General features: G+C 36.1%; 1 protein-coding gene and 2 non-coding genes across 3 annotated transcripts; 1 reads left to right on the top strand and 2 right to left on the bottom strand.

Annotated features, from left to right (window-relative positions):
* Positions 1 to 16338: 16338 nt before the first annotated feature.
* Positions 16339 to 16446, top strand: LOC130952086 (small nucleolar RNA R71). The gene has a single exon (XR_009074267.1). It is a non-coding gene; the product is annotated as a small nucleolar RNA R71 (small nucleolar RNA).
* Positions 16447 to 48002: 31556 nt separating this feature from the next.
* LOC130949901 (uncharacterized) lies at positions 48003 to 58993 on the bottom strand. Its single transcript, XM_057878503.1, has 3 exons — positions 58702 to 58993; positions 48466 to 48949; positions 48003 to 48237 (listed from the first exon to the last, which is right to left on the bottom strand). Exons 1-3 carry the CDS (start codon positions 58991 to 58993, stop codon positions 48003 to 48005), a joined length of 1011 nt encoding a protein of 336 aa, XP_057734486.1.
* On the bottom strand, positions 52875 to 52978 carry LOC130953483 (small nucleolar RNA R71). Its single transcript, XR_009075653.1, has one exon. It is a non-coding gene; the product is annotated as a small nucleolar RNA R71 (small nucleolar RNA).
* Positions 58994 to 72089: the final 13096 nt, after the last annotated feature.

The raw sequence follows: 72089 nt of genomic DNA, 5'->3' as shown, positions 1-72089 counted from the left end.
AGGGACCTGAGCAAAACTCTGAAAAAGGCTGACAAAAGGACTGCTGATGCTGTTGGAATCTGACCTCCCTGCACTTAAAATAGATTTTCTGGAGCTACAGAACTCCAAATGGCGCGCTCTCAACGGATTTGAAAAGTAGACATCCAGAGATTTCCAGCAATATATAATAGTTCATACTTTATTTGGGAATTGACGATGTAAACTGGTGCTCAATGCCAGTTCCATGTTGCTGTCTGGAGTCAAACGCCAGAAACACGTCATAACCCAGAGTTGAACGCCCAAAACACGTTACAACTTGGCGTTCAACTCCAATAAAAGCCTCAGCTCGTTGATAGATCAAGCTCAGCCCAAACATACACCAAGTGGGCCCCGGAAGTGGATTTATGCATCAATTACTTACTTCTGTAAACCCTAGTAGCTAGTTTATTATAAATAGAACTTTTTACTATCATATTTTCATCCTGGATTGTATTTTGAATCTTGTGATCACGTTTTGGGGGCTGGCCATTTGGCCATGCCTGAACCTTTCACTTATGTATTTTCAACGGTGGAGTCTCTACACACCATAGATTAAGGGTGTGGAGCTCTGCTGTACCTCACGTTTCAATACAATTACTATTATTTTCTATTCAATTCTCTTTATTCCTATTCTAAGATATTCGTTGCACTTCAACTTGATGAATGTGATGATCTGTGACACTCATCATCATTCTCACCTATGAACGCGCGTGACTGACAACCACTTCCGTTCTACCTTAGACCGGGGGCATATCTCTTGGATTCCTTAATCAGAATCTTTGTGGTATAAGCTAGAATTGATGGCGGCATTCATGGGAATCCGGAAAGTCTAACCTTGTCTGTGGTATTCCGAGTAGGATTCCGGGATTGAATGACTGTGACGAGCTTCAAACTCCTGAAGGCTGGGCGTTAGTGACAGACGCAAAAGAATTAAGGGATTCTACTCCAACCTGATTGAGAACCGACAAATGATTAGCCGTGCTGTGACAGAGCATTTGGACCTTTTTCACTGAGAGGATGGGATGTAGCCATTGACAACGGTGATACCCTACATACAGCTTGCCATAGAAAGGAGTAAGAAGAATTGGATGAATGTAATAAGAAAGTAGAGATCCGGAAGGAACACAGCATCTCCATGCACCTATCTGAAATTCCCACCATTGGATTACATGAGTAACTCTATCTTTATTTTACTTTCTGTTTATTTTTATTAATCAAATTTAATCCAATAATCTCTTAAATTAGTTATTCAACCTAACTGGGATGTACAAGATGACCATAGCTTGCTTCATACCAACAATCTCCGTGGGATCAACCCTTACGTGTGTATTACTTGGACGACCCAGTGCACTTGCTGGTTAGTTGAACGGAGTTGTGTCCACACATAGCAAAGAGCCATAATAATGATTCCATACAATAACAAAGAATAAAACATTGATGATCACAATTTCGTCCACCAAGTTTTTGGCGCCGTTGCCGGGGATTGTTCGAGTTTGGACAACTGACGGTTCATCTTGTTGCTCAGATCAGGTAATTTTCTTTTCAAAAACTTTTCAAAACTCTTTTCCAAAATTTTTCTTTTCTTTTTCGTTTTTTCCAAAAATATTTTCGAAAAAAATTAATAAAAATCCAAAAAAAATCATAAAATCATAAAATAAAAAATATTTTATGTTTCTTGTTTGAGTCTTGAGTCAATTTTTAAGTTTGGTGTCAATTACATGCTTTTAAAATTTTTTCTTGTATTTTTCGAAATTTCCATGCATTCATAGTGTTCTTCATGATCTTCAAGTTGTTCTTGACAAGTCTTCTTGTTTTATCTTGATGATTTCTTGTTTTGTGTTGTTTGTTGTTTTTCATATGCATTTTTCGTTTGTTAGAGTCCATGCATTAAAGATTTCTATGTTTGGTGTCTTGCATGTTTTCTTTGCATCAAAAATTTTTCAAAAATATGTTCTTGATGTTCATCATGATCTTCTTCAAAGTGTTCTTGGTGTTCATCTTGACATTCATAGTGTTCTTGCATGCATCATTGGTTTTGATCCAAAATTTTTATGTTTTGGGTCATTTTTATGTTTTTCTCTCTCATAATTAAAAATTCAAAAATCAAAAAAATATCTTTTCCTTTTTTCTCTCAAAATTTCGAAAATTTGAAGTTGACTTAATCAAAAATTTTCAAAATTAGTTGTTTCTTACAAGTCAAATCAAATTTTCAAATTTTAAAAATCTTATCTTTTCAAAATCTTTTTCAAAAATCATATCTTTTCCATTTTTTCTTTTTTTTTTCGAAAATTTCAAAAATCTTTTTCAAAATATTTTCAAAATCTTTTTCTTATCTTTATATCATATTTTCGAAATTACACTAACAATTAATGTGATTGATTCAAAAATTTGAAGTTTGTTACTTTCTTGTTAAGAAAGGTTCAATCTTTAAGTTCTAGAATCATATCTTTTAGTTTCTTGTTAGTTAAGTAATTTTAAAAATTAAATATTTTTCAAACATATCTTATCTTATCTTCTTATCTTAACTTTTTATCATATCTTTTTCAAAATTTTATCTTTTTCAAAAATTTGATTTCAAAATATCTTATCTAACTTCTTATCTTCTTATCTTTTCAAATTTGACTTTAATATCTTTTTCAACTAACTATTTGACTTTTTGTTTGTTTCTTATCTTTTTCAAAACCACCCAACTGCTTTTCCCTCTCTAATTTTCGAAAATATCTCATCTCTTTTTCAAAAATTCTTTTTGTTTTAAATTTTAATTTTAATTATATCTTATCTTTAATTTTCGAAATTACTAACCCCTTTTCAAAAATTAATTTTCAAATTTCTCTATCCCTTCTCCTCTTCTATTTAATTATTTATTTACTAACACTTCTCTTCACCTCTCTTCATCTGAAAATCCGAACCCATTCTTCTTCACTCTTCTCCCCTTTCTTCTTCTACTAACATAAAGGAATCTCTATACTGTGACATAGAGGATTCCTCTTCTTTTCTTGTTTTCTTCTCTTTCATATGAGCAGAAACAAGGAAAAAGGCACTCTTGTTGAAATTGATCCTGAACCTAAAAGGACTCTGAAGAGGAAACTAAGAGAAGCTAAATTACAACAATCTAAAGGTAACCTTTCAGAAATATTCGAACAAGAGAAGGAGATGGCAGCCGAAAATAATAATAATGCAAGGAGGATGCTTGGTGACTTTACTAAACCCACGTCCAAGTTTGATGGAAGAAGCATCTCTATTCCTGCCATTGGATCAAACAATTTTGAGCTGAAACCTCAGCTAGTTGCTTTAATGCAACAAAACTACAAGTTTCATGGACTTCCATCTGAAGATCCTTATCAGTTTTTAACTAAGTTCTTGCAGATCTGTGAGACTGTAAAGACGAATGGAGTAGATCCTGAAGTCTATAGGCTCATGTGTTTCCCTTTTGCTGTAAGAGACAGAGCTAGAACATGGTAGGATTCACAACCTAAGGATACCCTTGACTCCTGAGAAAAGCTGGTCACGGCCTTCTTGGATAAATTCTTTCCTCCTCAAAAGCTGAGCAAGCTTAGAGTGGATGTTCAAACCTTCAAGCAAAAAGACGGTGAATCCCTCTATGAAGCTTGGGAAAGATACAAGCAGCTGACCAAAAGGTGTCCATCTGACATGTTTTCAGAATGGACCATATTAGATACATTCTATTATGGTCTATCTGAATTTTCGAAAATGTCATTGGACCATTCTGCAGGTGGATCCATTCACCTAAAGAAAACACCTGCAGAAGCTCAAGAACTTATTGATATGGTTGCAAATAACCAATTCATGTACACTTCTGAGAGGAATTCTGTGAATAATGGGATGCCTCAGAGGAAGGGAGTTCTTGAAACTGATGCTCTGAATGCCATATTGGCTCAGAACAAAGTGTTGACTCAGCAGGTCAACATGATCTCTCAAAGTCTGAATGGATGGCAAAATGCATCCAACAGTACTAAAGAGGCAGCTTCTGAAGAAGCTTATGATCCTGAGAACCCTGCAATAGCAGAGGTAAATTACATGGGTGAACTTTATGGAAACACCTATAATTCATCATGGAGAAATCATCCAAATTTCTCATGGAAGGATCAACAAAAGCCTCAACAAGGCTTTAATAATGGTGGAAGAAATAGGCTGAGCAATAGCAAGCCTTTTCCATCATCTTCTCAGCAACAGACAGAGAATTCTGAACAAAGCACTTCTAATTTAGCCAATCTAGTCTCTGATCTGTCTAAGGCCACTTTAAGTTTCATGAGTGAAACAAGGTCCTCCATCAGAAATTTGGAGGCACAAGTGGGCCAGCTGAGCAAGAAAGTTATTGAAACTCCTCCCAGTATTCTCCCAAGCAATACAGAAGAGAATCCAAAAGGAGAGTGCAAGGCCATTGATGTAATCAATATGGCCTAATGCACAAGGGAGGAGAAGGATGAAAATCCTAGTGAGAAAGACCTCCTGGGACGTCCCTCAAGCAAGAAGGAGTTTTCTATTAAGGATCCAAGGGAATTTGAGGCTCATATAGAGACCATAGAGATTCCATTAAATCTCCTTCTGCCATTCATGAGCTCTGAAAACTATTCTTCCTCTGAAGAGGATGAAGATGTAACTGGAGAGCAAGTTGCTCAATATCTAGGAGCTATCATGAAGCTGAATGCCAAGTTGTTTGGTAATGAGACTTGGGAAAGTGAACCTCCCTTGCTCATTAGTGAACTAGATACCTGGATTCAGCAAACTTTACCTCAAAAAAGACAAGATCCTGGCAAGTTCTTAATACCCTGTACCATAGGCACCATGACCTTTGAAAAAGCCCTGTGTGATCTAGGGTCAGGGATAAATCTTATGCCACTCTCTATAATGGAGAAGCTGAGGATCATTGAGGTACAACCTGCCTTGTTCTCATTACAATTGGTAGACAAGTCAGTAAGACAAGCTTTTGGATTAGTAGAGGACGTGTTAGTAAAGGTTGAAAGCCTTTACATCCATACTGATTTCATAATCTTAGACACTAGGAAGGAAGAGGATGAATGCATCATCCTTGGAAGACCTTTCCTAGCCACAGCAGGAGCTGTGATAGATGTTAACAGAGGAGAATTAGTCCTTCAATTGAATGGGGACTACCTTGTGTTTAAGGCACACGGCCATCCCTCTGTAACAAAGGAGAGTAAGTATGAAGAGCTTCTCTCAGTACAGAGTCAAACAGAGCCCCCACAGTCAAACTCTAAGTTTGGTGTTGGGAGGCCACAACCAAACTCTAAGTTTGGTGTCAAGACCCCATATCCAAATTCTAAGTTTGGTGTTGGGAGTCCCCAACATTGACCTGATCATCTGTGTGACTCCATGAGAGCCCACTGTCAAGCTATTGACATTAAAGAAGCGCTTATTGGGAGGCAACCCAATTTTTAATTATCTAATTTTAATTTTATTTTATTTTTCTTTTATGTTTTATTAGGTACATGATCATGTGGAGTCACGAAAAAAATATAAAAATAAAAAACAGAATCAAAAACAGCAGAAGAAAAATCACACCCTGGAGGAAGGACTTATTGGCGTTCAACGCCAGTAAGGAGCATCTGGCTGGCGTTCAACGCCAGAACAGAGCATGAATCTGGCGCTGAACGCCAGAAACAAGCAACATCCTGGCGTTTGAACGCCAGGAATGTGCCCAGAGGAAAGCTGGCGCTGAACGCCAGTAACAAGCATAGAACTGGCATTCAACGCCAGAAATATGCTGCATCTGGGCGTTGAACACCCAGAATGTGCACCACTTCGGCGTTTAAACGCCAGAATGGTATGCTAAGTCATTTTACATGCCTAATGGGTGCAGGGATGTAAATCCTTGACACCTCAGGATCTGTGGACCCCACAGGATCATCTCAGGATCTGTGGACCCCACAGGATCCCCACCTAACATATTCCCACCTTACCTCCTAACTCTATTACACACTTTCCAAAACCCTTCACCAATCACCTCAATCTCTCTTCCCAATTACCCCCTTCACCACTCACATCCATCCACTCTTCCCCATAAACCCCACCTACCTTCAAATTCAAATTTCCATTCCTACCCAATCCCACCCTAAATGGCCGAACCTTCACCCTCCCCACTCCCTATATAAACCCCTCCATTCTACTTCATTTTCACACACCACATACCTCTCTTCTCCTTCTTGGCCGAAAACACCTCTCCCCCTCTCCTCCATATTTTCTTCTTCTTCTTCTCCTCTTCTTTCTTCTCTTGCTCGAGGGCGAGCAATATTTTAAGTTTGGTGTGGTAAAAGCATAAGCTTTTTGTTTTTCCATTACCATTGATGGCACCCAAGGCCAGAGAATCCTCTAGAAAAGGAAAAGGGAAGACAAAAGCTTCCACATCCGAGCCATGGAAGATGGAAAGATTCATCTCCAAAGCCCATCAAGACCACTTCTATGATGTTGTGGCCAAGAAGAAGGTGATCCCCGAGGTCCCTTTCAAGCTCAAGAAAAATGAGTATCCGGAAATCCCACATGAGATCCAAAGAAGAGGTTGGGAAGTTCTAACAAATCCCATCCAACAAGTCGGAATATTAATGTTTCAAGAGTTCTATGCCAATGCACGGATCACTAAGAACCATGATCAAAGTGTGAACCCGAATCCAAAGAATTATCTTACAATGGTTCGGGGAAAATACTTGGATTTTAGTCCGAAAAATGTGAGGTTGGCATTCAACTTGCCCATGATGCAAGAAGATGCTCGCCCCTACACTAGAAGGGTCAACTTTAATCAAAGGTTGGACCAAGTCCTTATGGACATATGTGTGGAAGGAGCTCAATGGAAAAGAGACTCCAAAGACAAGCCGGTTCAACTAAGAAGACTGGACCTCAAGCCTATGGCTAGAGGATGGTTGGAGTTCATTCAACGCTCCATCATCCCTACTAGCAACCGATCTGAAGTTACTGTGGATCTGGCTATCATGATTCATAGCATCATGATTGGAGAGGAAGTAGAAGTTCATGAAGTCATCTCCCTTAAACTCTATAAAATAGCCGAAAAGCCATCCACCATGGCTAGGCTAGCTTTTCCTCATCTTATTTGCCATCTATGTTACTCAGCTGGAGTTATCATAGAAGGAGACATCCTCATTGAGGAGGATAAGCCCATCACCAAGAAGAGGATGGAGCAAGCAAGAGAGACCCTCCACGGATCTCAAGAGATGCATGAGAAAGCTCATCATCAAGAAATCCCTGAGATGCCTCAAGGGATGCACTTTCCTCCCAACAACTATTGGGAACAACTCAACACTTCTCTAGAAGATTTGAGTTACAATGTGGATCAACTAAGGGTGGAACATCAAGAGCACTCCATCATTCTCCATGAAATTAGAGAAGATCAAAAAGCAATGAGGGAGGAGCAACAAAGGCAAGGAAGGGACATAGAAGAGCTTAAGAACATCATTGGTCCTTCAAGAAGAAGACGCCACTAAGGTGGACTCCTTCCTTGTTCTTATTTTTCTGTTTTTCGATTTCTATGTTATATGTTTATCTATGTTTTGTGTCTCTACTTCATGATCATTAGTATGTAGTAACTATGTCTTAAAGCTATGAATAAAATCCATTAATCCTTCACCTCTCTTAAAAGAAAAATGTTTTAATTCAAAAGAACAAGAAGTACATGAATTTCGAATTTATCCTTGAATTTAGTTTAATTATATTGATGTGGTGACAATACTTTTTGTTTTCTGAATGAATGCTTGAACAGTGCATATTTTTGATCTTGTTGTTTATGAATGTTAAAATTGTTGGCTCTTGAAAGAATGATGAACAAGGAGAAATGTTGTTGACAATCTGAAAAATCATGAAATTGATTCTTAAAGCAAGAAAAAGCACTGAATAAGCAAAAGCTTGCGGAAAAAAAAAGTGGCAAAAAAAATAGAAAGAAAAAGAAAAAGCAAGCAGAAAAAGCCAATAGCCCTTAAAACCAAAAGGCAAGGGTAAAAAAGATCCAAGGCTTTGAGCATCAATGGATAGGAGGGCCCAAGGAAATAAAATCCAGGCCTAAGCGGCTAAATCAAGCTGTCCCTAACCAAGTGCTTGTGTCATGAAGGTCCAAGTGAAAAGCTTGAGACTGAGTGGTTAAAGTTGTGATCCAAGGCAAAAGAGTGTGCTTAAGAGCTCTGGACACCACTAACTGGGGACTCTAGCAAAGCTGAGTCACAATCTGAAAAGGTTCACCCAGTTATGTGTCTGTGGCATTTATGTATCTGGTGGTAATACTGGAAAACAAAGTGCTTAGGGCCACGACCAAGACTCATAAAAGTAGATGTGTTCAAGAATCAACAAACTTAACTAGGAGAATCAATAACACTATCTGAAATTCTAAGTTCCTAGAGAAGCCAATCATTCTAAACTTCAAAGGAAAAAGTGAGATGCCAAAACTATTCAGAGGCAAAAAGCTACAAGTCCCGCTCATTTAATTAGAACTAATATTCATTGATATTCTGAATTTATAGTATATTCTCTTCTTTTTATCCTATTTTATTTTTAGTTGCTTGGGGACAAGCAACAATTTAAGTTTGGTGTTGTGATGAGCGGATAATTTATACGCTTTTTGGCATTATTTTTAGGTAATTTTTAGTAAGTTCAAGCTACTTTTAGGGATGTTTTCATTAGTTTTTATGTTAAATTCACATTTCTGGACTTTACTATGAGTTTGTGTGTTTTTCTGTGATTTCAGGTAATTTCTGGCTGAAATTAAGGGACCTGAGCAAAACTCTAAAAAAGGCTGACAAAAGGACTGCTGATGCTGTTGGAATCTGACCTCCCTGCACTCAAAATTGATTTTCTAGAGCTACAGAACTCCAAATGGTGCGCTCTTAACGGCTTTGAAAAGTAGACATCTAGAGCTTTCTAGCAATATATAATAGTCCATACTTTATTCGGGAATTGACTACGTAAACTGGCGCTCAACGCCAGTTCCATGTTGCTGTCTGGAGTCAAACGCCAGAAACACGTCATTACCCAGAGTTGAACGCCCAAAACACGTTACAGCTTGGCGTTCAACTCCAATGAAAGCCTCAGCTCGTGGATAGATCAAGCTCAGCCCAAACATACACCAAGTGGGCCCCGGAAGTGGATTTATGCATCAATTACTTACTTCTGTAAACCCTAGTAGCTAGTTTATTATAAATAGAACTTTTTACTATCATATTTTCATCCTGGATTGTATTTTGAATCCTGTGATCAAATTTTGGGGGCTGGCCATTCGGTCATACCTGAACCTTTCACTTATGTATTTTCAACGGTGGAGTCTCTACACACCTTAGATTAAGGGTGTGGAGCTCTGCTGTACCTCAAGTTTCAATACAATTACTATTATTTTCTATTCAATTCTCTTTATTCCTACTCTAAGATATTCGTTGCACTTCAACTTGATGAATGTGATGATCCGTGACACTCATCATCATTCTCACCTATGAACGCACGTGACTGACAACCACTTCCGTTCTACCTTAGACCGGGCGCATATCTCTTGGATTCCTTAATCAGAATCTTCGTGGTATAAGCTAGAATTGATGGCGGCATTCATGGGAATCTGGAAAGTCTAACCTTGTCTGTGGTATTCCGAGTAGGATTCCGGAATTGAATGACTGTGACGAGCTTCAAACTCCTGAAGGCTGGGCGTTAGTGACAGACGCAAAAGAATCAAGGGATTCTACTCCAACCTGATTGAGAACCGACAGATGATTAGTCGTGCTGTGACAGAGCATTTGGACCTTTTTCACTGAGAGGATGGGATGTAGCCATTGATAACGGTGATGCCCTACATACAGCTTGCCATGGAAAGGAGTAAGAAGAATTGGATGAATGTAATAAGAAAGTAGAGATCCGGAAGGAACACAGCATCTCCATGCACCTATCTGAAATTCCCACCATTGGATTACATGAGTAACTCTATCTTTATTTTACTTTATGTTTATTTTTATTAATCAAATTTAATCCAATAATCTCTTAAATTAGTTATTCAACCTAACTGGGATGTACAAGATGACCATAGCTTGCTTCATACCAACAATCTTCGTGGGATCGACCCTTACTCACGTAAGGTATTACTTGGACGACCCAGTGCACTTGCTGGTTAGTTGAATGGAGTTGTGTCTACACATAGCAAAGAGCCATAATAATGATTCCATACAATAACAAAGAATACAACATTGATGATCACAATTTCGTCCACCAGCTTCATTTTTGTGTGCAAGAAATGAAACCCAACCAAACCTAGAATAGTCATCCACAATCACTAAACCATAATGTTTACCACCTAGACTTTGAGTTCTTGTTGCACCAAATAAATCAATGTGTAGCAACTCAAGTGGCCTTTTAGTAGATATGTCTTCTTTTGATTTAAATGAGCTTTTTGTTTGTTTTCCCATTTGGCAAGTATCAGAAGTGATGTATTTGTCAAATCTTATCAAAGGAAGACCTCTTACAAAACCTTTCTTGACAAGTTTGTTTATTTAAAACACACTTGCATGACCCAATCTCTTGTGCCATAGCCACTTTTCAAATTCTTTAGAATAAAAACAAGCTACATTTTGATCCTTTAGTTCATCAAGGGTAGGTCCATAAACATTATTACAACGCTTAGCAACAAAAAGCACTTCATTTGTCTTTTCATTCACCACACAACATTCAAGTCTTTTGAAAGTCACTATATATCCTAGATCACATAGTTGACTTATACTCAAAAGATTGTGCCTCAAGTCATTTATCAAAAAGAAATCATCAATAAAAGTAGAGTGATTGTTACCTACTTTTCCAACACAGTAACTATTTTACCCTTTCCATCATCTCCAAAGGTCACAAAGCCTCCATCATAATTGTTTAGTTTGATGAAGTAAGTTGACCTTCCCGTCATGTGCCTTGAGCATCCACTATCCAAGTACCACATATCCCTTTTGTTCTTAGATGCTAGGCAAATCTGCATGAAAAACTTCAAGTAACTTTAGGTATCCAAATTAATTTGGATTCTTTGAAGTTAATCCATCTTGGTTGCCCAAGTGCATTGAAATTACACACAATATTGTAAATTTGGTTACCTATAATTCTTTTCTCAATGAAGCATTGTACATGTGAGTGACTGGTGCGCGAAATTGTGATCACTACAACTTCACACAACTAACCAGCAAGTGCACTGGGTCGTCCAAGTAATACCTTACGTGAGTAAGGGTCGATCCCACGGAGATTGGTGGTATGAAGCAAGCTATGGTCACCTTGTAAATCTCAGTCAGGCAGACTCAAATGTATGATGATGATAAACGAAAATAAAGATAAAGATAGTGATACTTATGTATATCATTGGTGTAAGAGCTTCAGACAAGCGTATGAAGATGCCTTCCCTTCCGTCTCTCTGCTTTCCTACTGCCTTCATCCAATCCTTCTTACTCCTTTCCATGGCAAACTCGTGTAGGGTCTCACTGTTGTCAGCAGCTACCTCCCATCCGCGCAGTGAAAGCTAATGCACACACTCTGTCACAGTGCTGCCAGTCACCGGTTTGGTTCCCTCCCCTACCGGAATAGAATAACTCTTTTGCGTCTGTCACTAACGCCCAGTAGGTTACAGGTTTGAAGCACGTCACAATCATTCAGTCATTGAATCCTACTCAGAATACCACAGACAAGGTTAGACCTTCCGGATTCTCTTGAATGCCGCCATCAGGTCCTGCCTATACCACGAAGACTCCGAAGAATCCAAGAGATATTCACTAAGCCTCGGATGCTTGTAGAACAAGAATGGTTGTCAGTCACCTTGTTCATGGGTGAGAATGGTGATGGGCGTCAATCATCACCTTCATCATGTTGAAGAACAAGTGATATCTTGGACAAAGAACAAGCGGAATTGAATAGAAGAACAATAGTAATTGCATTAATACTCGAGGTACAGCAGAGCTCCACACCTTAATCTATGGTGTGTAGAAACTCCATCGTTGAAAATACATAAGAACAGTGTGATCATTGGTTTCGGCCCCTAGAGAGGGAACCAGAAGAACCAAGATCTGATCTAAGAACTAGATGTCCAAAGATGATCAAAGGATCTAAAAATAATCCAAAGATGAAAATACAATAGTAAAAGGTTCTATATATAGAAAACTAGTAGCCTAAGGTGTACAGAGATGAGTAAATGACATAAAAATCCACTTCCGGGCCCACTTGGTGTGTGCTTGGGCTGAGCAATGAAGTAATTTTCGTGTAGAGACTCTTCTTGGCGTTTAACTCCCATTTTGGTGCCAGTTCCGGCGTTTAACGCTGGGATTTCTTGAGGTGACTTTGAACGCCGGTTTGGGCCATCAAATCTTGGGCAAAGTATGGACTATTATATATTGCTGGAAAGCCCAGGATGTCTACTTTCCAACGCCGTTGAGAGCGCGCCAATTGGGCTTCTGTAGCCCCAGAAAATCCACTTCGAGTGCAGGGAGGTCAGAATCCAACAGCATCTGCAGTCCTTTTCAGTCTCTGGATCAGATTTTTGCTCAGGTCCCTCAATTTCAGCCAGAAAATACCTGAAATCACAGAAAAACACACAAACTCATAGTAAAGTCCAGAAAAGTGAATTTTAACTAAAAACTAATAGAAATATACTAAGAACTCAACTAAAACTACCAAAAACATACTAAAAACAATGCCAAAAAGCATACAAATTATCCGCTCATCACAACACCAAACTTAAATTGTTGCTTGTCCTCAAGCAACTGAAAATCAAATAAGATAAAAAGAAGAGAACATACTATAGACTCCAAATTATCAATGAAACTTAGCTCCAAATTAGATGAGCGGGACTAGTAGCTTTTTGCCTCCGAACAGTTTTGGCATCTCACTCTATCCTTTGAAATTCAGAATGATTGGCTTCTTTAGGAACTCAGAATCCAGATAGTGTTATTGATTCTCCTAGTTAAGTATGATGATTCTTGAACACAGCTACTTTATGAGTCTTGGCCGTGGCCCAAAGCACTCTGTCTTCCAGTATTACCACCGGATACATACATGCCACAGACACATAATTGGGTGAACCTTTTCAGATTGTGACTCAGCTTTGCTAGAGTCCCCAATTAGAGGTGTCCAGGGTTCTTAAGCACACTCTTTTTGCCTTGGATCACAACTTTATTTCTTTCTTTTTCTTCTCTTTTTTTTTTCTCCGTTTTTTTCTTTTTTTTTGTTTTTCTCTTTCTCTTTTTTTTTTTTGTATTCACTGCTTTTTCTTGCTTCAAGAATCATTTTTATGATTATTCAGATCCTCAGTAACATGTCTCCTTTTTCATCATTCTTTCAAGAGCCAACAATTTTAACATTCATGAACAACAAATTCAAAAGACATATGCACTTTTCAAGCATACATTCAGAAAACAAAAGTATTGCCACCACATCAAACTAAATAAGCTAGTTTTAAAGATGAATTTGAAATCCTGTACTTCTTGTTCTTTTGTGATAAAAACAGTTTTCATTTAAGAAAGGTGATGGATTCATATTCATAGCTTTAAGGCATAGACACTAAGACACTAATGATCATAAGACACAAACATAGATAAACATAAGCATAAAAATTCGAAAAACAGAAGAATAAAGAACAAGGAAATCAAGGAACGGGTCCACCTTAGTGATGGCGGCTCTTCCTTCCTCTTGAAGGTCCTATGGAGTGCTTGAGCTCCTCAATGTCTCTTCCTTGTCTTTGCTGCTCCTCTCTCATGATTCTTTGATCTTCTCTAATTTCATGGAGGAGGATGGCATGTTCTTGGTGCTCCACCCTTGGTTGTCCCATGTTGGAACTTAATTCTCCTAGGGAGGTGTTCAGTTGCTCCCAATAGTCTTGTGGAGGAAAGTGCATCCCTTGAGGTATCTCAGGGATCTCATGATGAGAGGGGTCTCTTGTTTGCTCCATCTTCTTCTTAGTGATGGGCTTGAGGTCATGCCTTCTCAGTTGAACCGGCTTTGGATGCCATAAATGGTTATGGAAAAACAAAAAGCAATGCTTTTACCACACCAAACTTAAAAGGTTTGCTCGTCCTCGAGCAAAAGAAGAAAGAAGTGAGTAGAAGGAGAAGAATGGAGGAGATGGATGTGAGTGGTGAAGAGGTATGGAGGTGATTGGTGAATGGGTGAAGAAGAAGAGAGGGTGGTGGGGTTGGTGGGGATCCTGTGGGGTCCACAGATCCTTAGGTGTCAAGGAAAAGTCATCCCTGCACCAAATGGCATCAAAATCCACGTTTTGAGCCATTTCTGGCGTTAAACGCCGGGCTGGTGCCCATTCCTGGCGTTTAACGCCAGGTTCTAGCCCTTTTCTGGCGTTTAACGCCAGTCTGGTGCCCCTTTCTGGCGTTAAACGCCCAGAATGGTGCCAGACTGGGCGTTAAACGCCCAACTGCTAGCCTCACTGGCGTTTAAACGCCAGTGAGTTCTTCCTCCAGGGTGTGCTGTTTTTCTTCCTGTTTTTCATTCTGTTTTTGCTTTTTTCATTGATTTTGTGACTTCTTATGATCATCAACCTACAAAAAAACATAAAATAACAAAAGAAAATAGTCAAAATATAACATTGGGTTGCCTCCCAACAAGCGCTTCTTTAATGTCAGTAGCTTGACAGAGGACTCTCATGGAGCCTCACAAATGCTCAGAACCGTGTTGGAACCTCCCAACACCAAACTTAGAGTTTGAATGTGGGGGTTCAACACCAAACTTAGAGTTTGGTTGTGGCCTCCCAACACCAAACTTAGAGTTTGACTGTGGGGGCTCTGCTTGGCTCTGTTTTGAGAGAAGCTCTTCATGCTTCCTCTCCATTATGACAGAGGGATATCCTTGGGCCTTAAACACCAAGGATTCTTCATTCACTTGAATGATCAGTTCTCCTCCATCAACATCAATTACAGCCTTAGCTGTGGCTAGGAAGGGTCTGCCAAGGATGATAGATTCATCCATGCACTTCCCAGTCTCTAGGACTATGAAATCAGTAGGGATGTAATGGTCTTCAATCTTAACCAAAACATTCTCTACAAGTCCATGAGCTTGTTTTCTTGAGTTGTCTGCCATCTCTAGTGAGATTCTTGCAGCTTGTACCTCAAAGATCCCTAGCTTCTCCATTACAGAGAGAGGCATGAGGTTTACACTTGACCCTAAGTCACACAGAGCCTTCTTGAAGGTCATGGTGCCTATGGTACAAGGTATGGAAAACTTCCCAGGATCTTGTCTCTTTTGAGGTAATTTTTGCCTAGACAAGTTATCCAGTTCTTTGGTGAGCAAAGGAGGTTTATCCTCCCAAGTCTCATTTCCAAATAACTTGTCATCTAGCTTCATGATTGCTCCAAGGTATTTAGCAACTTGCTCTTCAGTGACATACTCATCCTCTTCAGAGGAAGAATACTCATCAGAGCTCATGAAAGGCAGAAGTAAGTCCAATGGAATCTCTATGGTCTCATTTTGAGCCTCAGATTCCCATGGTTCCTCATTGGGGAACTCATTGGAGGTTGGTGCACGCCCATTGAGGCCTTCCTCAGTGGCGTCCACTTCCTCTCTATCCTCTCCAAATTCGGCCATGTTTATGGCTTTGCACTCTCCTTTTGGATTTTCTTCTGTGTTGCTTGGGAGAGTACTTGGAGGGATTTCAGTAACTTTCTTGCTCAGCTGTCCCACTTGTCCTTCCAAATTCCTAATGGAGGACCTTGTTTCAGTCATGAAACTTTGAGTGGTTTTAATTAGATCAGAGACCATGGTTGCTAAGTCAGAGGGGTTCTGCTTAGGATTCTCTGTTTGTTGCTGAGAAGATGATGGAAAAGGTTTGCCATTGCTAAACCTGTTTCTTCCACCATTATTATTGAAACCTTGTTGAGGTCTCTCTTGATTCTTCCATGAGAGATTTGGGTGATTTCTCCATGAAAAATTATAGGTATTACCATAGGGTTCTCCTAGGTAATTCACCTCTTCCATTGAAGGGTTCTCAGGATCATAAGCTTCTTTCTCAGATGAAGCCTCCTTAGTACTGCTTGGTGCATTTTGCATTCCAGACAGACTTTGAGAAATCAAATTGACTTGTTGAGTCAATATCTTGTTCTGAGCCAATATGGCATTCAGAGCATCAATCTCAAGAACTCCTTTCTTCTGACTTGTCCCATTGTTCACAGGATTCCTTTCAGAAGTGTACATGAATTGGTTATTTGCAACCATTTCAATGAGCTCTTGAGCCTCTGTAGGCATCTTCTTCAAGTGAAGAGATCCTCCAGCAGAGCTATCCAAAGACATCTTGGATAGTTCAGAGAGACCATCATAGAAAATACCTATGATGCTCCATTCAGAAAGCATGTCAGAAGGACATTTTCTGATTAGTTGTTTGTATCTTTCCCAAGCTTCATAGAGGGATTCTCCATCCTTCTGTCTGAAAGTTTGGACTTCCACTCTAAGCTTGCTCCATCTTTGAGGTGGAAAGAACTTTGCCAAGAAGGCATTGACTAGCTTTTCCCAAGAGTCCAGGCTTTCTTTAGGTTGAGAGTCCAACCATATTCTAGCTCTGTCTCTTACAGCAAAAGGGAATAGCATCAGTCTATAGACCTCAGGGTCAACCCCATTAGTCTTGACTGTGTCACAGATTTGCAAGAATTCAGCTAAAAACTGATGAGGATCTTCCATTGGAAGTCCATGGAACTTGCAATTCTGTTGCATTAGAGAAACTAATTGAGGCTTAAGCTCAAAGTTGTTTGCTCCAATGGCAGGGATAGAGATGCTTCTCCCATAGAAATTGGGAGTAGGTGCAGTAAAGTCACCCAGCACCTTCCTTGCATTGTTGGCATTGTTGTTGTTTTCGGCTGCCATAGGTTCTTCTTCTTTGAAGAATTCTGTCAGGTCCTCAATAAAGAGTTGTGCCTTAGCTTCTCTTAGCTTTCGCTTCAAGGTCCTTTCAGGTTCAGGGTCAGCTTCAACAAGAATGCCTTTGTCTTTGTTCCTGCTCATATGAATGAGAAGAGAACAAGAAAAATATGGAATCCTCTATGTCACAGTATAGAGATTCCTTGAGGTGTCAGAGGAAAATAAAAGTAGAAGACAGAAGTAGAAAATTCGAACTTATCAAAGAAGATGGAGTTCGAATTTTGCATTAAGGAATAGAGTTAGTCCAAAAACAGAAGGATGTGAGAAGAAGGGAAGTAATTTTTGAAAATTAAGTAAAAGATTTTGAAAACATTTTGAAAAACACTTAATTGATTTTCGAAAATAAGAGTGGAAAAGAAATCAAGTGATTTTTGAAAAAGATTTGAAATTAGAAATTAAAAAGATTTGATTGAAAACTATTTTGAAAAAGATGTCATTAAAGAGATTTGATTGAAAAGTTATGGTTTTAAAAAGATGTGATTGAGAAGATATGATTTGAAAACAATTTTAAAAGATATGATTTGAAAACAATTTTAAAAGATATGATTTTAAAAATTAATGACTTGCCTAACAAGAAAAGATATGATTCAAACATAAAACCTTCCTCAACAGAAAAGGCAAAAAATGTTCAATCAAATCATTAATTGTTAGTAAGTATCTTTGAAAGAGGAAAGAAATTAATTTTGAAAACATTTGATTGAAAAGATATGATTTGAAAAAGATTTGATTTTGAAAAACTTTGAAAACTTGAAAAAAATTGATTTTTAAAACAAAATCTTCCCCCTTTGCCATCCTGGCGTTAAACGCCCAGAATGGTGCACATTCTGGCGTTTAACGCCCAAACTACTACCCTTTTGGGCGTTAAACGCCCAGCCAGGCACCCTGGCTGGCGTTTAAACGCCAGTCTGTCTTCTTCACTGGGCATTTTTGAATGCCCAGCTTTTTCTGTATAATTCCTCTGCAGTATGTTCTGAATCTTCAATTCTCTGTATTATTGACTTGATAAGACACAAATTAAAAATATTTTTGGATTTTTAATAATCAAAACGCAACAAGAATCAAATAACAATGCATGCAAGACACCAAACTTAGCAGTTTGTATACTACTGACACTAACAAGATGAGAATGCATATGACAACAACAAGAATACTCAAGTCAATAGAATTCAAAGATCAAAACAAGAAAATCATCAAGAACAACTTGAAGATTAATGAAGACACATGCATAAATTCGAAAAATGCAAGAAGAACAGAAACATGCAATTGACACTAAACTTAAATTGAGACACTAGACTTAAACAAGAAATATTTTTGGTTTTTTATGATTTTCTAATTTTTTTTTGGTTTTTTTCGAAAATTAAGTGAAAAGGAAAATAAAGGTATCAAAATTCTTAATGAGAATTCCAGGAATCATGCAATGTTAGTCTAAAGCTTTAGTCTAAAGGAATTAGACATGGCCGGCCAAGCTTCAGCAGGACATTGCATTCAAGAGCTAAATTGATGAGAATCAATCAGCCTTGGTGATGATAAGAACATCACCTTGAAACACTAGAATTCATTCTTAAGAACTCTGAAAAAAAATACCTAATCTAAGCAACAAGATGAACCGTCAGTTGTCCATACACAAGAACAATCCCCGGCAACGGCGCCAAAAACTTGGTGCGCGAAATTGTGATCACTACAACTTCACACAACTAACCAGCAAGTGCACTGGGTCGTCCAAGTAATACCTTACGTGAGTAAGGGTCGATCCCACGGAGATTGGTGGTATGAAGCAAGCTATGGTCACCTTGTAAATCTCAGTCAGGCAGACTCAAATGTATGATGATGATAAACGAAAATAAAGATAAAGATAGTGATACTTATGTATATCATTGGTGTAAGAGCTTCAGACAAGCGTATGAAGATGCCTTCCCTTCCGTCTCTCTGCTTTCCTACTGCCTTCATCCAATCCTTCTTACTCCTTTCCATGGCAAACTCGTGTAGGGTCTCACTGTTGTCAGCAGCTACCTCCCATCCGCGCAGTGAAAGCTAATGCACACACTCTGTCACAGTGCTGCCAGTCACCGGTTTGGTTCCCTCCCCTACCGGAATAGAATAACTCTTTTGCGTCTGTCACTAACGCCCAGTAGGTTACAGGTTTGAAGCACGTCACAGTCATTCAGTCATTGAATCCTACTCAGAATACCACAGACAAGGTTAGACCTTCCGGATTCTCTTGAATGCCGCCATCAGGTCCTGCCTATACCACGAAGACTCCGAAGAATCCAAGAGATATTCACTAAGCCTCGGATGCTTGTAGAACAAGAATGGTTGTCAGTCACCTTGTTCATGGGTGAGAATGGTGATGGGCGTCAATCATCACCTTCATCATGTTGAAGAACAAGTGATATCTTGGACAAAGAACAAGCGGAATTGAATAGAAGAACAATAGTAATTGCATTAATACTCGAGGTACAGCAGAGCTCCACACCTTAATCTATGGTGTGTAGAAACTCCATCGTTGAAAATACATAAGAACAGTGTGATCATTGGTTTCGGCCCCTAGAGAGGGAACCAGAAGAACCAAGATCTGATCTAAGAACTAGATGTCCAAAGATGATCAAAGGATCTAAAAATAATCCAAAGATGAAAATACAATAGTAAAAGGTTCTATATAGAAAACTAGTAGCCTAAGGTGTACAGAGATGAGTAAATGACATAAAAATCCACTTCCGGGCCCACTTGGTGTGTGCTTGGGCTGAGCAATGAAGTAATTTTCGTGTAGAGACTCTTCTTGGCGTTTAACTCCCATTTTGGTGCCAGTTCCGGCGTTTAACGCTGGGATTTCTTGAGGTGACTTTGAACGCCGGTTTGGGCCATCAAATCTTGGGCAAAGTATGGACTATTATATATTGCTGGAAAGCCCAGGATGTCTACTTTCCAACGCCATTGAGAGCGCGCCAATTGGGCTTCTGTAGCTCCAGAAAATCCACTTCGAGTGCAGGGAGGTCAGAATCCAACAGCATCTGTAGTCCTTTTCAGTCTCTGGATCAGATTTTTGCTCAGGTCCCTCAATTTCAGCCAGAAAATACCTGAAATCACAGAAAAACACACAAACTCATAGTAAAGTCCAGAAAAGTGAATTTTAACTAAAAACTAATAGAAATATACTAAGAACTCAACTAAAACTACCAAAAACATACTAAAAACAATGCCAAAAAGCATACAAATTATCCGCTCATCAGTGACCAAATTTTTTACAATTAAAACTGTGATTTTCTGATCCATATAGCTGAGATTGAGGTGATTTATTTTGCTGGAAATGATTAAAGGACTAAAATTTTCTGGTTTTTGGAAGAGGTGCTTTTCTTTTGACAAACTGATTTTTGTTATAATTATTCCTCTTTGCAAAAGCATTTTCACAAGAATTTTTGAAAACTTTAGGACTCTTTGAATATGAGGTTTTGTTGTAAAATGGTGGATTTTTGTAAGCAACCTCATTCTTCAAAGTGTATCCCAGACCTAGCCTAATTGATGTAGGTTCGATCCTTGATGGTGGCTCAGTTTCACTTGTGTAAACTTCATCAATTTTCTCCTCAAGTGTGGGAACATATCCAATACCAGATTTGTTGGATGTAGATTTTGTATTTGATGAAGAAGCCACAGATTTCATGGAGGAATCATTAAAAACTGCACTTTCCTTGGTTACATAACGTAAACCAGATTTTTCAAACAATGGTCTTTGGCTTGCAAGTAATTTATCCAAGTTACTAGAACTTTGAGAAAATTTTGCTAAGTCATCATTCAACCTTATAATATTTTCATTTAATATTTCCTTTTCAGCAATTAGCTCTTGAGAAGGATCCACAATGTGCTTTCCTTTTAATTTTTCAAGTTCAGATTTTAGGAATCTATTTTCTTCCATAATATCCAAAGCACATTCATTTTCCTTCACTTTTTCTCTCAAAAAAATATTTTCAGCTTTCAACACATCTTTTTCAGATTTGCATTTAGTGTACTTATCCAACAGTTTTGAGGAATTCAGTGTAAGATCATCAATTATAGCATGTAAATCATCTATGGACAGGTCATAATAATTTACTTCATCAAGATCATCATTACCAGACATGAAGCAGATTTTATTTTTATTTTCAGAATCTTCTTCCTCATTCAAATCATTGTCAAGATCCTCCCAAGATTCCATGAGCACTCTCTTCTTTTCCTTCTTCCTTTTGTCCTCCTTCTTGAGCTTCGGTCAATTTAGCTTGAAGTGTCCAACCTCCTTGCAATGATGACAAGTCACCTTGCTCAAGTCCATCTTGTGTTCCTTTGAGCTTGAACCCTTGTACTTGCCCTTGTTCTTCATCATCCTTCTAAGTCTCCTAACAAAAAATATAAGCTCATCATCTAAAATACCATCACTAGACTCACTCTCTTTTGATTCTATTTTTGACTTGAGGGCTATTCCCTTTTTCTTTGAGTCCGGGTTTGTGTGTGTGGTTTCATAGGCAAGGAGTTTTTCTCTCAGCTCATCATAGGTTATAGGGCTTAGGTTATTGCTCTCGGCTAGGACAGTGACAGTGGTTTCCCATTCCTTTGTGAGGCTTCTAAGGAGTTTTCTCACTAGGGTTTGTTTTGAGTAGTTTGTACCCATAGCATCAAGGTTGTTGATTATAATTGAGAATCTGTCAAACACTTCATCAATGCTTTTTCCATCCTTCATGTTAAACATCTTGTACTCTTTTCGCAGCATATCAATCCTCGTTTCTTTGACCTGTTTAGTGCCTTCGTGTGTAACCTGGAGTTTTTCCCAGATTTATTTGGCTGTCTTGCATCTAGACACCTTTCAGTACTCTTCAAAGCTGATAGCACAGTGAAGAAGGTTGATGGCTTTAGCATTCAGCTCCATCTTCTTCTTATTGTCTTCATTCCATTCAGCTTCTTCTTTTGGAGTCACCACTCCATTAGCACTTATTTTTGTTAGAATCTTAGGACCGCTCACAATAATCTTCCATATTTTGTAGTCAATGGATTGGATGAAGATCCTCATCCTTTCTTTCCAGTAGGCATAGTTCTTCCCATTGAAAAAGAGAGGCCTATTGTTTGATTGGCCTTCAGTTAGAGTGTACGCAACAGTGGTTGTAACCAAGTTGTTCGCCATTGGACCTTTGCTCCAAGCGGTGAAGCTTGATTCTTGAAACCAAAGCTCTTGATACCAATTGAAGGTTGCTGAAGGTTTAGAGAAGGGGAAGGGTTGAATCTATGACCTTTTACTTTAATGGAATAACACTTTTAAATCAAATTTGCAGTCTGAATCTGTTTGAAGTCAGCAGCGGAAATTTTATGAGACAATTTTAATTTGTCTCATGATTATCAGAAAATTGAATAGAGCAGGAAAGAGAGAACCTGACACCATCATGTATCCTGGTTCGGTTGTCTTGTGCAATGCAACCTACGTCCAGTCTCCACCACAACAGTGGTGGAATTTTCACTATAGTTCAAGTATTACATACACCAATTTTATAGGATTAACACAATCCTTTCACACTCAAGTTCTAACCTAACTTGATTTGGTTATGCTAATACCTAACTCTTCACTCTTAGTGCTAACCCAACTAAGAAAGGGATACCTCACAGGTACAAGATACAAGACACAAACTCAACCTAAAGAAATCTGAAATAACTCTAGACTTTTCTCTCTTGTGTATCTGTCTGCCACTTTCACTCTTAGGCTTTTACTTAAACTCTCTCATTCATATTTTACCTCAAGAAATTACAGAAAGATAAACATTAAAAAGAAAATTACAAACTGTAAAACATGAAGGAGATTGATGCTTCAACAGCCTCTGATGCTATGTATTGAACCGGGTTTAGCGAACACTAATCAAGTTCTTCATCTTGGCGGAATGCTTCTTTCTCTAGATAGCACTGTCCAAAACGTTGAACTCTCTTAGAAGCTCTCAATGAAATCTTAACTATGGTTCTTTTCTCCTTGGCTTCTGAATGATCAAAAACCCTTCTTTTGTATCTCCTTGCATGGTGCTGAGTTACTCTCCCTAGGTCAACTCCTTGAGCTGTGTGCTTCGCCAACTCATCACATCATCTTTTCTAGTTAATCATCAAATTAGAAATTTTGGTTATGACCTTCTCTTTTTGACCGAAAGACACAAGACAACAGAAACAGATATTTTCAATGATAAACCCAGATCTTGGCCATTGAAACACTACTTGGTCTCCAAGATACACTTATGATCGTAGATGCACAGCAGTGAAGGGCAGAGATTATCTTTCCCATATATCCCATTTCGGACTAGCAGAAAGTTGGGAAGAAGAGAAGAAAACAATATACATTCAATAGAAAATATGTTACGTTTGACCGTTGCCTTAGCTTCATTTGGTTTGATTTTGCTGATTTGATCTCAACCTTTCTTAAAAAATATTAAAAATTTTTAAATTACTTTCTAATTTAATCTAACCAAATCTAACTTAAGTTAATCTAACCTCAACTCTAATCCTACTCCACTCCCATCACTACCACCAATCTTGCTTCAGCTTATTAACCACTCGATCTGGTGGAATCTCATCTTGCTCCACCTTCACAATAGAGGAACATGACTCTTCTGTTTGGGTTTGTCCTGTTTTTCTCATCTTTTATGAAAATCCTTTTTCTTTGAATTTACCAAGAATAAAACTTGATCAAAAACAAAAATCTAGAAAAATCAACGTATAATATTATAGTAAATAAAGTGACCTAGCTCGAGTAACGAAAATAAAAATAGAAGCTTCGAAGATGAAATTAACTAGATTACAATTTATTTTAATTACGATAAGTTTTTCACCTTCTACTGCTAAAAGAACTTGCTCTGATTAGATAATTCAACTAATTATTTTTTTCATTTTTTAATCAAAATAGAAAAATAAAACCAAGATGCAAAAGAAAGATCCAAAATCGAATAAGAAATGAGATGAGAATCTCATGAAGGTTCACTAGAGACAAACAGAGAAAGAATGGCTAGTTGCCGGAGTTAAATTTGGTCGATGGTGGCAATTTTGTGATTTTGAAGATAAAGAGAGAAAAAGAAAAAGTGAAGAAGAGAACTAAAAGAAGAAAAAGACAAACTGATCATTTCTACTAAAAAATAAAAATAATTAAAAACATAAAATAAAGGAGTTAGAAGATCATGTTAGGGAATTGGAGGTGGAATATGATTATTAGAATTATGGTTATGTTAGATTAGATAATTTTTTGGGGTTATATACTCACACACCCACTCACTCACACACACTATAACTACAACTAACAACTCAATTGCTATTGAGTATCGAACTCAGGTGTGACAGTTTAAGAGGCAAAGACTTTAAAGGTTTTTTAGGAATTTAGTTAGTTTTGGTCAGAAAAATCCATATTTTATGATTATAAGTTAATTTTTTTTGGAGAAAGATTTATTATCGTTGTCGACGATATTCATAGATAGAATTGGTAGTTTATCTAATATATTATAACGTAATAAGTTACAAGTAAAATTGAGAATGAAGTATTTATTTGATTCTATCTTTTTTTACGAAGGACAATGCAATCCTTCGTGACAAAAAGAGCCACTTCTGCTGTGTTCTTAATTTTTATGGACAAAGCAACTCTTTTGTTAGTTTCACTATCATCTATTAATAGAAGTCGCTGATATGTTACGTTAATTTATTGAATGAATTAAATGTTAAGGTTTAGTTTGGTAAAATTTTACTTTTCAAAAGTAGTTTATAAAAATTAACTTTTAAATGATAACTTTTTTAAAAGTTGTAGTATTTATATTTAGTAAATTAAATAAAAATAGCTTTCAATGAACATAAGTAATAATAATTATGTTTGGTAAAATAGTTTTTAAATTTAAAAATACTATAACAGACATAAATGCAAGTATTAAATTTGAAAATTAGTTACCATACAAGATTATATTAGATTTTTAAATTTTAAAAAGTACAAGCTAACTTTTAAAAGCTCTATCTAAAATGTTTTTAAAAGTACTCCAATCTTTTAAAAACTACAAATATAAACACATAATTTTTTTAATTTGCCAAATATAAAATGAGAAGCTTGACTTTTTAAAATACATAAACATCTCTTCAAAAAATTTTACTAAACCACACATAAGTGTCAACAAAATTATAACTAATAATTATGGAGTATAATAACTTATGATGAACTTCAAAGTTGTTTATCTATATAGCCATATATAATAATCTAGAATGGAATATATGTAAATTTATATATAAACATCATAATATTGTTAACAATTGACTAATTTTTTAAAGCATGTGCTATTACTGTGCTAATCTGGATTGTTGACTTGATATTATTTTTCATAGTTAGTTAATCTATAATTTTGCCGATTCTTTTGTAGATTTGAGTGTTTTTACATAATAATAATAATAATAATAATAATAATAATAATAATAATAATAATAATAATAATAATAATAATAATAATAATAGAAAAAAATTGTTGTGTTTTGAACATTACAAATGTTATTTGTTTAATATCTAACAATATATTAAGTATTATTATGTAATTATTACAAAAAAATAAAAAAGATTTCAAATTCTAATTATAATTTTATAATACTAGTAGTATACACAAGGTTTTTTTAATTGTATTGCTAATTTATTAATAGTATTATAATTTTCATTAGTATTCTCTATTTTTCATTGTATAATTTTATATTTATATATTTAAAAATTATACTGAAAATTATTTATTTAGTTTTATTATAAATAATATTTTTAAATTTGAATAATTTATTAATTAATTTTTATTTATTATATTATATATTCAAGAAATTAGTGAAAAAAATTAATATAATAAATAATATAACGATAAAAAATTAATTCAAAAAAATATTATATAATTTTTTTAAGACAAATGGATCTCTAATCAATTTAATATTAAAATAATGTCATTTTGTCTGAATAAATAAAGATAAATAAGTCTCTTCTATTCTAACATTTTTTGTTGATATTAAACGTCCAACTCAGCAAGTTAATGTGACATATCAATGACTTCAGTTAATAAATGACAATAAAACCGATAAAAAGATTACGTTGTCTTATGAATATCAAGAGGTGAAGTAGCTCTTTTTTTTTTTCATAACGTAAAAAGTTGCGTTGTCTTTTGTAAAAATAGGGAGAAATTAAATTAATATTTCACTCTAAAGTTAAAGAGTATAAAGAGAGACTTTTTTTTTTCCCTTCTTTCTTGTTGCTAACTATAATATTTATGCGGTAGAAAACTGGATTTTATAATTTTAGCAGAATGATTCTTACTAAATTTTGACAGGTGCCATGATTTAGTATTGGTTTAAATTGACATATTTAAATAAAACAGGAATTTTTTTTTATCAAAACTAAAGTACTTCTATTAAGTTTTAAATACGTTTGGATATATTATTTAAGAAAAGTACTTTTATTTAAAAAATTATTTATTTATTTTTTTAAAGTCAATAATACCTTACTTTTAAAAAAAGAAGCAAAATAATAAATTGTAGTTTGAATTTAATTTTAGTGAAGAAAAGAAGATTAATGTTAAAGAAAAAGACTAAAAAAAAGGAGATTTGTCATATGAATAAATATAAAATATAATTAAAATATTGCTATCCACTCTTTATAGCTATTAAAAAATTAATCTTACTAAAATCTAACCTAATATGATAGAAATAAATTAACTATGATTAGGAAGTAATTAGTATTGGTAGCTGTAACTTCTAACTAAAATAAATTTTTTTGTCATTCTAACTAAAGTTATAAAAATAAATATAATCCAAAAATTATTCAACCATAATTAGTTACAGCTTATTTTTGTGAGTTATTGGATGCCAACTTAATATCATCTCTAACATCCTCTCTCAAGTTGAAACTGATTGAATTAGCTACAAGTTTAGCAACATTATTATCATCCTTCCTCCCTTAAACTAAGACTTGTTAAAACCTCTAACCTCTTATCATTTACATAATATCCTCCTTCAAGTGGGGTGTGTAAGTCAAGCCTGCTCAACTTAAAAAGTAAAGGTTCAAAACACTTCGTGATAATACTTTAGTAAGCAAATCAACCGTTTGATAAGCTGATTTAATAGGTACCAATTTTAGCATTCATGTTTGAGATTTTTTTCAAACTATGTGACAATCTATTTCAATGTGCTTGATTCTTTCATGAAAAACAAGATTAGCTGCAATGTACATCACATATTGATTGTCACAATAAAGATTAATCGGATGAGGATGAGATACATGGCAGTCATTAAAAAGATAAAGAAGCCATTGGCCTTCTCAAGTTGTTTGTGCCATGACACGATATTCAACTTTTGAGGAAGAACATGTCACAGTTGTTTGCTTCTTACTCTTCCAAGACACTAATGAAGAACCTAAGAAAAAACAGTACCCAATTATTGATCGACGAGTATCGGAACAAGTTGTCCAATTTAAATTAATATAACCAGTCAATTTAAGATCATTATTTGAAGAGAAGAAAAGACCCTTAGAAGGAGATTTCTTGATGTATCGAAGAACATGTAGTGCTGGCGTGCTACCTTCTAATGGTCATCAGTTGCACAATACAAAAATTGGTTGAGCTTTCTTGCAAAAGTAATGTCCGAACGAGTGTTGGCGAGATATAGGAGCCGTCCTAACAATCTTCTATATTGTAATAGATCTGATAATCTTGTTCCACTCTCTTTAGAAAGTTTTCCATTATACAATATAGGAACCAAATCAGGATTATCTTCCAACATACCATATTTTTCAAGCAAATTATGAGTGTACTTACGTTGATACAAAGCAATTCCTTCAAGACTACGAGAAACTTCCATTTCAAGAAAAAATTTCAACCGACCTAAGTCTGTAATACTAAATTTAGCATCAAGAGCCCTTTTAATAGCTTTAATTTCAAATAGATTATCTCTAGATAAAACAAGATCATCAACATAGATAATAATAATAGCAAAGTCAAGGTTAGTGTGCTTGGTGAACAAAGAGTAATCATGAAGAGACTTGATAAAGTCATGTTGCTGAAGAAAATCACTTATTCTTAAATTCCATTGACGGCTTATCTATTGCAAGCCATATAAAGAATGCATGAAACTTCAGAAAATAATTATGAGATACATACCAATATATTTGACCTACCACATATAACAGATAATTCAACAAGGGTTTATCTCATGTTAGGGTTTGAAAGGGATAAAACAGAAAATGCTTAGAATTAGGAGAAGAACAAAACGTTTAAAAGTTACGGAGATGTTGGAGCATATAGGGGAAACAAAAAATGTTTCTAATTAGGAGGAGATCAAAACAAAATTTTAGCTATGAATTTACCGTTAACCATGTCAAAGCATTCATTTTTCTTTTTTATATCACCTTAAATTTGAAATATATCTGTATCTCTTTTTCATTATTTTCACAAATAATATCTTATGCTTTTGCGGAATAAACTTAATAAGGTTAATGATGGCTTCTTTTAAAATTTAAATTAAACTGCTCGAGTATTTTAAATGGGCCATAACTGTTAGGGTATAAAAATAGAGAATATCAGTTTAATTTGGTATTTTTTTGAACTAATCAGTTCTAAAAATCTGTGTTTTTGATAGATATATAAAGCAGCCACTTCAATTTAATAGACTTTTCTGATAAGCAATAAAATCAGTTTTTATATTTTCTTCACAAAGTATTTCTCCAACATCACACACTTATTTTGTTCTCTTTCTTTTGTGTTCTTCTCTTAAAGATTTATTTATATTCAACTTTGAACTATTTTCTTTTGAGTTTTTTTTTTGGGCTTTAAAATTAGTTTTTACATAACAATCATACGCAAGTCTTATGCATCTCACCTCCGTAATTAGTTTATTTCTTCGTGTGTTAATGATTTTTTATCTTATGAATTTTTTTTTATTTCACACATGAATTTGTTTCATTTTTTCTCAGATTTTTGAAGGCTTTAATTTTCACAAAAAAATAGACAGTTACATGAATTTTCAACCAGGTATATAAACATTTATCTGCATCTCATGTATGTATTATTTGATATCTCATTTTATACTTGTTCTAATTTCAATCTAATTTAAATTAATATTAAATTATTATTTCATCACTATTGAAAATAGTCCGTCTTGGACAATGTATATTTTTCTTTCTTTAGCAGTAGCCTTCTTCTTAAAAAAAATTATTATTATTTTCATCATCATATTTCTTAAAAAATTAGAATATTTTAAATATTAAATATATAAAAAAAATTGTCATCTCAATGATAAATATTAAAAATAATAATAAACGCTAATTGATAATTTGAATTTTTTACCGGAACAAAAATACTACTAAAAAAATAAAAAAATTCAAAATAATATTATAAAAATAGATAACAGAATTATATAATTTTATAAAAAAATACATAACATTTTAATTGTTTGGAATTTAGCTTGCAACTTAAAAAATGAAAAACTTTTAACTTTATATAATACCAATAATTATTGAATATCTTAATTTTGTATCTAAAAATAACATGTTAAAAATTAATAAAACTTAAAATAATATTAAATTAAATTATTGTGAAAAGTTAATTATGAAAACTTGTTATAGTCTCCTATAATAATTTTTTTCTTCAACCTGCAAAATTTCAACTAGGTAAAATAACCAAAACCCATAATTTATTATAATAAATTTGGTATAAAACATTACCATCTGAATGAACTATAAGATAATAGAACACACATATATGATTTTACTGTAAATTAAGGCAACCAAATTAGCTAAGATAAATGTTTGAAGAAGCATTACTGAAAGCAGCATCATATAAGCATTGTATTTCTAAAATCAAAACATGTTCACAATAACAGATTCACAAATGGTTAAATTGATTTTCATAAATATGAATAAGAAGCCATAGAAATTAAAACACATCAACCGCGTAGTAATTTTTCCATCTTAAAAAATGATTTCACCAACAGCCATCGAACAAAACAAAACCCATAAACTAATGAGCTACTAACTTTCAACGGGAAGCATGAGAACACAAAGACGACGGCGATCGGCGATACGGCGGCTAACAATGATACGACAACGACCAGGCAAAACGGCAGAAAGCGGCGAGACGACAGCAAGCGGGAGAGACGACGGCGAGTAATAAGACCAACATCAGACTATGCCGACCAGCGCTTTGGACAGACGACAACCACAAATGGCGGCCGTAAAACCGTTGAAGCAGTCGGGTTTCGGGGGGAGGGGTTTTTGGTTTTTCAACTTTGGAAAACAAAGGTTTTGTGGGTGACGAGACTAAATTTAAAAAATTTCGTGGAAGAAAGGGATTTTGGGGGGAGGGGGAGCGCTGGGGTTTTGGGTTTTTTTTTTTGTTATTTTTTTGTTAGTGTATTTATTGTATTGTGATTCATTGAATATTTCAATTCATTTCGAATTCCTTTTATTATTCTATTAGAATTAAAAAACTTTTGATTACCTACCTTCACTAGATATACTAATTTAATTCAATACAATATTTTTAAGTAACATGGAAATTAATTTGAAACGTTATGCAAAAATATCTCAACTTATATTTGAGAAAAGAAATAGCAGTACGCTTAAAATTTTTTTATTGGGAGAAACATGCCCTTTTAATAGTTTAGTCAAAATTTAATTATAAGATACGATGTTGAAGAGAAATTTTGATCATTTATTATAAGAATTGCATTAATTCTTTAATTTAATGATTTGGGTCGCAGTTTTACATGTTTATCTACTTTTAGAATTTTTTAATTTAAGTTTAATAAGGTATAACTTCAAAGAGGAATAACTTTGATTTATACTCGTTAGAACTTTATTTTAACTTTATAAATTCAGAGTATGATTTTATTTTCTTTTTTTACATTTATGTTTGAATGCAAATTTAAATGACAATAAAGTAAACAAGAAAGTTTTATTGGTAAATTTGTTCACATGAGTTAACATATTATATATATATATATATATATATATATATATATATAAAACTTATTTAACTTATGAATTTTTTTACGTAAAACGAATTTAGAAAAAGTGTTACGAGTTTAAGTAACAATGATTTAAACATATGTAACTTAAAATAGTAGTGTTAACTTAACTAGATTATATCCAGATGGTTATTATTAAAGAAAACATTGTAATATGTGGTAATACACATTTTACGGCGATCGGAAGAAAATCGCCGCTAAATGCAAGGCTGATTGCAGCCCCAACCACTAACCGCGGGATATCCGCCGCAGGTTGACATTTTGCGGCGGTTTTAAAAAGCTGTTGCAAAATTTTCGCCACTATCTACCAAAATTGTTGTAGTGCATGTTTAAGACTGTTTAATTCATTTTTTTTCTTTAATTCATGTTAAACTTTTGTTTATTTCAATTTATTGTTAATAAGATAAGAATTTTATTTCTCACACTACTTGTAAAGTTAATATTGACAATAAAGTTGATAAGTACCAAGTTGAATTCACTTTTTTAGAAGAGTCGTATCTATTTTTCAAATTGATATTTTGAATATAAATTTGATAGATATTTGTGTCAAAATTGAACAAAAATAAAACAAAAAATACTTTATAATGATTTATATAAAAAAAGGAATAAATTTATAATAAAAATTAGTGTAGAACAATCCAATAACAAGAGTTTTTTATTTAATTTGGACAAAAAAAAAACCCACAATTATAAATAAACTTGAGTTTTATTTGTTGACCAACAAAGTTTCTGGGGATCCGAATTAAGATGAATTTCAAACTCGCCACAATTTCATATTACACCATGCATGCAACTTCGCCTGAAGACGAAGGCTTATTATTGTTCCCTAATCAACAAAAGAAAAAGAGACCAAGACAGAATAAACCAAAACCCACACTTACACCAACTAATAAGATTACTACATTTATTATGTACGATATTAATTAATTAATTATACTAATCTTACAAATGTCTACAGCACCAAGCAATAAACAAAAATATCATCAGGCACGTTTCTCTTTCAAGAAAAATATAATTCTAATTAAGACACTCATAAGGTCGTTCACTACCGTTCATTAAGTCGTCCACTCTGAAGGAAATGTTTCTTTTTTTGACAATCTAGAATAATTGGAATATATAAAAGCATAGAGTAGTGGTTGTTAGCTCTTAACTGGCAATCATTATTATTTTTTCTTTTACTTTCTCTCAACGCATCAGCCAATCAGAAAATGTGCCCTCCAGATTGGAGCAGTCATTGAAGACCACCTAGCAAATTTTGCCGTGTTCAATTTAATTTCACGTACCACTCACGGATTCCTTCTCATTGGTTCGATGCAAGGGATGCATCTTAACCTCCTTTATATTTTCATTTTTCTTTATTTCTAATTGTAATAAGGTTTATTGGATTTAATACCCGTACCAAGAATTAAAATGTGCCACTGTGCCAGCACTACATTAATAATATAATTTTCTCCATATTTATTATTTTCATTTACGATATTGCTATATATAGTATTTTTTTTTTCATATTTCGTCTTAGGTTTTCTGAATTGTTGACAAGAGTAAGATGAATATATAGACAATAATTAGGTCATCAGTTCTTCTTTTGAAGAGGAAAAAGGAGGAAAAACATAGGACATTTCTTGTTCCTTTATTATTCTTTTTCTAGAGTTTCTTAATTTTTTGAATTCTTAGTACTAATTTTATTTTCTTTAATCCTTTTAATTTTTCAAATTTAGGATCTTAGATATTGATTATGTTGTAATTCTTTTTTGATGGCATATTAATTCTATTTTGTTTAAAAGCCTCATTTACTACTGTTATTGGTCCAAATAATCCGATGCTACTTACATTGTAACCTAATAGCTACTATATATCTACCAAAACACCCATGTTATAAGTTACAGCATAAAAAAATATAAATATTATTTCTCATGCTAAACCTAAAGTCTACAAGTAACGAGAATCTAACACAGATAATATATTTTTTTTCATGTTATCTAATCTAATTATTTGAATCCTTGATGTAGTTCTATAGCTATGTGAACCAACTCTACCTTTTTCACTAGCCACATCTAGCTAGTTTCTACGTATTTACTTCCCATCAACTATATATATCATCAATATTGATTTTCTTCCTCATCCTTTCGATTAATATTGTTGGCAAGTCCATTCAAGGTTCGTTTATGGTGCATGACAAGTGTTAAAATATATTAGAATGAATTAGCATTTATTAAAATTATTTAATATATTTAAATATTTATTATAAAATATTACATCTTTATTATTATTATTTTTTTAACATTTATAAATACTTTTTTATATTGTATCATTTCAAACAATTTGAATACATTTAATAATAAACAAATTCCTTTTTAAGTTTAGTTTCTTATTTCTAACATAATATCAAAGTCATGTTATCTTACCTGAGGAAGATATATTATTTTTCTTCGGTTGAAATTGCTCTATTTTTCATACTTTTCTTCTGTGTCATTTTTTTCTTCTCTTTTGTCAATGTTTTGGTACTTTTTCATTTCACGGATTAGTTCATTAATCCACTACTTACTTATTCTCATGGAAAAACTATATTTTTTTTTATCACCTTCCAATAGTTTACCATCTCTTTACATTTTGTCACTTTTTTCTGCAATTTTCTGGTAGTTTACCATCTTTTCAGTAGTTTTCGACAGTTGACTACTTTTCCGGCAATTCCGTCTGTGTTTCTTTGTGACATTTTCGTCTGTGCTTCCTTTAGATAGCGATAGTCCCATATGCGCTTCCTTTAAATAGCGACAGTTTCGTCTGCGCTTCCTTTTGACAGTTCTATTTGCACCCGTTCTATTAGTTTATGCATTTTTTTATTTCGTTGTTTTAAATATGTTTCAAACTCAAGTGACAACTTGAGTTTGAGGGGGATGTCAGAATATATTAGGATTAATTAGCATTCATTAGAATTATTTAGTATATCTGAATATTTATTATAGAATATTACGTCTTTATTATTACGATTCTCTTAGTACTTATAAATACTTTTTTATATTATATTATTTTAAACAACTTAAATATACTCAATAATACATAAATTTTTTTTAATTTAATCTCTTATTTCTAACCACAAGAACCTTTTTATTCGACTGTGAAATCGAAGAAACCTTGTTATAATTAATCTAATTCCAAATTTTCCATATACCTCCTAACAAATTAAATGACGCTGAATCAGCACTAAGGTGCGCAGGGAAGGTTTGGTGATAATTGGTTAGCCCCAAATTAAAATAATACAATTTAATAACTCCAAATTAAAACAATAGGTCTCTCGTTTGCTCTTTTTTTTTTTCGTTTGTACAAATTTAAGTATAACGCAAGTACATTCACAAACTTAAGGCCGTTTAAGGTTCTATTTAACGGCCAATGAAATGTAACGTGAGAACTTAATAATTTATTTGTGACCCAGTTTTAATAGTAGTATAATTCTAAAAATTGAATCGAATGGACCGGTTGAATCGGATTATTAAAAATTGGTCACCAGACTAATTCGATGGACCGCATAAGTTTATTTATAAAAAATTGATCAAAGAATGAGTGAAACTGACAATTAACCAATAAACCGATTAGTGTTTTAAAAAGTTTTCGGTTTGGCAACACTCTTCAAAACAACACTATTTTACATTTTTAATTAAAAATAATACCCTAAATCAACTACCCATGACCCCAACGCAGCGCAGCCCACACTCACACTCCCACCCCTCTCCTTTTTTAAATTGAAAGAACAAATCAACAAACTCAAGCCTTAACCACCCAGTGATCCAGCCTCGTCGCCCGCAGCCGCAGCCCCGCATCCATGTCAACCACCGCAGTCACCTCAACCCCGTAGCCTCGTTGTGTCTACAGGCATCGCATGTGGAAGCTCGACGCCGTTACAGGAGCTGTGTAGCCATCGTAGGAAGTTCCGTCGCCATCCTAAGAAGTTGTGTCGCTGTCGTAAGAAGCTCCCTTGTCGTCGTGTGGAAGATCTGTGGCGGAAGTCGTCTTTTCTGTTCGAGCGCGCTCTCTCGGGGTTGCCGTCTCCTCTGTCGGCACTGTCACTCCACTTCCTCCTCGCCGCTGGTAAGCAGCAAGCATTGTGACTTGGAATATTTTTGTTGGTTTTACTGTTGTTTGAAATTGAGTTGTTGTGACTTGGTATCATTAGTTGGACATTTTGATTTTAGTTAGCTAGATTTTGGATTTTGTTTGCTGTGACTTGGAATCATTTTGTTCGTTGTGTTAATTTTGTTTGCTTGAGTTAATTTTGTTCACGATTCTGTCAAATTTGTTTGTTGAATTAATTTTGTTCATGATTTTTTTTTGTTGTATGTTAAAGATGGAATAATCACAAAGTGATCAACCGTCACAAGAAGATGCTGTCTAAAGACGGTGGCTTTGGATTACCCGTTTATGATAGAGATATTAGAATACTTAATGATGATTAAGATTTGTGTTGAGTTGTGACTTTGATTAGTTAAAAATGTGTTTGTTAATGTTTCTTTTGATAGTAGAACATTATGTGTTTGTCACTATGTGTGTTTTGGTTGTTTTTAGTTATGAATTTTGATATTTAAAGTTGTTTATGAACTTCTAATATTAAATTATGGATAATTTATTATGTGAGATTGTGAAATTTTGAATTTTATTTAGTTAGAAATTATTGAATTTATATATTTAAAATTATATATAGATTTTTTAATACTTTTATTTAATATTTAAGTAAATTGGTTGAATCACGATTGAATCTCGGTCGAACTAATAAATCAATGAATCAGTAACTTTACCAATTTATTAACTGGTCTCGTTTTCGTAACCTTAAATAGTAGTCTATGTCACAAATATTTTTTTTTCAAATTTTTAATCAGAATGATAATTTATTTTTTATTTAATTTATAAGGATGGAAATAGCAATAATAAAACAATTTATTGTCGATGAAATCACACGTATGATTTATGTGTCACTATCTAATAAATTATTTTTATGATGTCACTGTCTAATGGCCTTGGTGTTTTTAACTAGATGTCTCTGACCTTATTTCTAGAGTTATATTATTATTGTTCAGACTGAGCAACCACTACAACAAGTGTTTACTAAATCAGAGTTATCTGGCAGAATCATAAAATGGTCTATCGAACTCTTTGAGTTTGATATTCGATATCAAAGTTGAAGATCCGTCAAATCCTAATATTTAGCAGACTTCATAATTGAATTTATTTCTCTTGACTCTGAGGATCATTCCATTGATTAGACCCTTTATGTTGATGATGTTTCTAATTCACAAGGTGTGGAGCTAGCATCATTCTTGAAGATGGTAATGGAATTGTCTTGGAACATTCTTTATATTTCTCTTTTAAGGTAAGCAACAATCAAGCCAAATATGAGGCCTTCATCGTTGGCTTGAGATTAGTAATAGACTTGCACATTGTGACTCTCTATTAGTGGTTTAACAAGTAAACCAATTATTCCAAGTCAAAGATTCTTTTTTGGTTAAATTTTTAGATATTGTCAAATCTCTCATTTCTCATTTTTTCAAATTTAAAATTCATCACATCCCGAGAAAACAGAATCACAGAGCTGACATTTTATCTAAGCTAGCAAGTTCACAATTAGTATTTAAGTATTTTATAGGTTCATGATTGGTGATGGCCTTATATTCATTATTTAAAAATTGGAAATATACCATCAAAAGTCGATGATCTAAAAATATTTCAGCGACAAGCTTCTTTCTTTACCTTGTTGAATGATATCCTCTATAGACGAGGTTATACTGCCCACTTTAAAATTTTTAAACAGGTTAGAAACTGATCTTGCTTTAGCAGAAGCCCATGAAAATATCTATGGTTCACACGTGGGATCTTGGAGCTTATCTTCAAAAATACTTTAGGCAAGATTTTCTTGGCCAAGTTTGCAAAAAGATTATTTTGAAAAAGTAAAGACCTGTGCGAACTACTAGAAACATGTTCCATTAATACATGTACCTTCTGAGCTATTACATAATTCTGAAGTAAGTTGGCCTTTTTACCAATGGAGAATTGATATTCTCGGTCCCTTTCCTATAGCACCAGGTTAGATCAAATTTTTAGTAGTTGTTATTGATTATTTCTCTAAATGGATTGAGGTACAATCACTGGCTAATATAACGTCTCAAAAAATGATTTCATTTGTCTAGAAACATATCATATATAGATTTGGCATACCTCAACATGTTATGACTGACATTGGTCGCCAGTTTGTCGATTATAATTTTACCTCTTTTTTACAGAACTTTAGAATTCATCAACATTTTTCTTCCGTTGAGCATTTGAAAACTAACGGATTTGTCGAGGCCACCGACAAAGTCATTTTACATGCCTTATGGAAGAAGCTAGACGATGCTAAAGACCTTTGAGCCGAATTAATTTTAGAAATAATTTCGGGTTACAATACTACTGTGAACTCTACCATAAAAGAAATCTCATTCCGTTTAGTTTATGAATGTGAAGCCATGATTTCTTTGGAGATCTCTCAGTCATCACTACATACTCAAACAACCAATTTTAACACTAACTCAGAAAATCGAAGCTTAGAGTTAGATCTTGTCGAAGAAATTTAGGACATAACACTCTAAAACCCAAGCAATGCAACATCACATAGCTCTACAATATAATCAAAAGGTCCATCTAGATCATTCCGAAGTGATGACCTGGTCCTTAGAAGGAACGAGAATACTTGCCGACCTCCGTCTCATGGAAAACTTGCAGCAAAATGGGAAGGCCCGTTCCAAGTTATAGAAGTTCACGGTAATGGAGCATATCATCTCCAATCTTTATATGTTACACCTTTACCTAGTACTTGGAATATTTCTTCTTTAAAGTTGTACTATAGCTAAAAGACAAGGACAAACATATACTCTTTTACCTACTCGCAAGATTTTTTCCAAAAAAGAGTTTTGTTTGGAGAGATTATAATGAAACATATCTACCTGCACCTTTTTACACAAAGGTCAAATACATTTTTACAATACAGTGCAACTTGTTCCGTATATCATCGCTCTGACAAATCGAGCTTATAAATCAATAATCTCTTAATCAATTATATATATATATATATATATATATATATATATATATATATATATATATATATATTAACCATGTATCATTCAAAATACTATCTTCATTATCAATCTAATCCAAGTTTGAATAATAACATTCAACAATCTATTAGTTCCTACATAACAAAATAAAGCATCATCTAATCACAATTTATAAATCCATTCAACAAAAGGATGCTATTCCAAACAAACATTAATAAGCTCAAAATAAAGAAAGTGAAAACCCTATTCATTTGCCACATTTTCACCCTCTTCTTCTATAGCAATAGCATCATCATCATTCACGATCATTCCCTTATACACCACTTTGGTGGGATCTGGTGGACGAAATTGTGATCCATGCTCTTTGTAACTGTATAAAATTAATAATTGGCTCTATTTGAATTCACAACTCCGTTCAACTAACCAGCAAGTGTACTGGGTCGTCCAAGTAATAAACCTTACGCGAGTAAGGGTCGATCCCACATAGATTGTTGGTATGAAGCAAGCTATGGTCACCTTGTAAATCTCAGTGAGGCAGATTAAATTGATTTATGGATTTTCGAATAATTAATAATAAAATAGAAGATAAAAAAGGGATAGAATTACTCATGTAAATCAATAGTGGGAGTTTCAGATAAGTGCATGGAGATGCTGTGCTCCTATTGAATCTCTACTTTCTCATTGCTTTCATCCAATCCTTCTTACTCCTTTCCATGGCAAGCTGTATGTAGGGCATCACCATCATCAATGGCTACTTTCAATCCTCTCGGGAAAATGGTCCTATGCGCTGTCACTGCACGGCTAATCGTCTGGAGGCATCACCCTTGGTTGATAGCTACATCACATCCTCTCAGTGAAAATGGTCCAAATGCTCTGTCACAGCACGGCTAATCATCTGTCGGTTCTCAATCAGGTTGGAATAGAATCCATTGATTCTTTTGCGTCTGTCACTAACGCCCAGCCTTCAGGAGTTTGAAGCTCGTCACAGTCATTCAATACCGGAATCCTACTCGGAATACCACAGACAAGGTTAGACTTTCCGGATTCCCGGGATCCTACTCGGAATACCACAGACAAGGTTAGACTTTCCGGATCCCCATGAACGCCGCCATCTATCTAGCTTATACCATGAAGATTCTGTTGGGGAATCTAAGAGATATGCGCCCGGCCTAAGGTAGAACGGAAGTGGTTGTCAATCACGCGCGTTCATATGTGAGAATGATGATGAGTGTCACTGATCATCACATTCATCAAAGTTAAGTGTAACGTATATCTTGGAATAAGAATAAAAGAGAATTGAATAGAAAGTAATAGTAATTGTATTGAAACTTGAGGTACAGCAGAGCTCCACACCCTTAATCTATGGTGTGCAGAAACTCTACCGTTGAAAATATATAAGTGAAAGGTTCAGGCATGGCCGAATGGCCAGCCCCCATGTGGTCACAAGACCGAATGATCCAAGACCCTTAATACAATAGTTAAATGTTCTATTTATAATAAATTAGCTCCTAGGGTTTACATGAGTAAGTAATTGATGCATAAATCCACTTCCGGGGCCCACTTGGTGTATGCTTGGGCTGAGCTTGATCTATCCACGAGCTGAGGCTTTTCTTGGAGTTGAACTCCAAGTTATAACGTGTTTTGGGCGTTCAACTCCGGATCATGACGTTTTTCTGGCGTTTAACTCCAGACAGCAGCATGTACTTGGCGTTCAATGCCAAGTTACGTCGTCAATTCCTGACTAAAGTATGGACTATTATATATTGCTGGAAAGCTCTGGATGTCTACTTTCCAACGCCGTTGAGAGCGCGCCAATTGGAGTTCTCTAGCTCCAGAAAAATCCATTTCGAGTGTAGGGAGGTCAGATTCCAACAGCATCAGCAGTCCTTTAGTCAGCCTTTTTCAGAGTTTTGCTCAAGTCCCTCAATTTCAGCCAGAAATTACCTGAAATCACAGAAAAACACACAAACTCATAGTAAAGTCCAGAAATGTGAATTTAACATAAAAACTAATGAAAACATCCCTAAAAGTAGCTTGAACTTACTAAAAACTACCTAAAAACAATGCCAAAAAGCGTATAAATTATCCGCTCATCAGGATCCATGACAAAAAAGTCCTGGTCAGGCACTAGAAATTTCGCTTCGGTAACCACTCGTTCAAATCCTTCAACAAAAGCATCAAGAATCTCTATTTCTTTGCTTTTCTCCAAAATTTTCATTTTTATAGTAGCTTCTATCACCTGATTATTTATACTATCAATATCACTCTCATTTTTCTTTAACATTTCTGCATATTTTTCTTGAACACTCTTAATTGTTTTCAATTCCTCCTCTTTGCCGACGAGTTTTGTAACACCCTAATTAGCCTAAGCCTTACCTCGTGTCGTAACGCAAAGGTTAATCAAGGTTACGTCATTTCTAAGCTTATTTATTTATTATATAGAAGGAATTAATATTATCTAGAAGCTCGATGAAGAATATAGCTCAAAAACAGCATTTGAAAAGCGCAAAACGTACTAGCGATGATTCTAACTTAAGGCACAAGAAACAGGTATCGAATAACAAAACATCATAGTATAATAGTATAATATCATAAGACGCTAGCCACGACTCGTAGAGTTTAAGCCGACTAGCCATATACAGACCATGTATGGAACCAGACACTTAAAACTGCTTATACAAATTTTGTTCTCTCAAATACACGCCACTAGGCGAAACAAAGTACAAAAGTGAGAGACATATTCAAAATACATCAAAGACTCAAAGAAGTATCTGGATCCTCCACTTCTGTCACCAACCAGACAACTCACCAAGGTGGGTTGCGACCTGCATCTGAAAAACAAAACAAAATATGGTATGAGAACAGGAGGTTCTCAGTATGGTAACAGTACCCAGTGATGTAGGATATAAGACCCCGGGACGCCAAAGGCAATCCTAGACTCCATATCCATCACAAGAATTCAAGCTTAAAGCATACTAAACCAAAACCACATAATATGTAAATCCTTAACACAACTTAACCATAGTATCGAAATAGGGCAATATATCTTAGGGAATTTCTACTCTATTCAAACAACACTGTCCCACAGCCTTCACCACCGGATCTTCCATGCGATCCCATCACCACCGCCTTTAGAACCTCCTCAACCCCAGTAAAGCACAAGTATATACAATATAAATAAAACACAAGTAGAAGCATATAAGGCAATTAAGTCAAATAGCAGGTAAGCATGTTATTTAATTAGGCAAGCCATTACAAGTAATCAAAGCATACAAACAGATAAAAAATTCAGATGATGAATGCCTGCCCTACTGGCTGTGATATCACATTGTCGGTTCAACTGCCAACCCGACACATCTCCATGGAGACGTCGCCCTTCGGATTTTCTCATATGGAAACCCATGAGATATAGTGCTCGGATCACTGTCCAGGTACCGGCGCTTGCACGCCCTATAGATCCGAAGGGATTCAAGCGGGATCTCTTACCTCCGTCCTCACATCTAAGCGCAAGCGGGATTAACCACCGTCCTTACGTCGCTGCCGCTACCTCGACAGGCGGGATTAACCACCGTCCCTGTCGGGCGCATAACGTCTCATAATCACAATAAAAACATCATATAAGTGGATTTAGAAAATACTTTCAGTATACATAGATCCATCATCTAAATCTGAGTCCTCGACTCATCTCAACCACTGTCCATTCATAACTCAGTTTCCAAATATCAAAGATCATCATTCCTCATCTCATGTATCAATCATCCTTCACCTAATGTCAAACCATTCTCAGTACACCAGAAACCTAGGCCTCCGTTTTCTAATCTATCATAAAATCATGTACTAGAACCCTTAAGGTATGTCCCGTGTTCTAATAACCAAAACTAGGCCCAAAGGTCTTAAAATCGTGTTATAGAAGCTTACAACCTTGTTGGGGAAGTAGAATAGTTGAAAACAAAGTATAATTTGAAAAACAAGATGTCTGCGTCAGCACAGAGGTATGCGTGCGCACGCCTAGGAAAATTTTAAAGGTGTGCGTGCGCACAGGGGTGTGCATCTGCACAGGTATCAAAACATAAAAGGGTCTGTTCACCCGCACAACTTGTGCAAGCGCCCCCAACAGACTAGCTTCCCCAACGTGTGTGTGCGCACAGGTCTGTGCGTACACACAGGTTGCAATTTTTCCTTTGTTGTGCGCGCGCACAAGTTGTCTAACGCTGCAGGCAGCTTTCCTGCCTCTGCATGTGCGGACGCACAGGTCTGTGCGTGCGCACACACCAGAATACTCAGAATTCTGTAACTTTGCAAAATTTTCAAATTTTTAATACCAGCTTTGAATGATCATAACTTCCTCTAGGAAATTCCAAATTTCACAAAATTTATACCGATTTAAAGGGTTTTCAGAGATCTTTAATTCTAAGCAAATTTCAACTAATTTTAAAAATCGAGGCAAAAGTTATGATCGGACAAAGTTCACCAAAATTTCATTTTTACCCAAAATCACAATTTTCACAATTCTTTCAAAAAACACAACCAAACCAACCCAACCATTCCAAAACTCCAATTCTCATCAAATTCAACATTCTATGGCATGTTACACCAAACCTACCACATTTTTCTTTATCCACAACATCAATATCAATATATCTCATATATCCAACTTCATTAACAATTTTCCAACTATATTACCCATAGATCAACACCAATATCACATTTATCAACATAATCCACTACTCAACTTCACAAATCATGCATCCTCATCATATCACTATAAATCATAATTATTAACTCAAAATTCCTCATTTCATCAAACATCATCATACATCCACAACCAACAATTCAACAACCTTTCAAATCCAATCCTATCCTATGGGTCACTAGCCTAAGTGTCCATGAATATTTTATACTACATAGAGGAAACCGAAACCATACCTTGGACAATCCTTAATATGAACCAAATGAACTTTCAACCAAAAATTCAACCACCAAGGTAACTCCAACAAGCAACAACAAGCTCCAAACTCACAATAATCAAGCTATATACATATAAATCACCACAAAATCAACCTAGGGCTCAACATAAACATAAATTCACAAGAGATCAAAGCCTCTTACCTTTCCCAATAGATTTGGATGGTAAAACCCAAAGCTAAGCAAGGATTAGAGTGAACCTAAACTCCAAGAATCACAAGAACTCACTTAGCCATAAACCCTAGGTATCCAAAATTTTGGAGAGTAGAACTGGAAATATTTCTAGCTTACCTCTAGATTTTCTTGGATGGATTTTGTAGAGCTCTTCGCAAGAAACGCATACCCGCTGACGGCATGCAAATCGGAGCTCTCTAGCTCAAGATATGAGCTTGGGAAGATTGAGGTGAAAAGGGTTTTCTTCTTCCTCTTCCCCCTTTCACAATTTCTGAAGTGTGTGTGTGTATTTATAAGGCTAGGGTTCATTAAATGAACCTTTATATATGTTAGACTTGGGTCCAACTTGGAACCGGTTCAACTCGTTAGCGTTTTTAGTCTGTTTGGCCTAACTTCGGGCCAAACCTTTAAAATGAATGCTCGATTTTCTATTTTTAATGTTTTTCTAAGGTTTTTGACTATTTCAACTTTTTCTTGCACAGCACCGGGCATACTTGAACCGGTTAAACCGGTTCACTGCCAGTTCGCGGTTTTTCAAAGCTTTTCACAGAAAGCACATTTTCAGACTCGGAACGACCCACTGAGTCCAAAAATGATGTTTAAAACCTCAAATTCTCACTCTAACTTCTCGGAATCAAATTTGGGCAATATAACCACTTAATTAACCTGTTCGATTAATTGCGGTTCTTACATTCTCCCCACCAAATAAGAAATTTTGCCCTAAAAAATTTGAATTACCTGAGAAAAGCTCGGGATAATCCTTTCGCATCTCGGATTCCAATTCCCAAGTATGCTCTTCGACTCCTGCTCGCTTCCAAGCAACTTTAACCAACTGAACTTCTTTTCCTCACAACTTCTTTACGCTGGTGTCATCAATTCTAACCGGTGTCACTTGGAAAGTCAAGTTCTCCCTCAACTCGACCGTCTCAGGCTCCAACACATGAGTCGCGTCCGACGTGTACTTACGGAGTTGTGACACGTGAAACACATCATGTAGGTTAGATATGTGAGGTGGCAAAACCACTTGGTATGCCACCGGCGCGAAACGCCTTAGGATCTCAAACGGTCCTATATACCTCGGATTCAATTTCTTGGTCTTGATTGCTCTTCCAATCCCAATTGTGGGTGTAACTCATAGAAACACATGCTCTCCCACTTCAAACTCTAACGGTTTCCTTCTTTGCTCCGCATAACTCTTTTGTCGACTCTGAGCAATTAAGATCCTTTCTCGTATTTTCTTAATCTTCTCCGTGGTTTCTGCTACCACATCTGGACCCAGTACACTTGCCTCACCAGATTCATACCAACAAAGTGGAGACTGGCACTTCTGTCCATACAAAGCCTCATACGGAGCCATCCCAATACTCGCATGAAAGCTATTGTTATACACAAACTCCACCAATGGCATGTAGCGGTCCCAACTTCTGGGTTGATCCAAAACACACGCTCTCAGCATATCCTCCAACGTCTGAATAGCCCTTTCCGATTGTCCATCTGTTTGTGGATGATACGCTGTACTGAGACATAGTCTCTTACCGAAAGCCTTTTGAAAAACTTCCCAAAACCTTGATGTGAATCGGGGATCACGGTCCGATACTATGCTCGACGGCACACTATGCAACCTTACTATTTCCTTTATATACAACCTTGCTAGCTCCTCCATAGAACAGTTTATTCGAATAGGTAGAAAGTGAGCAGATTTGGTTAAGTGATCCACGATCACCCAAATTGCATCAAACCCCGGCCTAGTTCTCGGTAAATCGGTCACAAAATCCATTGCGATTCCTTCCCACTTCCACTGAGGAATTTCAAGTGGTTGAAGCATTCCCGATGGTTTCTGATGTTCTATCTTCACCTTCTGACACTTCAGACACTTTGAGACATGTTCTGCTACATCCTTCTTCATGCCAGGCCACCAGAACATAGTCTTCAGGTCATTGTACATCTTAGTACTTCCAGGGTGAATAGAAAATCCACTCTTGTGCGCTTCTCTCAATATATCTTGCCGGAACGTCCCCACGTTTGGCATAATAACTCTACCATTGAATCTCTACAATCCGTCTTGATCCCATGATACCCTCCATTGCTTCTCTTGTTTGATAGTTGGCAATACTTTTGGTAACACGTCATCGTTCTGATGAGCTTTCAAGAGTTCAGATTTAAAGTCACTTGAGATTTGTAACTAATTCAGGCAAGCTCTTCCAGCAACTTCATCCATATCTAACTTAAGATCCCCAAACTTCTCCATCAGCTCCTCTTCCTTGATTCTCATCCATGCTATTGTCAAGGACTTCTGCCTCAAAGCGTCTGCTACCATATTCGCCTTTCTGGGATGATATCTCAGATCAAAATAATAATCCTTAAGTAATTTCATCTACCTCCTTTGACGCGTATTTAGCTCCTTCTGATCAAAGATGTACTTGAGACTCTTATGATCAGAAAAGACGCTAAACTTCACTTCGTACAGGTGGTGTCTCTAAATCATCAATGCAAACACAATCGCCGCTAATTCTAAGTCATGAGTTGGATAATTCACCTCATGCGGTTTCAGCTGACGCGATGCGTAAGCCACCACATTCCGGTGTTGGATTAACACGCAACCCAAACCCTTCAAGGAAGCGTCACAATACACTTCAAACGGTTCATGCGGTTCCGGCAAGATCACAACAGGTGCTGAAGTTAACATCTACTTCAAAGTTTGAAAACTCTCTTCACACTCCGATGTCCAAACGAAAGGCGCTTCCATCCTTGTCAACTTGGTCATTGGTAGCGCAATCCGGGAGAATCATTTGAAAAATCTCCGGAGATATCCAGCTAACCCCAAGAAGCTCCTAACTTCCGTAACCGTCGTCGGTCTTTCCCATTCCATCACCGCTTTTACCTTAGAAGGATCCACCGCTGTTCCTCCTTTACTCACCACGTGATCTAGGAACTTTACTTCCTCCTTCCAGAACTCACACTTGGACAACTTAGCATACAACTTTCGCTCTTTCAGGATTTGCAACACAATCCTCAAATGCTCCTCATGTTCCTTCGTCGTCTTGGAGTAGACTAAGATGTCATCTATGAAAACCACCACAAACTTGTCCAGAAAGGAACAAAAGACTCTGTTCATATAATCCATGAAGACAGCAGGTGCATTCATTAACCCAAAGGACATTACCGCAAATTCATAGTGTCTATAACGTGCTCTAAACGTGATCTTAGGGATGTCATCCTTGATGCGTGAGCATCTTGTCTATCTTTTCCTAGTGAATTTGCATATAATTTATTGAGTTTAATTAAGAATTAATTATATTTTAGCCACTATAGATGCTATTTTGAGTTTTGTGCAATTTTATTTATTTCAGGTAGCATTCGTCGGAATTTGATAGAGTTTCTGCAGCACAAGAATCAAAGGAGAAGGCTGCGAGGAGCGACGCGCACGCGTGCCTGACGCGTGCGCGTGATCTGGAAGTTTCCATGGCGATGTGTACGCGTGATTGACGCGTACGCGTGAATTGAAGATTTGCTCAGCGACGCGTCCGCATGACCGACGCGTCCGCGTGACTTGCGAAGAAGACCAACGACGCGTACGTGTGACTGACGCGCACGCGTGATGTGCGTGGATTTTGAGTCGTATTTTGACTGAGTTTTCAGCCCAGAAAATACAGATTAGAAGCTGCAGAATGGACAATTCAGGTGGTCCCCACCCATCAGCGGAAGACTTGTTAATTAATTCGAATTTAAATTCAAATATTATTTTTAGAAAAAGATATTATTTTTAGATAATTCGATTTTTAAATTTATTAGGATTAGTTATAAATAGGAACTCTGTACATTTAGACAGGAGAGAACACATTTTTACTAGAACCCTTATTTTTCCTCTCTGAACCATGAGCAACTAATCTTTCATTGTTAAGGTTAGGAGCTCTGTCTATTTTCATGGATTGATTCGTTTGATCTTTTTAATTTAATTAATGTCTTGATTTATATTTCAATAATTGTTTTCGTTCTTTATTTTATGAATATGGGTGGAACAGAAGTATGACCCATATTTTAATTGAGTTCTTGTAAAACTTGGAAAAGCTCTTTACTTGAACAACAGCTTGAAAACATATTATACTAAATTTTTAATTGTTTGTATTTAATGGGATACGTGACATATAATCCCTTTATTTGTGGATAATTAGGATTCTTTTGGCATATAAACTAGAAATTGATCATCACCCTTTAATTGGAATTAATTGACCAAGAAATTGGCAATTAATGAATGTTAGAGGAGACTAGGAAGGTCTAAGGAATTAGGGTCTAGTCACAGTTTTCCATGAAATTAAATACTGTATGATTAAATTAATTAGTAATAAAAGTTAATCTAGAAATTAGATAACTCTGAAACCTTAACTGCTTTCTCAAATATTTTATTCCCAACTCATTGCTGCTTGCTTTCTGAAATTTTTAAAGTACTGTTTAATGCTTTTTGAATATCTCAAAACCATTTTCTGCTTGCCTAACTAATCCTATCAAACACTATTGTTGCTTGATCCATCAATCCTCGTGGGATCGACCCTTACTCACGTAAGGTATTACTTGGTATGATTCGGTGCACTTGCCGGTTAGTAGTGTGGGTTATAAATTACCGCACCAATCCTCCTTCACCCTTATCTGATGGTAACCGGATCTCAAATCATTCTTGAAAAACACTCCAGCTCCTTGCAGTTAATCCATGAAGTCATCTATCCTTGGCAGCGGGTATTTATTCTTCTCCATCACTTTATTCAACTAACGGTAATCCACACACAGTTGCATCCTTCCATCCTTCTTCTTCACCAATAAAACTGGTGCTCCCCACGGTGATACACTCAGTCAAATGAACTTCTTGGTCAGAAGCTCTTCCAACTAAACCTTTAACTCGGCCAGTTCCTTCGGAGCCATCCTATACGGTGCAATCGACACTGGTTCGGCTCCCAGCACCAATTCAATCGCAAACTCAATCTCTCTTTGAGGTGGAAATTCAGGAATATCTTCCGGAAACACCTTCAGAAAATCCCTAACCACCAAAATCTGGTCTAAGCCTTGGGTATCGCCCGAAGCATTAGCAGTTAACAAGATGTAACCCTGGCACTCTTTCCCACTACAGCGCACCACTATAGAGTTCAGGTAGTATCCCGCATTTACTACTGCTCCACTCTATCCTTCCAGCATAAATTGAATTGTCCGTTCAAAGCAATCCAACAAAACCCGATTCTTCGACAGCCAATCAAACCGCAAAATCATCTCCAACCCAACCATAGGTAAACAGATCTAATCATGCACAAAGTCTCTACCCTCAAGCTTGAAACCTGCTTGTCTAGAACCTAACCTAGTCATAACTATCTGATGTGGAGTATGTACATGCAGAACAAAAGGTAACTCTGACACTTTCAAACCTAATTCCTCAACTTTAGTAAACGAGATAAACGAATGCAAAGCTCCAGTGTCATATAATGCAACTAAGGACTTATCACCAATTAGACATATACCTCTCATCAACGGATCCACCTTGGGGGCATCCTTGGCATCCATAGCAAAGACTCGACCTTGATGTTGACTCTGGTTCGCATTCCAATTCCTCCCATGAGTGCAATCCCTCGCAATGTGGCCAGGTAACCCACAATGGAAATAACCACCAAAACCAATCTTGCATGAGTCATAAGGGTAGAAACGACCACAACGCACACAAGTCAAGTCCGGGAAATTCTTACTCTGATTTCCTCTCCCCTTAGCATACTGAAACTGATTCTGATTATTCCTTCTGAAACCCCTATGGCCTTGAGGTGCATATCCTCTCCTTTTGAGGCTTTGTCCTTTCAGATGGAAGTACTTGCTGATGAGCGGATAATTTATACGCTTTCTGGCATTGTTTTTAGGTAGTTTTTAGTAAGTTCCAGCTACTTTTAGGGATGTTTTCATTAGTTTTTATGTTAAATTCACATTTCTGGACTTTACTATGAGTTTGTGTATTTTTTTGTGATTTCAGGTAATTTCTGGCTGAAATTGAGGGACTTGAGCAAAACTCTGAAAAAGGCTGACAAAAGGACTGCTGATGCTGTTGGAATCTGACCTCCCTGCACTCAAAATGAATTTTCTGGAGCTACATAACTCCAAATGGCGCGCTCTCAACGGCGTTGGAAAGTAGACATCCAGAGCTTTCCCGCAATATATAATAGTCCATACTTTATTCGGAAATTGACGACGTAACTTGGTGTTGAACGCCAAGTACATGCTGCTGTCTGGAGTTAAACGCCAGAAAAACGTCATGATCCGGAGTTGAACGCCCAAAACACGTCATAACTCGGAGTTCAACTCCAAGAGAAGCCTCAGCTCGTGGATTGATCAAGCTCAGCCCAAGCATACACCAAGTGGGCCCCGGAAGTGGATTTATGCATCAATTACTTACTCATGTAAACCCTAGGAGCTAGTTTATTATAAATAGAACATTTAACTATTGTATTAGATGTCTTTTGACCACGTTTCATCTTTGGTCTCAGTTTTGTTTTATTCTTCATCTTAAGAGGCTATTGATCATGTTTTGGGGGCTGGCCATTCGGCCATGCCTGAACCTTTTACTTATGTATTTTCAACGGTGGAGTTTCTGCACACCATAGATTAAGGGTGTGGAGCTCTGCTGTACCTCAAGTATTAATGCAATTCTATTTTCTTTTATTCAATTCTCTCTTGCTCTTATTCCAAGATATTCATTCGTACCCAAGAACATGATGAATGTGATGATTATGTGACGCTCATCATCATTCTCACCTATGAACGCGTGTGATTGACAACCACTTCCGTTCTACATGCAACCGAGCTTGAATGTGTATCTCTTAGATTCCCCAATAGAATCTTTGTGGTATAAGCTAGATAGATGGCGGCATTCATGAGGATCCGGAAAGTCTCACCTTGTCTGTGGTATTCCGAGTAGGATCCTGGGAATCCAGAAAGTCTAACCTTGTCTGTGGTATTCCGAGTAGGATTCCGGTAATGAATGACTGTGACGTACTTCAGACTCGCAAGTGCTGGGCGTTAGTGACAGACGCAAAAGAATCAAGGGATTCTATTCCAGCAGGAGCAGGAACCAACCAGTGATTAGCCATGCTGTGACAGAGCGCGTGAGCGTAGTTTTCACTGCGAGGATGGGATGTAGCCTTCGGCCAGTGTGATGCCTTCAGACGATTAGCCATGCGAGTGACAGCGCAGAGGACCATTTTCCAGAGAGGATACAAAGTAGCCATCGTCGAACGGTGAACCCCTATACACAGCTTGCCATGGAAAGGAGTAAGAAGGATTGAGTTGAAGCAGTAGGAAAGTAGGCGTTCTTGAGCCATACAGTATCTCCATTCGCTTATCTGAAATTCCCACCAATGAATCTGCATAAGTATTCTATCCCTTTTATTATTTCTATTTTCTTATTTCTATTTTCAAAACCATAAACAAATTTAATCTGCCTAACTGAGATTTACAAGGTGACCATAGCTTGCTTCATACCAACAATCTCTGTGGGATCGACTCTTACTCGCGTAAGGTTTATTACTTGGACGACCCAGTACACTTGCTGGTTAGTTGAACGGAGTTGTGAATTCAACTGGTGCCATAATAATGATTTCATACAAATACAAGGAATATTGATCACAATTTCATCCACCAAGTTTTTGGCGCCGTTGCCGGGGATTGTTCGAGTATGGACAACTGACGGTTCATCTTGTTGCTCAGATTAGGTAATTTTCTTTTCAAAAATCTTTTTCAAAATTTTTCTTTTATTTTTCGTTTTTTTTCTCACATTATTTTCGAAAAAATTAATAAAAATACAAAAAAAAAAAATTAGAAAATCATAAAAACTAAAAATATTTTGTGTTTCTTATTTGAGGCTTGAGTCAATTTTTAAGTCTGGTGACAATTGCATGCTTTTAAAAATTTTTCTTGCATTTTTCGAAAATCCTATGCATTCATAGTGTTCTTCATGATCTTCAAGTTGTTCTTGATAAGTCCTCTTGTTTGATCTTGATGATTTCTTGTTTTGTGATTGTTTGTTATTTTTCATATGCATTTTTTGTTTGTTAGAGTCCATGCATTAAAGATTTCTAAGTTTGGTGTCGTGCATGTTTTCTTTGCATCAAAAATTTTTCAAAATTATGTTCTTGATGTTCATCATGATCTTCAAAGTGTCCTTGGTGTTCATCTTGACATTCATAGCATTCTTGCATGCATTCATTGTTTTGATCTAAAAATTTCATGCATTGAGTATTTTTGTTGTTTTTCTCTCTCATAATTAAAAATTCAAAAATAAAAAAAATATCTTTTCCTTATTTCCCTCCAAAATTTCGAAATTTTGGGATTGACTTAGTCAAAAATTTTCAAAATTAGTTGTTTCTTACAAGTCAAGTCAAAATTTCAATTTTAAAAAATCTTATCTTTTCAAAATCTTTTTCAAAAATCATATCTTTTTCATTTTTTTTCTATTTTTCGAAAATTTAAAAAAAAATTATTTTTCAAAAATCTTTTTCTTATCTTTTATATCTAATTTTCGAAAATTAGCTAACAATTAATGTGATTGGTTCAAAAACTTGAAGTTTGTTACTTTCTTGTTAAGAAAGGTTCATTCTTTAAATTCTAGAATCTTATCTTGTAGTTTCTTGTTAGTTAAGTCATTTTAAAATTAAATCTTTTTCAAAATGTCTTTTTCTTAAAACTTTTATCTTATCTTTTTATCTTATCCTTTTCAAAATTTTATATTTTTCAAAATTTGATTTCAGAATATCTTATCTAACTCCTTTTCTTCTTATCTTTTTAAAATTTAATTTCAATATCTTTTTCAATCAACTAACTAACTTTTTGTTTGTTTCTTATCTTTTTCAAAACCACCTAACTACTTCTTCCCCTCTAACTTTCGAAAATACCTCTTTCTTTTTCAAAAATTATGTTTAATTAATTAATTATTTTAAATTTTAATTTTAATTACATTTATCTCTAATTTTCGAAAATCACTAACCCCTTTTTAAAATTATTTTTGAAATTCTCCTTCTCTCTTCTTCTTTTATTTAATTATTTGTTTACTAACACTTCTCTCCACCTCTCTTCATCCATAAATCCGAATCCATCCTTCTTCATTCTTTTCCCCTTTCTTTTTCTACTAACATAAAGGAATCTCTATACTGTGACATAGAAGATTCCTCTCTCCTTTCTTGTTTTCTTCTCTCTCATATGAGCAGGAACAGGGATAAAGGCACTCTTGTTGAAATTGATCCAGAACCTGAAAGGACTTTGAAGAGAAAATTAAGAGAAGCTAAATTACAACAATCCAGAAACAACCTTTCAGAAATTTTCGAACAAGAGAAGGAGATGGCAGCCGAAAATAATAATAATGCAAGGAGAATGCTTGGTGACTTCACAAAGCCAACGTCCAAGTTTGATGGAAGAAGCATCTCCATTCCTGCCATTGGAGCCAACAACTTTGAGCTGAAACCTCAGCTAGTTGCTTTAATGCAACAAAACTGCAAGTTTTATGGACATTCATATGAAGATCCTTATTAGTTTTTAACTGAGTTCTTGCAGATCTGTGAGACTGTAAAGACGAATGGAGTTGATCCTGAAGTCTACAGACTCATGCTTTTTCCTTTTGCTGTAAGAGACAGAGCTAGAATATGGTTGGATTCACAACCCAAGGATAGCCTGGACTCATGGGATAAGCTGGTCACTGCCTTCTTGGATAAATTCTTTCCTCCTCAAAAGCTGAGCAAATTGAGAGTGGATGTTCAAACCTTCAAACAAAAAGATGGTGAATCCCTCTATGAAGCTTGGGAAAGATACAAGCAGCTGACCAAAAGATGTCCATCTGACATGTTTTCAGAATGGACCATATTAGATATATTCTATTATGGTCTCTCTGAATTTTCGAAAATGTCATTGGACCATTCTGCAGGTGGATCCATTCACCTAAAGAAAACGCCTGAAGAGGCTCAAAAACTCATTGACATGGTTGCAAACAACCAGTTCATGTACACTTCTGAGAGGAATTCCGTGAATAATGGGATACCTCAGAAGAAAGGAGTTCTTAAAATTGATGCTCTGAATGCCATATTGGCTCAGAACAAAGTGTTGACTCAACAGGTCAACATGATCTCTCAAAATCTGAATGGATGGCAACATGCATCCAACAGTACTAGAGAAGCAGCTTCTGAAGAAGCTTATGATCCTGAGAACCCTGCCATGGCAGAGGTTAATTACATGGGTGAACCTTATGGAAACACCTATAACTCATCATGGAGAAATCATCCAAATTTCTCATGGAAGGATCAACAAAAGCCTCAACAAGGCTTTAACAATGGTGGACGCAATAGGCTGAGCAACAACAAGCCATATCCATCATCTTCTCAGCAACAGACAGAGAATTCTGAACAAAACACTTCTAATTTAGCCAATCTAGTCTCTGATCTGTCAAAAGCCACTTTCAGTTTCATGAGTGAAACAAGATCCTCCATCAGAAATCTGGAGGCACAAGTGGGCCAGCTGAGTAAGAAAGTCATTGAAACTCCTCCCAGTATTCTCCCAAGCAATACAGAAGAGAATCCAAAAGGAGAGTGCAAAGCCATTGACATAGTCAATATGGCCGAATGCACAAGGGAGGAGGAGGACGAAAATCCTAGTGAGGAAGACCTCCTGGGACGCCCCTCAAGCAAGAAGGAGTTTTCTATTAAGGATCCAAAGGAATCTGAGGCTCATATAGAGACCATAGAGATTCCATTAAATCTTCTTCTGCCATTCATAAGCTCTGAAGACTATTCATCCTCTGAAGAGGATGAAGATATGACTGGAGAGCAAGTTGCTCAATATTTAGGAGCTATCATGAAGCTGAATACCAAGTTATTTGGTAATGAGACTTGGGAAAGTGAATCTCCCTTGCTCATTAATGAGCTGGATACTTGGATTCAGAAAATTCTACCTCAAAAGAAACAAGATCCTGGCAAATTCTTAATACCTTGTACCATAGGCACCATGATCTTTGAAAAAGCTCTGTGTGATCTGGGGTCAGGGATAAATCTTATGCCACTCACTGTAATGGAGAAGTTGGGGATCATTGAGGTACAACCTGCCTTGTTCTCATTACAACTGGCAGACAAGTCATTGAGACAAGCCTATGGAATAGTAGAGGACGTGTTAGTAAAGGTTGAAGGCCTTTACATCCCTGCTGATTTCATAATCTTAGCCACTAGGAAGGAAGAGGATGATTGCATCATCCTTGGAAGACCTTTCCTAGCCACAGCAGGAGCTGTGATAGATGTCAACAGAGGTGAATTAGTCCTTCAATTGAATGGAGACTACCTTGTGTTTAAGGCACATGGCCATCCCTCTGTGATAGAGGAGAGTAAGCATGAAGAGCTTCTCTCAGTTCAGAGTCAAGAAGAGCCCACACAGTCAAACTCTAAGTTTGGTGTTGTGAGGCCACAACCAAACTCTAAGTTTGGTGTTAAGACCCCATATCCAAACTCTAAGTTTGGTGTTGGCAACTATACAACATTGACCTGATCACCTTGTGGCTCCATGAGAGCCACTGTCAAGCTATTGACATTAAAGAAGCGCTTATTGGGAGGCAACCCAATTTTATTTATCTAATTTTATTTTATTCTATTTTATTGTTATTTTGTGTTTTATTAGGTACATGATCATGAGGAGTCACGAAAAAATCATAAAAATTAAAAACAGAATCAAAAACAGCAGAAGAAAAAATTTTACACCCTGGAAGACGCACAGGCTGGCGTTCAACGCCAGTAAGATGCATCTGGCTGGCGTTCAACGCCTGAACAGAGCATCATTCTGGCGCTGAACACCAGAAACAAGCAACATTCTGGCGCTGAACGCCAGGAATGTGCCTAGAAAGGAAAAACTGGCGCTGAACGCCAGTAACAAGCATGAAACTGGCGTTCAACGCCAGAAACATGCTTTACATGGGCGTTGAACGCCCAGAATGTGCACCAATGGGCGTTTAAACACCAGAATGATGCACGAAGGCATTTTACATGCCTGTTTGGTGCAGGGATGGAATTTCTTGACACCTCAGGACCTGTGGACCCCACAGGATCACCTCAGGATCTGTGGACCCCACAGGATCCCCACCTACCTCGGCCTCTCTCACTCCATTCATGGTCATCCCTTCTGTTTTTTCATTCACCACCTACATCTATCCACTCTTCCCCATACACCCCACCTACCTTTACAATTCAACTTCTCTTTCCCACCCACTCCCACCCATATAGCCGAATCCATCTCCCCTCACTCACCTCCATTTTCTTCTTCTTCTTCTTCTTCTCTTCTTTCTTCTCTTGCTCGAGGGCGAGCAATATTTTATGTTTGGTGTGGTAAAAGCATAGCTTTTTTGCTTTTCCATTACCATTAATGGCACCTAAGGCCAGAGAAACCTCAAAGGGAAGACAAAAGCTTCCACCTCTGAGTCTTGGGAGATGGAAAGACTCATATAAAGCCGTCATAGCTCAGTGGTAGAACATGTGGCTGCAAATCAAGAGATCCCTGAGATACCTCAGGGGATAAATTGTCCTCCACACAAATATTGGAAGCAACTAAGGGTAGAAACACCAAAATTACTAGGAATCATTCAACAGAAGCAAGGAAGAGACATAGAGGAGCTCAAAGAGCACCATTGGACCTTCAAGAAGGCGCCACCCTCACTCAGGTGGATTCATTCCTTGTTCTTATTTCTTTCTGCTTTTCGGTTTTTATGTTGTGTTTATCTATGTTTTGTGTCTCTACTTCATGATCATTAGTATGTAACCATGCCTTAAAGCTATGAATAAAATCCATTAATCCTTCACCTCTCTTAAATGAAAAATGTTTTAATTCAAAAGAACAAGAAGTACATGGATTTCGAATTTATCCTTGAATTTAATTTAATTATATTGATGTGGTGACAATACTTTTTGTTTTCTGAATGAATGCTTGAACAGTGCATATGTCTTTTGATCTTGTTGTTTATGAATGTTAAAACTGTTGGCTCTTGAAAGAATGATGAACAAAGAGAAATGTTATTGATGATCTGAAAAATCATGAAATTGATTCTTGAAGCAAGAAAAAGCAGTGAAAAAAAATAAAAGAAGGAGCAGTAGAAAAAGCCAATAGCCCTTAAAACCAAAAGGCAAGGGTAAAAAGGATCCAAGGCTTTGAGCATCAATGGATAGGAGGGCCCAAGGAAGTAAAATCCAGGCCTAAGCGGCTAAACCAAGCTGTCCCTAACCATGTGCTTGTGTCATGAAGGTCCAAGTGAAAAGCTTGCGACTGAGTGGTTAAAGTCGTGATCCAAAGCAAAAAGAGTGTGCTTAAGAGCTCTGGACACCACTAATTGGGGACTCTAGCAAAGCTGAGTCACAATCTGAAAAGGTTCACCCAATTATGTGTCTGTGGCATTTATGTATCCGGTGGTAATACTGGAAAACAAAGTGCTTAGGGCCACGGCCAAGACTCATAAGTAGCTGTGTTCAAGAATCAACATGCTTAAACTAGGAAAGTCAATAACACTATCCGAAATTCTAAGTTCCTAGAGAAGCCAATCATTCAGAACTTCAAAGGAAAAAGTGAGATGCCAAAACTGTTCAGAAGCAAAAAGCTACAAGTCCCGCTCATCTAATTATAATTAATATTCATTGATATTCTGAAATTTATAGTATATTCTCTTCTTTTTATCCTATTTGATTTACAGTTGCTTGGGGACAAGGAACAATTTAAGTTTGGTGTTGTGATGAGCGGATAATTTATACGCTTTTTGGAATTGTTTTTAGGTAGTTTTTAGTAAGTTCCAGCTACTTTTAGGGATGTTTTCATTAGTTTTTATGTTAAATTCACATTTCTGGACTTTACTATGAGTTTGTGTGTTTTTCTGTGATTTTAGGTAATTTCTGGCTGAAATTGAGGGACTTGAGCAAAACTCTGAAAAAGGCTGACAAAAGGACTGCTGATGCTGTTGGAATCTGACCTCTCTGCACTCAAAATGAATTTTCTTGAGCTACAGAACTCCAAATGGCGCGCTCTCAACGGCGTTGGAAAGTAGACATCCAGAGCTTTTCCGCAATATATAATAGTCCATACTTTATTCGGCAATTGACGACGTAACTTGGCGTTGAACGCCAAGTACATGCTGCTGTCTAGAGTTAAACGCCAGAAAAACGTCATGATCCGGAGTTGAACGCCCAAAACACGTCATAACTCGGAGTTCAACTCCAAGAGAAGCCTCAGCTCGTGGATTGATCAAGCTCAGCCCAAGCATACACCAAGTGGGCCCCGGAAGTGGATTTATGCATCAATTACTTACTCATGTAAACCCTAGGAGCTAGTTTATTATAAATAGAACATTTAACTATTGTATTAGATGTCTTTTGACCACGTTTCATCTTTGTCTCAGTTTTGTTTTATTCTTCATCTTAAGAGGCTATTGATCATGTTTTGGGGGCTGGCCATTTGGCCATGCCTGAACCTTTTACTTATGTATTTTCAACGGTGGAGTTTCTGCACACCATAGATTAAGGGTGTGGAGCTCTGCTGTACCTCAAGTATTAATGCAATTCTATTTTCTTTTATTCAATTCTCTCTTGCTCTTATTCTAAGATATTCATTCATACCCAAGAACATGATGAATGTGATGATTATGTGACGCTCATCATCATTCTCACCTATGAACGCGCGTGATTGACAACCACTTCCATTCTACATGCAACCGAGCTTGAATGTGTATCTCTTAGATTCCCCAACAGAATCTTCGTGGTATAAGCTAGATAGATGGCGGCATTCATGAGGATTCGGAAAGTCTCACCTTGTCTGTGGTATTCCGAGTAGGATCCTGGGAATCCAGAAAGTCTAACCTTGTCTGTGGTATTCCGAGTAGGATTCCGGTAATGAATGACTGTGACGTACTTCAGACTCGCAAGTGCTGGGCGTTAGTGACAGACGCAAAAGAATCAAGGGATTCTATTCCAGCAGGAGTGGGAACCAACCAGTGATTAGCCGTGCTGTGACAGAGCGCGTGAGCGTAGTTTTCACTGCGAGGATGGGATGTAGCCTTCGGCCAGTGTGATGCCTCCAGACGATTAGCCATGCGAGTGACAGCGCAGAGGACCATTTTCCAGAGAGGATACAAAGTAGCTATCGTCGAACGGTGAACCCCTATACACAGCTTGCCATGGAAAGGAGTAAGAAGGATTGAGTTGAAGCAGTAGGAAAGTAGGCGTTCTTGAGCCATACAGTATCTCCATTCGCTTATCTGAAATTCCCACCAATGAATCTGCATAAGTATTCTATCCCTTTTATTATTTCTATTTTCTTATTTCTATTTTCGAAACCATAAACAAATTTAATCTGCCTAACTGAGATTTACAAGGTGACCATAGCTTGCTTCATACCAACAATCTCTGTGGGATCGACCCTTACTCGCGTAAGGTTTATTACTTGGACGACCCAGTACACTTGCTGGTTAGTTGAACGGAGTTGTGAATTCAACTGGTGCCATAATAATGATTTCATACAAATACAAGGAATATGGATCACAATTTCGTCCACCACTTGCCATGCCCACGACTAGAGCTCCCTCTATGAGTGTCCTTGGATACCGCCACGGTCTTGGCATACTCCTCCACTACCCTTGCTTTGTTTACCAAGTCAGAGAAGACACGAATCTCCATAGGAGCCACAACAGTCATAATGCTATTTTTCAAACCGCGCTGGTACTTAATACACCTCCAGCTCTCGAAGGTCTCCAGGTCACCTTGACACACCCGAGAAAACTTACAAAGCTCTTCGAACTTGTTGGTGTACTCAGCCACAGGTATAGAACCTTGCCTCAGCTGCATTAGCTCCATCTCTTTCGCTTTCCTTGCAGACTCAGGGAAGTACTTCTTGTAAAAGGCCGTTCGGACACACATCCCACAGAACTTCAACGTTCTGTAGCTGTAGCAAGCGACACTTCACTTGCCACCACGGCTGGGCCTCTCCCGCAAGCTGATAAGTGGCAAACTCCACATACTGATTGTATGGAACATGCTGCGCCTGTAAGGCACGCTCCATGGCTTAGAACCAGTGGTCCACATCAGTAGGATTAGTTGATCCTCGGAATGTTGGCAGATGAACCTTGAGGAAGGTTGCCACGGTCATCAGAATACCTCCCATGTTATCTCCGTCTCCTTCAGCGTTAGCATGAGCATTTCCCTCGCCGTTCACATTTTCGTTGTCATTTTCGTTCCCGTTTCAATTCTCGGCCGGTTGTCCTAGCCTCTGCATAGCCTGCAAAGTAGCAGCAGCATTCGCCTCCATAGTGTTGGCCAGATTCGCCATTGCCGCCATGAATTTGGCATGGTTGTCCGCCGGTTGCTCGTTCCTACTCTCACGTGAACGTGCTCGACCTCGTCCGCGAGTAGCCATGTAGGATTTCTGTCTACACCAAACAATCGATATCAAGGTGATCTGTCTCAATATCAAAAGTCTAGTGCTTCAATTTATCCTAAGTAGGCACTCACAAACAAGCATGCTATGCATATATAAAACAGATAACCTAATAGCATCAAAGAAAAGACACACAGAGTATGCAATGAAGCACAATCGGTCTATCCCTCTGGCTCACGAGGATGAACCGCTCTGATACCACTAAATGTAACACCCTAATTAGCCTAAGCCTTACCTCGCGTCATAACGCAAAGGTTAATCAAAGGTTACGATAGTTCTAAGCTTATTTATTTATTATATAGAAGGAATTAATATTATCTAGAAGCCCGATGAAGAATATAGCTCAAAAATAGGATTTGAAAAGCGCAAAATGTACTAGCGATGATTCTAACTTAAGGCACAAGAAACAGGTATTGAATAACAAAACATCATAGTATAATAGTATAATATCATAAAACGCTAGCCACGATTCGCAGAGTTTAAGCCGACTAGCCATATACAGACCATGTATGGAACCAGACAGTAAAAACAGCTTATACAAATTTTGTTCTCTCAAATACACGCCACTAGGCGAAACAAAGTACAAAAGTGAGAGACATATTCAAAATACATCAAAGACTCAAAGAAGTATATGGATCCTCCACTTCTGTCACCAACCAGACAACTCACCGAGGTGGGTTGCGACCTGCATCTGAAAAACACAACAAAATATGGTATGAGAACCAGAGGTTCTCAGTATGGCAACAGTGCCAAGTGATGTAGGATATAAGACCCTGGGATGCCAAAGGCAATCCTAGACTCTATATCCATCACAAGAATTCACGCTTAAAGCATACTAAACCAAAACATCATAATATGTAAATCCTTAACACAACTTAACCATAGTATCGTAACAGGACAATCTATCTTAGGAAATTTTTACTCTATTCAAACACCACTGTCCCACAGCCTTCACCACTCGATCCTCCATGCGATCCCATCGCCACCGCCTTCAGAACCTCCTCAACCCCAGTAAAGCACAAGTATATACAATACAAGTAAAACACAAGTAGAATCATATAAGGCAATTAAGTCAACTAGCTGGTAAGCATGTTATTCAATTAGGCAAGCCATTACAAGTAATCAAAGCATACAAACAGATAGAAAATGCATATAATGAATGCTTGCCCTCCTGTCTGTGATATCACATTGTCGATTCAACTGCCAACCCGACACATATCCTTGGAGACGTCGCCCTTCGGATTTTCTCATATGGGAACCCCCGAGATATAGTGCTCGGATCACTATTCAGGTACCGGCTCCTGCACGCCCTATAGATCCGAAGGGATGCGAGCGGGATCTCTTGCCTCCGTCCTTACATCTAAATGCAAGCGGGATTAACCACCGTCCTTATGCTGCCGCCGCTACCTCGACAGGCGGGATTAACCACCGTCCCTGCTGGGTGCATAGCGTCTCATAATCACAGTAAAAACATCGTATTAGTGGTTTTAGAAAATACTTTCAGTACACATTGATCCATCATCTAAATCCGAGTCCTCAACTCATCTCAACCACTGTCCATTCATAACTCAGTTTCAAAATATCAAAGTTCATCATTCCTCATCTCATGTATCAATCATCCTTCACCTAACGTCAAACCATTCTCAGTACACCAGAAACCTAAGCCTCCGTTTTCTAATCTATCATAAAATTATGTACTAGAACCCTTAAGTTATGTCCCGTGTTCTAATACCCAAAACTAGGCCCAAAGGTCTTAAAATGGTGTTATAGAAGCTTACAACCTTGTTCGGGAAGTAGAATAGTTGAAAACAAAGCAAAATTTGAAAAACAGGGCGTGTGCGTCCGCACAGAGGTGTGCGTGCACACGCCCAGAAAATTTTTAAAGGTGTGCGTGCGCACAGGGGTGTGCGTACGCACAGGTATCAAAACATAAAAGGGTCTGTTCACCCGCACAACCTGTGCGAGTGCCCCCAACAGACTGGCTTCCCTAACGTGTGCGTGCACACAGGTCTGTGCGTACGCACAGGTTGCAATTTTTCCTTTGTTGTGCGCGTGCATAAGTTGTGCCAACGCTGCAGGCAGATTGCCTGCCTCTGCGTGTACGGACGCACAGGTCTATTCGTGCGCACAGGTCACCATTTATGCAGAGTGTGTGTGCATACAAGGCTGTGCGTGCGTACACACCAAAATACTCAGAATTCTATAACTTTGCAAAATTTTCAGATTTTCAACACCAGCTTTGAATGATCATAACTTCCTCTACGAAATTCCAAATTTCACAAACTTTATACCGATTTAAAGGGTTTTCAAAGATATTTAATTCTAACAAATTTCAACCAATTTTGAAAAATGAGGCAAAAGTTATGATCAGACAAAATTAACCAAAATTCTACTTTTACCAAAAATCACAATTTTCATAATTCTTTCATAAAACACAACCAAACCGAACCAGCCATTCCAAAACTCCAATTCTCATCAAATTCAACACTCTATGGCATATTACACCAAACATACCAAATTTTTCCTTATCCACAACATCAATATCAATATATCTCATATATCCAACTTCATTAACAAATTTCCAATTATATTACCCATAGATCAACACCAATATCACATTTTTCAACATAATCCACTACTCAACTTCACAAATCATGCATCCTCAACATATCACAAAAAATCATAATTATTAACTCAAAAGTTCTCATTTCATCAAACATCATCATACATCCACAACCAACAATTCAACAACCATTCAAATCCAATCCTATCCTAAGGGTCACTAGCCTAAGTGTCCATGAATATTATATACTACATAGAGGAAACCGAAACCATACCTTGGCTGATCCTCAATATGAACCAAATGAGCTTTCAACCAAAAATCTAACCACCAAGGTAACTCCAACAAGCTCCAAACTCATAATAATCAAGCTATATACATATAAATTACCACAAAATCAACCTAGGACTTAACATAAACATAATTTTGCAAGAGATCAAAGCTTCTTACCTTTCCCAACAGATTTGGATGGCAAAATCCAAAGCTAAGCAAGGATTAGAGTGAACCTAAATACCAAGAATCACAAGAATTCACTTAGCCATAAACCCTAGGTACCCGACATTTTGGAGAGCAGAGCTGAAAGAATTTTGAGCTTACATTTAGAGTTTCTTGGATGGGTTTTGTAGAGCTCTTCTCAAAGAATGCGTAGCCGCTGACGGCACGCAAATCGGAGCTCTCTAACTCAAGATATGAGCTTGGGAAGATTGAGGTGAAAAGGGTTTTCTTCTTCCTCTTCCCCCTTTCTCAATTTCTAAAGTGTGGGTGTGTTTATGAGACTAGGATTCATTAAATGAACCTTTATATATGTTGGACTTGGACCCAACTTGGGTCTGGTTCAACCCGTTAGCGTTTTTAGTTTGTTTGGTCCAACTTCGGGCCAAACCTTTAAAATTAATGCCCGGTTTTCTGTTTTTAATGTTTTTTCTAAGGTTTTTGATTGTTTCAACTTTTTCTTGCGCAGCTCCGGGCATACTTGAACCGGTTCACTGTCGGTTTGCGGTTTTCATAGTTTTTTGCAGAAAGCACATTTTCGGACTCGGAACGACCCACTGAGTCCAAAAATGATGTTTAAAACCTCAATTCTCACTTTAACTTCTTGAAATCAAATTTGGGCAATATAACCACTTAATCAACCGGTTCGATTTATTACGGTTCTTACAAGTTTCTCCTTCAACTCTTCTATCATTTTATTTTTTACTACTACTTCCTCCTTCAGCTCTTCGGAGTCATTTTTCTCTAGATTCTTTTTACGTTTATTATCTATCCTAACTTCAGCCAATGCTTGCCAAGCACCAAGTCAGAAAAACATAACTTTATAACAAAACAAAAAATTTATAAATATTGCTCACAAATTATACTTATACACACCTGTAGGTATTGGTCGGTACCAATATCATCTACTTTATTGACCAATGTAACATCAGATGATGTTTGAAACACTTCATCAGCTACCACCATAAAAGAAAAACTACAACCCAAAACCGACGTTCCATCACCCACATCCGAAAAGGAATGCAATTTTTCTTGATTACTCACAAAGGTAGCCAATTGCTTTAAAGAAATCTCTTTTTCTCTCCTATAAAAATAACCATCTTCGGTAGCTAAGTCTGTCTTCCTCTTTTTGAAAACCATGAATTTCCTTTCTCGGGATAGCTGATTAACTTCGTCTTCCCCATCTCCCCTAACTGGGTTAGATGAAGCGCCTTCTTTTTCCACATTCTTGCTTTTTAGCTGAGATCTCAAACTTGCCGCGGTAACACCTAGGTATTTTTCACCTATAGTAAACACAACTGATCTCTCAAATCACCGCACAACAACAATTTTCTCAAATAAAAAACGACTATAAGTCTTACCAAGGTATTTGACCACAGACCTTCTATCTTTTTCCCATGGAAGCAATTCGGACACAGATATCAACTTATCCCTATTAATCACTCATAACAGAAACTCTGTTATACATTCAGTTCTACTATTAATTTTTTTAGGACCTAACAAATTCATTGGCTACAAAAAACCAATAAAGAGGAAACTTTTCACCCATGTATTCATCAAAATAAAAAATCTTCTTCTACACATTTCACTTTCAAAAACATGTGCTTAAAATTGTTAAACAAGGATTTATATAGCTTGAAAATTCCTAAACTAGAAGTGTTGTTTAGATTCACCCGCACTCCTTTTCAAAGCCCTTGGCTTGAAAAAGCAAAAAAAACTCCAATAAAGATTTTATTAAAAGCACTTCAAAAATGCCCAGCCATTTGGATGAGGTGAGACGGCACACAGTTCAATTGTTTCAACACAGAACATTCAAAATTAATAAAAGAAAGTTTTACTCGAAGTTCTTGTAAAACGCAACTATGCATATAGAAAAAATTCAATATCATTTCCTTTGTAAAAAACTTGTTCAACCTTAGTGCATGGTATTAACTACACCTAAACACTAGATCCCTCCCTCATTATTTTTATTTGTCTATTTTATCTACAATCTCCTTATCTACGATCAATGAGCCATAGATCTTAACATCTTCACCAACCCACTTATATGAACCATCATTCTCTTTTTGTAGTTCTTTCCCCTTTTCCACACCCATTGTTTTGAGACAACAAAAAAAAAAGAAAAAAAAATAAAATAGCAATTAAAATGACAACGAAACTAACTCACCTCTTTTGCTCGTAATTATTTCCTCTTGGAATGTGTGATCTTTAAAGCTGTTGCCTTTTTTAGAACAGCCATTGTGATTCTAAATAAATATCTTCTCAAATTTATGAAACCGGTTGTGTTCCTTCTCAAAATCCAAGCCTTTGTTTCCTTTTCTTCACAAACAAATGGTGTAGATCTCATGGAAAAATGAAATGGTAACTATAAAAATTTTGTATTTTGGTTTATTTTAATAAAGTATGTTGACCTGGGGGACTTTATAACTATAACTAAAAAGACGCCGAGTTATAAATCATTATTTAAAGTTTAACCTGCTTTACTAAAATACCACCAGACCAAGCTTGGAGGTTATGATATGTCCATGATAAATCGGTTACATAATATAACTCGGGTACATATGTTATAATTTGGTTACATAGTATAAATCGACCACTAATATAAAAAAAACATATCAAAATGTTATGATATACTTTTATCTGTTACTAATACAAATTGGTAACCGAAAAAAATTACTGACGCTTATTCTTATTATAAAAGGAGGATAAGCAGAAAGAAAGGCAAAATAGATTGATTTGAGAATTACTTTTTAGATAAAGCTCATTATTCATATACTAACTTGAGTATCGGAGTGCCTTTTGCCGGTGTCCACTTCCTTGTTCTCTAGGTGCCGAGGCTTAACTCATCTCGACAGAAAGTTTGAAGATAACCACCGGAGGACGAGCTATACGAAAGTCAAGCCACACAAGAAAACTTTCATTAATGTCTATTTTAGTATTTTTTAATTTTAAAAAGTATTTTACCAAATACATTTGTTGTTATATGTGCTTATTAAAGGATATTTTTAATTTAATTTACCAAATATAGATGCTACAACTTTTGAAAAATTATATTTTAAAAGCCAACTGTTACAAGCTACTTTTGAAAAGTAAAAGTTTTACCAAACTAAGTTTCAGTCTTTCGGAAACTAATCCAATCCGAACATCCGAGTGCTATATATCTTTAATTAAAAAAATATATTTTCTACTGTTGATCTTCAATATTAATTTGTAATTTTAATTTTTTGTTAATTTAATTTGTTATAGTGTATAAAGTAATGATAATTTGTAGTTTTAATTTATTTTTCTTTTTTAAAAATTTTATAGCATTATTTATGTAATTTTTAATAGTGTTTTGTTATTTGTTTATTTATTTTATTTTAATTGAATAATCGAGTATTTAAACTAAACCATCCTGATTTTAATAAAGTTGAATTTGTTTCGATCAAGGTTCTGAAAATCGAACCGGACCATGCGGTTTAATTGGATTAACTGGGAATCAGTTCTTTCATTAGTCCGATTGACTTCTAAAATTGTCTTGAAAAATTCGGTTAAAAATTGATCGAACCGGTAGTTAACCAGTGAACCGGTCAGATTTTCTAAAGGCCCGATCCTATAATTAACATTAAAACGGCATTGTTTTGATGCAAAAAAAAAGGGCAAAACAGAGAAAACCCACTCCTAATTTCCAAATGAGCAGAGCGAACGCCCCCATTTCGCTTCTAACCTAATTTCGTTCAACGAGCAGAATGAATGCCTCCACCTTCTGTATCGCTATCGGCGCCAGTAGTGACCACTAGCGATTGCCATTCTCGTGACTCGAAAGTCTGCTCTTCTCCTCGCGTCGCCAGAAGGTCGGTTTGAAGCTTCTGTCAGGTGGAGGATGTTGCCACTGCCGAGTGGAACTCACCATGGTGGCTTTATCGCCTATTGAAGGTGAATTTCTCCCTTTCTCTCTCTGTTCGAGCCTAACATCCCTTGCTCTTCTGTGTGTATGCGTGTGTGTGCGTGCGTGTGCGTGCGTGTGTGTGCGTATGTGTGTGCGTGTGTGTGTCCCTTCCTCCGATAAGCACTGCCTCTTTAATTTATTTTTGCTTATTTTGTACTTTTGTTAATAATACTGATTGAAGTACCGAGTTTACTATTTTATTGATTTTGAGTTGCTGACTATTAAGTATTGAACTATTAATTTTATTAATTTTTGATTATCTTGAATTGCTAATTATTTAAAATAATGTTGTTGCTGATTTTCTGAAATAATATTGTTGTTGTTTTTTATTTTCTGGGTTAATTTTATTAATGATTAATTTTTTAGTTGTATGTTGAAGATAGAACTTCTGATTTTTTTTATTTTTTGGTTATATGCTGGGTTAATAATATTATATGTTTGTCATTTGTGTGTGTTTTAATTTGCTTTAGTTTTAAACTTTGATGTTTGAAGTTGTTTATGAACTTTTATTGATAAATTATGGATAATTTATTATGTGAAATTGTGAAATTTTAAATTTTATTAGGTTAGAAATGATTAAATTTAAATATTTAAAAGTAAATATTAAATTTTTAATAATTAAACCGATTGAATCTCAGTTAAATTTCGATCAAATTATTGAACCAATAAACCAGTCATCTTATCGGTTCATTGACCAGTTTGGCTCTCGTAACCTTCATTCCGATATAAATTTAAAAAATGCTAAACCTAATTCAAGGTCCAATTACATTTTAGGAAAATGAATATTTTTTCCCCAAAGTTTGACAAAAATTTTAAAAATATCCTTAAGTTTTATTTTATTTCAATTTTGTCCTACAAATTTTTTATTTGCATCAAATATATCCTATGATGCACGGACACTGACACGGACATGTGATATGACATGACACGACACGTTAACACAAGAATTTTAAAATCTTATATGGCATGGAGACACGACATATATATAAAATATAAAGTATTTTTTAGATACATTACAATGATGTTTTGATATTTATTGATATTAAAATATAAAATAATTTTTTAACTACTTTTAATGTCTTCTTTTAATTATTAAAAGTATTTAAAATATTTTTTATTTTAATAGATAATAATATATTAGTTCTAAACTCATTTCAGGAATACATATTAAGAATAAGGTTGGACACGTTGACACGTGATGGAATTTAGGTTTGTCCAAGTATGTCCGGAGAAAAATATTATTTTTTATTAAAACATGGTTGGACACAACAGACACGCGTGTTGAACGAGTGTCGATAAGTGTCGTATCTGAAATGTGTCTGGCACGTGGATACAGTAACTCAGTAAAGTGTCCGTGCTTTATAGAATATATCCTTAGCGACTACTTTTTCAAAAACTTTAGGACCAATTCAACAACAATTTCATAAGAACAATGATGAGCGAAATTTTGATGGTATAGAATTTCACAAATGAAATCTCGTTGCAAGTATAGCTTCTAAACCAACTAAAATCCTCTCATGCAAAAAAAAAAAAAAATAGTTTGTCACAAGTAACAAACCCCAATAAAAATAACCAAAGTATTCAACCTCGGGTCGTCTCTCAAAGGAATTGTAGGGAAGAGTTCTTGTTATTGGTTATGGGACATGTATATTTAGGGGTTTTGGATAAGGGACAAGAGAAGTAAATTGCAAGAATTAAACTAATAGTTAAGAAAGCTCTTGGCAAGAGATGAGAACTAGAAGTCCTATCCTCATTATCCTCCTCAATTGTGACAAGAATTGTCCATTGCTCCACTTAGTCAACCTCTAACTATGAAGGAAAGTCAAGTGGAAATAATCAATTTGATTCCTCAAGTTCTAGTTAACTCCTAAGGAAAGACTAGTTTTAGTGGAATTCAAATCAACTAGCAACATCCAATTATCAATCAACAAAAGAGTTTGATAACTCAAGAGTCTCCAATTACTCATCCAAAGCCAAGAGGAGAAAAATCTACTCTAGCATCACTACAACATTTTTGGCCTAAGGTAACCCTTATTCGAAGTAACATTTAACAAAAGTTGCCTTAAATAGGCAAAGACAACATTTTTGACGTGTTACCTTTGAATAAGGCTAAGATAACTAAATTTTTGGCCACCCACAAAAATTGTTGTCTTTGATATCTAAAACAACACTCAATAAATATTACAATATAAAATATTTAAGACAACATTTTTAAATAAAAATACAACATTTTATAAAAGTTATAAAAAAAATTAAATAAATAACATTTATAAAAAGTTGCCTAAAATTATTTACAGTTACAAATTTTAGAGGAAAACTTTTTATATTCCCACCAATTATTTTCCAATCAAATAACTTAAAAAAAAAAGGAAAGAAAAGACACAATGCTCATCAGTTCATCACTTCATTCGTTCATCATCACTTAGCTTCCTCATTTCATCAGAGATACTCTAACCCTAACATTATAACGCAGAACGCCACACCACCGATCGCCGCTCTCCTCCTCATCGACCGCAACTGTCAATCGCTTTCACTCCAAACGGCGACGGCGCGGTTCTCCTTTTCACGGTCATCGGAACGTTGCTCTCATCCACGGGCTCCTGCGCGGTGCTCTCCTCCACGGGTGTCGGCGCGGTGCTCTCCTCCACGGGCATCGGCGCCGTGCTGTCCTCCACGCACGCTGCTCCACGGCTCCCCCTCTTTCTATCTCGGCTCCAAGTACAGGGTCATGTTCGAGAAACCCCTCTCCTTCTCCCGTTTCCACTTCTTCCCCTGTCTCGCCTTCTCCTCTTCGCAAGGGCTGTAACCCCCCTCCTCCTCCTCTGTTTATTGGTAAGAAAGCTTCTTAATTTTACTATGGAATGAATATTCTGAATGTATTGATTGTGAATGAAGAATTGGGACTGTTCTGAAATTTAGTATGTAAATTGAATTTTTGAATGCATGTCTTTTTGGGGCTTCTCAATAATTCTGAATTTAGGGGTTTGCTTTCAATTTTTCTGAAGTTTTCATGTGGATCAACATCTTCCTGGTGCTTTTTCAGTTCCATCTTTTGCTTCTTACTTAGATTTTTTTCAGCATCAGGTTGGTAAGAAAGCTTCTTAATTTTACTATGGAATGAATATTCTGAATGCATTGATTGTGAATGAAGAATTGGGACTGTTCTGAATTTTAGTATGTAAATTGAATTTCTGAATGCATGTCTTTTTGGGGCTTCTCAATAATTCTGAATTTAGGGGTTTGCTTTCAATTTTTCTGAAGTTTTCATGTGGATCAACATCTTCCTGGTGCTTTTTCAGTTCCATCTTTTGCTTCTTACTTAGATTTTTTTCAGCATCAGGTTGGTAAGAAAGCTTCTTAATTTTACTATGGAATGAATATTCTGAATGCATTGATTGTGAATGAAGAATTGGGACTGTTCTGAATTTTAGTATGTAAATTGAATTTCTGAATGCATGTCTTTTTGGGGCTTCTCAATAATTCTGAATTTAGGGGTTTGCTTTCAATTTTTTTGAAGTTTTCATGTGAATCAACATTTTCCTGGTGCTTTTTCAGTTCCATCTTTTGCTTCTTACTTAGATTTTTTTCAACATCAGGTTGGTAAGAAAGCTTCTTAATTTTACTATGGAATGAATATTCTGAATGCATTGATTGTGAATGAAGAATTGGGACTGTTCTGAATTTTAGTATGTAAATTGAACTTCTGAATGCATGTCTTTTTGGGGCTTCTCAATAATTCTGAATTTAGGGGTTTGCTTTCAATTTTTCTAAAGTTTTCATGTGAATCAACATCTTCCTGGTGCTTTTTCAGTTCCATCTTTTGCTTCTTACTTAGATTTTTTTCAACATCAGGTTGGTAAGAAAGCTTCTTAATTTTACTATGGAATGAATATTCTGAATACATTGATTGAGAATGAAGAATTGGGACTGTTCTGAATTTTAGTATGTAAATCGAATTTTTGAATGCATGTCTTTTTGGGGCTTCTCAATAATTCTGAATTTAGGGGTTTGCTTTCAATTTTTTTGAAGTTTTCATGTGGATCAACATCTTCCTGGTGCTTTTTCAATTCCATCTTTTTGACCCTGGTTAAACAAATTTCCACTATTATATTTTTATTGCAGCTTCTATTCTTAAAGCTGTGTTAAGGTACGGAAAGAAGCAATTTGCGGTTGATGAGACCAGGCGTGATACTAGAGAATTCTCCAGTGCCTTCATGCAATGAACCACCAGTATTGACTACTTGGTATGAACTTTTCTTATTGCTTTTTCTCTTTTTCTTATCTTCGTGATCTAGATAAAACAAAATTGGAAGCATATATCAAGTATAGAGTCCTCTTTTGCTTCTTACTTAGATTTTTTTCAACATCAGGTTGGTAAGAAACATTCTAAATTTTACTATGGAATGAAATTTCTGAATGCATTGATTGTGAATGATGATTGGGAATGTTCTGAATTTTATTTTGATTATGAATTCTGAATGCATTGAATCTTAATTTTTGGGGATTCTTTATAATTCTGATTTTAGGAGTTTTATTTCAATTGTTCTGAAATTTTCATGGCTCTGATTGTTGCTTCTTAGGGATTTCTGAATTTTTGTGCATCTTAATTCTGATTTCTGAAGCTGTTTCCTGGGGAAAAATATGACGATCTGCAAAAACTGTTAAGGTACATCCTCTATATGATTTCATAGTTTCTTTTCTTTTTGTCAGAATTCTTTAAATTGATGCGGTGAATGCTATGGCTGTAGTTTCATACTTTTGGGTTATTGTAGCCAGCTAATATCATCAATCATCATCCTGATTTAGAATATATCACAATTCAGACCTTATTTATTCTTCTGAATCATATTGCTGTGTTCGTACTTATGTTATTGATTGTATATATGGTTTTGAATACAAGTATGTGCAATTCCTATTCTCTTTTTTACATAAATTCTTAGATATCACCAAGCATCTAACCTACATCAAGCAGTTAGAAAAATTAAAATCTTAACCCATATAATTCAATGTTACTCTTTATATATATATAATTTAATCAAAGTTCAATTAGCACAACACAAATTGGGCATGCAAATCATACATTTAATTTATATCAATCAATAGAAATATATAAATCAATATAGAGAGATAAAGGGATAATTAAAAAAATAACCATATAAATTAAATTAAAATACTTGGATCTCAAGACAAACCCTACCTTGAACCTTTTAAATCTTTCAGTTACTCTTAAAGTCTAGTATTATGTTCCATGAATTACAAGACTTTATGTAGTAAAAGTTGTAACTAAAGAGTTATGGAAGCTTGGGTTTTCACTGTATTTTTTTTTCAGACGCTCAAAAACAGAATTAAGTTCATGACATTCCTCTTGGGTTTTATTCATAAATTCTAGGAAACATTTTTTGTGCAGAGAAAGGAACAAGGAATATCTATTTTTGAACTAGAGGATGATATTTGATAATGACATTAATCTATTTTTGTGTTTATCCTCAATCATGCGACATTATATTTTGTGTGTCTGTGCTTAGAAGGCAAGCAG

Source organism: Arachis stenosperma, chromosome 9, assembly GCF_014773155.1.
Source record: "Arachis stenosperma cultivar V10309 chromosome 9, arast.V10309.gnm1.PFL2, whole genome shotgun sequence".
Classification (NCBI taxonomy): domain Eukaryota; kingdom Viridiplantae; phylum Streptophyta; class Magnoliopsida; order Fabales; family Fabaceae; genus Arachis; species Arachis stenosperma.
The sequence above is the reverse complement of the archived record's forward strand: the minus strand, read 5'-3'. Positions and strand labels throughout refer to the sequence as shown.

What these genes read in the sequence shown, in the direction of transcription:
- LOC130949901 (XM_057878503.1), bottom strand. Translation starts at nt 58,993, where the DNA reads ATGGAGCTAATGCAGCTGAGGCAAGGTTCTATACCTGTGGCTGAGTAC. An exon ending in GAGCTCTAGTCGTGGGCATG is followed by an intron (nt 48,950 to 58,701) that starts GCAAGTGGTGGA and finishes TCCATCTGAAAG; the next exon opens with GACAAAGCCTCAAAAGGAGA. An exon ending in CATCAGATAGTTATGACTAG is followed by an intron (nt 48,238 to 48,465) that starts GTTAGGTTCTAG and finishes GGTGCGCTGTAG; the next exon opens with TGGGAAAGAGTGCCAGGGTT.